This window comes from Cibotium barometz, chromosome 59 (assembly GCF_041138505.1).
Source record: "Cibotium barometz isolate CiBa-2024 chromosome 59, ASM4113850v1, whole genome shotgun sequence".
NCBI lineage: Eukaryota > Viridiplantae > Streptophyta > Polypodiopsida > Cyatheales > Cibotiaceae > Cibotium > Cibotium barometz.
The window spans coordinates 5,951,461-6,023,549 of NC_141104.1; the positions used below are offsets into that span (position 1 = coordinate 5,951,461).

Below are 72,089 nucleotides of genomic sequence, written 5' to 3' on the forward strand. Positions count from 1 at the left end.
TTGCAGATTACATACAAAAATTGTCTATTTGTAGATTTTTGGATATTACAAGCAAAGATGTCTAACAACATCAACCAAATTCTCAGTAAGAAGCTTGATAAGAACAGCTTCCATGTGTGGAAGTTCAAAATAACCAATTTCCTGATGAGAAAAGGATTTTTGGACTATGTTGAAGGAGACAATCCCATGTCTCCGGATTGCCTGAAGAGAACGTTACTCCAGCAAAGATAAATGCATTCAAAGACTGGAACCAGGGTGCAAGGGACGTCAGTGTGACAGTAGACACTATGATAGGGCATATACAAGATGCCAACACTATGATAGGGCATATACAAGATCCCAACACTTGAGTAGTTACATGACAAAACCTGGTGAAGATGTTCTAGACAAACACAAAGGCAAGGAAGTTATAACTAAAATAGTAGCTACATATAGTGTAGAAAAAGAACATGTCCATCAAGGAGTATGCATTGATCAAGAGTATTGTTGAATCCCTTGGATCTATTAATGTCTCAGTGGAAGACAATGACTTAGTGAGCATATGTTTGAATGGGCTTGGCAAGGAATACAAGCCAATTTAGACAATGACTTAGTGAGCATATGTTTGAATGGGCTTGTTTAAGAATACAAGCCAATTTAGATCTCTATTGTTACTGTAAGAGAGAATGCTCCTAGCTTTCTGGATTTAGTGTCTATGTTATTCATAGAAGAGAAGTCTTTAGGTGAAGACTCTTCCTCCCAAAGCAAAAACACTTTAGAATGGGCCTTCTACTCAAATTCAGGTAGAGGTAGAGGTTGTGGTCGAGGCCATTTTGGAAATTAGAATTATGGACAACACAACAAACACACACAGGTTGAAGAGGCGAATCTCAAGGGAGGGGGAGCCAGAGAGGTTGAGGCAATTTCTAAAGATAGCAATCGGGATCAGGTTAACATAATTTCTTTTACTGTGGCAAATCAGGTCACTTTGTAGTATCAGAATGTTACAAACAAGAAGTAGAGTGACATAAAAAGTAGCGGGTTCCAGCAAAACAATCATGCATCTTCAAGCAAGAAGGCTGAAGATAGATGTGAGCAATTGTTTGTTATGCAGCACATGTTGAATTTAGTGATTGTAGATGTACCCACAAACGATGATAATGTATGTGGATTCGAGAGCCTCTAACCACATGACCTGTCATGATGGTGAGTGGTTTAGAGATATAAAAAATATGAAAAAACTAGGTTATGTAGAGATGGGGGATGACATGGCTCATCCTATTACTCACATGGGGGATGACATGGCTCATCATATTACTCACATTGGGAATGTGGCATTGGCTATGTAGGATAGCAAGATGAGGTACTTGGCTGATGTGCTTCATGTGTCTAATATAACAAAGAATTTAGTTTCTATTGGGCAGATAGTTAAGCAGGGTTTGTAGGTACGCTTTAACCCTAAGGGCTGCTATGTTGAGGACTTCAATAGTAAATGTCGTTTTGTTGCAAAGGGAAAAAGAGTGGGTAGAATGTTTATTTTGGATGTAAGCATGCTTGAAGTGAAAGCTTCTATGTTTGCACAAGGTACAGATGTTGTAGCAGATATCGATATGGGCACAAACGTATTGGTCATGTGAATGAGTAGCGATTGAAATCTATGTAGAATTTAGAAATTGTTACAGGTTTGCCAAAGTTTAAGGTGGATGGAATACATAAAGCATGTGAAGCATGTCAGTTTGGAAAGAAAACAAAGAATGTATTTCCACATGGCAGGAATGTAAGTAAGAGAGCACTTAATGTGGTGTACTCAGATGTATGGGGACTGACAAAGATGACATCAATGGGGAGAATGTCATTACTATGTATCTTTCATTGATGGCCATATAAGGAATGTATGGGTCTATTTCATGAAAGAGAAAAGTGTATTCACTTTCAAAATTTTAGAATGTTGGCTAAAAAGCAAATAGGTTTGTAGGTTAAGTACTTCTCTAATGAGTTCAGTAAATACTTTGAGAAAGCATGTAATTCACATGTAGATATAATTTGCAATGGTGTTGCTAAGAGGAAGAATACGCACATTGTAGAAGTTGCTTGTGTATTGATACTTAAGAAGAGCATACCTCACCATTGCGAGACTGCACATTGCAAAAGTTGCTCGTGCATTGATACTTGAGAAGAGCATACCTCACCATCATTGGGTTAAAGCAATTGCGAGACTGCAGTTTACATTACGAACAGGACCCCCATAGTGGTGGTAGTGCATGGTGTGACTCCATGTTGAGAAACATGGATCAAGGCTAGCCTTAAGCTAAGGTGGATTAAAGCAAATGCTAAACATGATTAAAATAACATGAACAAAAGTAAGAATAACTAAAAAAGAGATGAACAAAATATGCAACCAAATGGACTTACTTGATATTGCTTGTTGAGATGAGTTGATTGTATTTACATTTCTTGAAGGTGCCCCTTTTATATGAGGTGGCACTAAGTTGCTTGAGAGATCATGTGGGATAAATTAGCTTTGATGATGTGGCAACTTTCTAGATGACCTTGTACCATACTCACTCCCAAACTCTTCCTTGTGCTCTTTAGCACCACATTTCTCAACACCCCCCCCCCTTGGTGCCAAATCTTTAGGCTACTCAAGGTGGTCGGATACGAGGTTTTACAACATATTTTCAACCCCCCCCCCCTTGATGGTGACTTGATCTATCTTTGAGGCCTAGAGGTCATCTCTAAGAGTGAGGTCCCCCCCTTGATAAAAAACTTGACCTATCTTTGAGTTCTAAAGGTCTCTTCTAAGAGTAGGGTTATAATCCCTCATCTCAAAGGTGTAGACCATGGAAGTGAGGGGTGCTCCCTCACCTCAAAAAGCTAATTCTGTCTACTAGGATCCCAAATGAAAATAAGGAACTCTAGGGGATCCCAACGGTGTATGTCATGATCCCATATGTACATGAGGCTAGAGCCGGTGCTCTAGCAAACACGAACAAAAGGTATGTCGATAGAGATGACGGTGGCGTCTATGAGGCCCATGGAAAGTTGATGTCGACTAATCTAGGATCTCACACAAAGTGGCTCATGGAAAGTTAATGTCGACTAATCTAGGATTTCACACAAAGTGGCTCGAGACGGGTGCCCAAGAAAAGGCCAATGATGATGAATAAAAACCATACAAAGTAGGGCCTAAGGAACAAGGTGTAGCTAAGACCTCCAAATGTGACACGGAGCTAAGACCTCTGAATGTGACTTGGAATGGAAGGGAGGAAGAGACTCCCTCTCAAAAAATGTAACAAGGATGGAGGTGGGGAACCTCCTCCTTGGTGAGGTAATAGTATCCACTCTTGAGGATACGGGATCCCAAATGTAAGAGCTAAGAGTGGGTGCTCTCACAAATGTAAGGGATGAGTGAGAACCATTTAACATAAGGGCGATGGATGAGTGGATGATGATAGAAGTGGTGCATACACCTCGATGGTCAAAGGTAATCACATGGGTGCAAGGGTGTCCCTAAAAAGGATGTATCCATTGTAGGGGAAAGATCCTCCTCAATAAGATAAAGAGGATACTCGGATACAATGGCCGATGGTGAGGATATCTGGGGATGGTCACTGAGCAAGCTTGGTGGAGGGAGCTTTTCTTGGTTGCCCTCTCTCTCTACTTGAACAATCTCTTTCTAACTATTGCCACCATCTCCGCCTACCACAGCCCAGCCCACAGCCCACACCACCCTCTCTCTCCTTCTCCCACCCTCTTCCCTCCCCCTCTCTCTCTTCCCTCCCTTTCCCTCTCTCACTCTCTCTAGGAGAGAGCGTGTGGTGTGGGCTATATCCATCTCTATATCCTCCTCTCTCCTTCTCCCACCCTCCATCTCTCTCCTCTCTCCCCCTCCCTTTCACTCTCCCACCCTCTCTCCCTCTCCTCTCCACCCTCTTTCCTCTCTGTCTCCCACCACCGCCCAATCCACACCACCCTTTGTTTCCTTCTCCCACCCTCTTCCCTCCCTCTCTCTCTCTTCCCTCCCTTTCCCTCTCTCACTCTCTCTATCCTTGTCTCTCTTTGCTAACACTCTCTCTCTTCTATTACCACCGTCCATTTCTCTCCCTCCCTTTCACTCTCCCACTCTCCCACCCTCCCCCTCTATCCTTCTCTTACCTCCTATCCTCCCTCCCTCTCTCGCTCTCTATATCCTCCTCTCTCTCTTTCTATCCTTCTCTTACCTCTGATGCCCCTTCCCTCTCTCGCTCTCTATATCCTCCTCTCTCTCTCTCTCTATCCTTCTCTTTTCTCACTCTCTCTATCCTTCCCTTTACTCTTTCTCTCTCTAACCTTCTCTTGGCTCTCGCTCTCGCTCTCGCTCTCTCCCTCCCGTACGTGTGTGTGTGTAATACAATAGGACCCTTGCACTACCTTTCTGCCACCCACAAGTGGGGCAGATTGGCTAATGCAAGGGCCCTTAAAAAGGCCATGATCCACCCGAGTTCAAGTCCAACCGCCGTTGGTCGTATATGCCCTCATGTTACATTCTATCGACGTTAATACCTCTCTCTCTCTCTCTCTCTCTCTCTCTCTCTTTATCCTTCTCTTTGCTAACTCTCTCTATTCTTCTCTCTTTTGTATCTCCTTCTCTCTCTCTCTCTCTCTCTCTCTCTCTCTCTCTCTCTCTCTCTCCTTCTCTTGGCTCTCTTTCTCTCTCTCTCTCTCTCTCTCTCTCTCTCTCTCTCTCTCTCTCTCTCTCTCTACTAACTCTTCAGTCCTTCTCTTTGCTCACTCTCGCCTCCCTCTCTCTCTCTCTCTCTCTCTCTCTCTCTCTCTCTCTCTCTCTCTACCCTTCTCTTTGCTCTCTCTCTACCCTTCTCTCTCTCTCTCTCTCTCTCTCTCTCTCTCTCTCTCTCTCTCAGTCCTTTTTTTTGCTCACTCTCTCTATTTCCTCTCTACCCTTCTCTCTCACTCTTTCAATCCCTTTCTTTGCTCACACTCTTTATCCTCCCTCTCTCTCTTCCCTTCTCTTTTCTCTCGCTCCCTTTTTCTCTTTCTCTCTCACTCACTCTTTCTATCCTTCTCTTTGCTCACTCTCTCTATATTTCTTTCTCATTTCTCAATAAAGCTTACCTAACTCATGTTTTGCCTACAGATCCTCGAGCCTACAAACGCTTCACTATCTTATTCATCCGCTCAGGTAGCAGCAACGAGGGTATGTATCTGCACAAGAGTATAAGATGATTTTTTGTAGTAAAAAGTCATGCGAAATGGCAACCTCTATGGTTAGTGTTGCTTACCTCTTGTCCAAAGGCCCTTCCAACCTACGTTGTATATCGCACATTCACCAAGGTGTCCAAGGAGAAGCCAAAATGCTCGGCATGAGCTATAATGGTTGCCACTTGATACACATTACCAACAATGACAATAATAGAGCCATTGTCGTCTAAGATGGTCTCACAAATATGAAGCAATACATGCTCCTCTCCATCTATGTGGCATTAATTAGATCTTAATGAAGGGAAAATAATCTCATCACTCACATGTGCAGAGTCCATGGTGGGACAATATCATCGGGGTAACCATAAACAGAACCTCCTGTGGGTAACCTCACTACAATATAATCACACGCTATGTTTGTATTAACACCTTTAACAGTAAAGGTCCTATCTCCCATGTTGGTCTTCAACAACATTTCTAGCTCCGATGGACACTGTTGGTTCAGAAGTGCACGGCCTATCTTCAACGGATCCCCAACACATGCCATCATCTTTGTAGAATGATGTCCTACCACACCATGGTGAGTAGAGTTATACATCAATTATTATTACAGGATATAAAAGACACACCTTTACAGTCATTTCACATGTGGTCCACAATTGATTATTACACTTGTTAACATCGAGGCTTCTATAACAATAGAGGAACTAGCACTTTGATGTTCGCTGCTGGGAGCACCAAGGACTACTGTCGTGGTATGACGAGACACTCCTACAAAGCGTACATTTTGTAAGTGCATGCACAACACAAATACTTTACATTATCATTACCAATGAGTAAAATCATACCTAGCAAATTTATTTGGATTGGAGTTAGGTCACCCAGGCTAGGTGGATTAATTGGTCGCAATGGTGCATTTGGTGTTGCACCTCTTGCCAAGCTTATCTGAATCCATAACTTAATCTATGTTAGTATGCAAACAATGTAACAAATAATACCAATGAACCATAAGTAAAATAGTGCCCTGTTTGTGTTGCTACATGACCAACTTCTTCAAATTTTAGGGTTGCCCCGATCTTGCGAGTACTATCATCCAGGATTGCTTTCATCATATTCTGATGGAGAGGTATCACAACCGTCCTCTTCATATAGTGACTTTCCTTTTCCATTTCCCTTCGTTGCATCCTTTTTTGGCACTTTTGCCTCTTCATCATCATCATCCTCTTCATCTTTATCATCCCCTTCATCTTTCATAAGACCTTTACCGTTGCCTTGAACATGTGATTTGTCACGTAGACTTCTAGGCTTCACAATAGAATTCACCATTCGAAAAGATATAAGAAACAATATTTCAATTAAAGTAAAACACCTAATTGTATAGTTCATACCATGGTTGATTGCTTTGCTTTACAAGCCCGAGTATATATCTCCTTCTCGCTCTTAGGAAATTTGCCACTTAGAAAGTCAAGAAATAATGGGCATCTCTTGTATATCTATGCATTCCAAAGGTCTCGAACTTGTTGCTGTGTATACATAGTGCTTTCATGTTTTGGATTGTGCCATTCTTTTAAGATTACAGGCACATCTGCAATAGATCTCTTCGCATGGCACTTATAAATCTATCTACAATCCGTTCAGTTTACAAATATAAGAGTACAACCAAGTAGTAAGTACACTTTGTAGAATGTTACGCACTTGAACATAGCACACTTGGGAGCCTTGATGACGACAGGAGGGTTCAAAGCTACCACACCTTGTTTCTTTAGAGATCCCACCATTCTCTTAAGATTGGCAAGGTCATCCAGGAATGTATCTAGAAAATTTACCTTGTACTTTTTTTATATTCTACAAGGATAGCTACACCCTATGCTCCAATCTCATGCCATATAACTTCTCTTCGAAGCCAATCCCTGAATAAACTTGCATTTGCTACATTGTCATTAAAATTGTTATTCAAACAAAATAGAGTAATTTGTAAATATCAAGAAGATAAGAAAAGTAATTATTACATATTTTTAGGGATTTGTGAATCCTTCAACCTCTACAAATTGTCATCAATCAAAATATCCAAAATCTGTGCTTTGTGGTCATTTGGCGCAACGAGCTAGCTGCCAAGCTGCATAACCTATCCTCTGTCAAACAATCTGGTTTCTCGTCCCAATTAACTTGCACTAGTCGTCTACAACACAACACCATAATTAAACCACAACATTAAAACCATAAAATGCTCTTGCCTACGAAATAGATAGAGGAAATAGTGTAGGATTTCTTACTCAAAGAAATCTTCCCCTTGTGCAGGGTTTGCAATTACCGCTAGCCACCTTATAGCATCTCTCCACTTTCTTTCATCTTTATAAAATGTCGTTGTCCATTTCTCTTCAAACTCGTGTGTGTAGGCAAACTATCTACTAGGGGGTCAATATCTTAAGTGGTTGCGAGGTACTCATCCTATTATTCATAAATTACAACATTAGTGGATGATATACAAATGTTTATCATATATTGCAAGTGTCTAAAGATTGAAGGTTTACCTAGAATACTATTTGGGAAAGTTATGAAAGTTCGCAGTTATACCAGGATGGGCGGTCCTTTTTTTCTGTGTCAAGGCATGCTTCTCCATCCATGCCTTGTTGATCTCTCTAGTGTGCTTCATAATTGTTTCTTTGTGTGCTAGCCCAAGCACCCTAATGAGGCACACTTTTTCCACAAGGGAAGAAGAAACATAGCCCCCTTCATTCATCCTATGGCAATAAAATTTAAGATTATGATGAAAGATTGAAACATAAGACATCAAATATTCATAATTAAAAGAGTATTCAAACATATATTCTCTTACCTATTTAAGCAAGCAATCACTATGAGAACCTCCCCCTCACTATCCTCATTGAATTCAATAAGGATAGCATCAACACAAGGGTGTCTTGATTCGACATTCTTGAATGCTACAGTTAGATAGTGCAAATCTAATTAGTCCCAAAACGTTTTTATAAAGCAAAAGATTACATTCAAAAAAGAAGGCAATTTAAGTAGACTCATATTTATTAATCCCCTCCATCCATGCCACAACTCCATGATTGCCGTCTTACACATACAATATCTTGTTGCTCATGAATTCCCACTCTGTGCCTTTGATCATATTCTTAAACTCCTCATTTTTCAATCGCCAAATGTTATCCCATGTAATAACATTATCTTGAGTCACTTCTCTAATAGGATTATAGGATGAGGAGATGGAGCAAATGAACCTACATCTATCGGTAACATAGCCATTCGTATAAAATTCCCTTGCCAGCTTCTTATACCTAAACTGCACTCTTCGTATAGAGGGGTTAGGCACAAGTCTACACAAGGGAATAGGTAGCAAAGGAGTGGATTTCACCACCTCTGTAATGTACACACATACGTTATGCTTGGTAATCCAAAAGATACCTTATGTAAGATTTGATAAAAAGTGGTTAACAATTACCTTCACTCTATATTAAGACTATCTTGTAGGAGTTCTAATTGCAAGCGAGTTGTAGGAGTCACCATGAAACCCTCTTCATTCTCGCCTTCTTTTTCAATTCCCTCATCCACCTCTCCTACTTTCTTAGTTTCTTTAATGGTTTTTAAAGAAGCACCTTTCTTCGCAAACTTAGTAACTCGACTTAGATTTCTTCGAGGAGGACTCCAATCATCATCTTCCTCTTGCACTTTCTTCCTCTTCTTGGTACTTGTCACTTCTTGGCTTTGCTTGCTTGCCTGCTGGTGGCAGGTGTTCTCTTTACACGTGTTGCACGTTTTGGTTGTGAGATTTTCTTTGATGTGTTTATAACAATCTAAACACATCTACAAGATAGACTACTCTTTTAAAAATCACTAAAAAAAAGCATAATTGGAAAGATAGAAAGAGATAAAATAAGACTTACACAATCTCTGGTTGGCCACATAATGATGTATCCTTTGGTTTAATTTAACTTGTTAATATCACCATCTTCAAGGGGAAAAGGAAGAGAAATTTCTCCCACCTCAACATCTTTTATCGACATGCCAACATGACCAAGCGGCAAAGCAATTCCATGGGCAGTATCCATGGTGGGGTCTACATGCAAGACATTCCTAGTACCTTCCTTGGTATCACTGGATACTTGGAGAGGGTGTTTTGCTTTAAGGGGGGAAGACGAGAGAGGGGACTGTCGCATTGCTTTAGGGGAGGCGAGGGAGGGCTGCCACGTTGCAAGGGGGGGCGTATTGTTTAGGGGGGAAGAGGGGGCTGCCGCGTTGCTTTAGGGGGGGAGGGTTGCCGCGTTGCAGAGGGGAGGCATTTTGTTTAGGGGGGGAGAGGGGACTACCATGTTGCTTTAGGGGGGGAGGGCTGTCGCGTTGCTTTGGGAGGGGGGGAGGCGTTTTGTTTAGGAGAGGGGGAGACGCTTCAAGCATTTAATGGAGGGGGAGGCACGTGCGGCCCCCACTTAGTCACCCCCATCGCCCTATCGTTGCCCTTAGTGGGGGCTAACACCCCCTCACTAAGGGCCACAGTTGCCCTTAGTAGGGGGTGGGGGTCGCCCCCCCACTAAGGGCGACCATCTCCCTTAGTGAGCGGTGGCGACCCTTGCACTTTTAGCGGGGGGGTGGGGGTCACCAACTAGGGGCAACCCACCCACTTAAGGGCGATGGTCGCCCTTACGTGGGGGGAGGGGGGTCACCCTTAGTCCACCCCCCACTAAGGGCAACCATCGCCCTTAGTGGGAGGTGGGGGTAGCCAGCTAGGGACAACCCACCCACTTAGAGTCTTTTACGCTTTTATAATCCTTACATCAAGATTTTTTAACTAATAAAATGAAAAGAGCATGTTTTAACCAAGAAAATATTTTTTCTTTTTTTGTTAATATTCTAATTCTCAATTTTCAAACATGTGCATGAGCTGCTAACGAATGTTTTACCTTTTATTGAGCAAAAAAGACATAAAAACAAAAAATATATCCATACTTCTAAGTTATGGTATTTTGAAAATGCTTAATGTTTTTCATACTTACACAAACATGCTAAGCATGACATGTATAGTTGCAATTATGCATGTGGACGTGTGTTACATTGCTCCACATTGGGGTGATGCTACATTGTGTTAACACACTTGAGGACCTTTAAAGAATGAAGGAGTATGAAGGGATCGGCAAGCTTCTTTATCTCTCTATATCAAAAATAAGTGAAGACCTTATAAGTTTGTACGGTGTAAGCATAAGAACGTTTGGAAGGCTACTAACCTTCCCAACCTACATGAAAACTGTGGTAAAACCTAAAGGAGAGACCCTTATTATGATGATGATGACAATAACCATGATGATGAGAGACCCTTATTATGATGATGATGACAATAACCATGATGATGAGACATGCCCAGATGTTGCATTTTAAATATTTTCAAATTCTCCCATGCATTATTGGGAAATACAAGGATGTACTCTTTATTTGAAATCAAAATGGATGGAATCATAAAAAGAGATGACAAAAAGGTTATAGCTTAAATTGGGATCAAAGCAGAGATATAAAGGTTATGCAATCATTATATGAGAGTTAGTTATGCAATAATCATTATATAGGAGTTAGTTATGGAATCACAAGTGCTTTTTTGGGAGAGATGATTAACAATGTTGTGGTCCAAAAAGGCTTCTCCAAGCCATATTTTTTTGGCTTCATAGCTAATGAGGCTAGAGCCAACTAGAGGACAGTTAGGACAATCTATAATAATGGACCAAAGAATATATTGGAAGATCGTGAGTGTTCATGTCTTTTTCACTAGGAATAAAGCTTGAATATCCATATAGTACAATATGTAGTTAGGAATTTTCAAGAAAAGCACAAGCGACTATGTTGTCATGGTGTTGTGCATTGAGTGAGGAAGAGGTACTTTTAAAATACAGACACATTAGATCGTGGTGGATGAACGGTAAAGTTACTGATGCAAACTTACCAACCATGCATTATTGGCTTAATTGGTGGCATACTAGATATCTCCATTGGAGGAAACATCTTGTAGAGGTAAGTATTGTTTTCTTGGTTCCTCGAAAAGAATAACGTATATTTTGAATCTAAATCGTCAACTTAACTATCTGGTTATAGAATGTGGTTAGAGCTTGCAATTAACTTAATTTCTTGTTGTAGGATGTCGACGATGCTTGTGTGCCACACGTGCCGACCACCATTCTAGCAGAAACGAAACATGCAAGTTGGTTAGCAGGAGAGGGTTTTAGGGGAACCATCTCTTTATATGATGTAGCTATTTTAGACCTCACTAATGCCCTCTTGCAATCCACAAAGAAACATGCATTCATGTAAGGTAAATATCATGGAGCAGGCACTACAATAACAAAGCTGATCGAGAAGGCCAAAACATCAAAAGCTCCAAGTATGTCAAGCACTAGTAGCAGATTGGTGGGGGGAAGCATTGAGTGGCACACCAATACGTGTGCAACCAAACGTTTTTGGTGATAACATTACTGTTAGCTAGCATTAAAAATCCACAATTATAAATCTTGAGGAAGATAACTCATCACATCGTCACAGAAAACCAACCATGCAAGAAACAAGGTAGGAGATTAAGCTTTCCACCCACTATTCCTTTAACTCTATAGGTGGTCAAGACAATGCAGAGGGAGAGACAACTCAAGTAGAGGTGTAGAAAATTGTGCAAAGTGACATACACGATTCAATGTGGGCTATACGTCGAACATCTTTACATAGCAAGGTATGCCAAGGATGGTTAGGTGGCCAAGATGGCAACTGCAAAAAGAGCATCAAGAACTACGGGCAAGGTGTTCCAACTCCTTCTTTATATGGTATAAGAGAATGGTATGGGGGTATGGGGGTATGGGGGGTAAAGGCGTCATTTCATGTGGTTTTGTAACAATAGCGTAGATCATACTTAGATAGTATGTAACACCATCTGTCAATCACCTGCTAGACCCTCGGTTGTTTGGCTAGTGGGACAAGATACAAACCTGACTGTGGATGAGATCTGAGAATTGGAGGTTGGTGGGTTTGTGTTGCAAAAGGGACAATGTCAGGAAGCAAATAATGTAGGCCAACGGTCAACAAGGTACAGAAGTGGCATATCAGATATGGTAGCCAAGAGAATAGATTCTACAATTTCAAGTACAGCTACGGTCTTTGAGCATTTGGTCATTAAGGTTGGGTAGATGGAAGTGTTTGTAATTGCGATTGAGGAATTACTAGTACACGATGAAAAATACCGTGTAACTATGGAAAAGAATCCATCATGCACATATCCCGATTTTCAAATCAGGGTAGGTGGTGTTGGACGACCATATTGTGCATGCAAGCATCTTTACTTTATATATTTGGGTTAGATGTGAACATGCACCAAACAGGAGATGGGGATTTGAAGAAGGACGACCATATTGTGCATGCAAGCATCTTTACTTTTTATATTTGGGTTAGATGTGAACATGCACCAAACAGGAGATGGGGATTTGAGGAAGGCTTGGGTTTGTTTTGATCACATCAGGCGTGTGCAAGGATGGACAACAATGGCTGCACATGTATATGATCCAAGGTAGAGTTTGGTCTTGTAAAGTTCTTGAAAAAATTTGATCTTGTTTTTAGTACTTTTCTAATTATCATGTGATGGCATGCAGCCTACAAGAGCTCATGACAATTGCAACTTGTGAAATGAAAGAGGAGGACACAGTGGCACAAACATGCTAAGCATGACATGTATAGTTGCAATTATGCATGTGGACGTGTGTTACATTGCTCCACATTGGGGTGATGCTACATTGTGTTAACACACTTGAGGACCTTCGAAGAATGAAGGAGTATGATGGGATCGGCAAGCTTCTTTATCTCTCTATATCAAAAATAAGTGAAGACCTTATAAGTTTGTACGTTGTAAGCATAAGAACGTTTGGAAGGCTACTAACCTTCCCAACCTACATGAAAACTGTGGTAAAACCTAAAGGAGAGACCCTTATTATGATGATGATGACAATAACCATGATGATGAGAGACCCTTATTATGATGATGATGACAATAACCATGATGATGAGACATGCCCAGATGTTGCATTTTAAATATTTTCAAATTCTCCCATGCATTATTGGGAAATACAAGGATGTACTCTTTATTTGAAATCAAAATGGATGGAATCATAAAAAGAGATGACAAAAAGGTTATAGCTTAAATTGGGATCAAAGCAGAGATATAAAGGTTATGCAATCATTATATGAGAGTTAGTTATGCAATAATCATTATATAGGAGTTAGTTATGGAATCACAAGTGCTTTTTTGGGAGAGATGATTAACAATGTTGTGGTCCAAAAAGGCTTCTCCAAGCCATATTTTTTTGGCTTCATAGCTAATGAGGCTAGAGCCAACTAGAGGACAGTTAGGACAATCTATAATAATGGACCAAAGAATATATTGGAAGATCGTGAGTGTTCATGTCTTTTTCACTAGGAATAAAGCTGGAATATCCATACAGTACAATATGTAGTTAGGAATTTTCAAGAAAAGCACAAGCGACTATGTTGTCATGGTGTTGTGCATTGAGTGAGGAAGAGGTACTTTTAAAATACAGACACATTAGATCGTGGTGGATGAACGGTAAAGTTACTGATGCAAACTTACCAACCATGCATTATTGGCTTAATTGGTGGCATACTAGATATCTCCATTGGAGGAAACATCTTGTAGAGGTAAGTATTGTTTTCTTGGTTCCTCGAAAAGAATAACGTATATTTTGAATCTAAATCGTCAACTTAACTATCTGGTTATAGAATGTGGTTAGAGCTTGCAATTAACTTAATTTCTTGTTGTAGGATGTCGACGATGCTTGTGTGCCACACATGGCGACCACCAATCTAGCAGAAACGAAACATGCAAGTTGGTTAGCGCAGGAGAGGGTTTTAGGGGCACCATCTCTTTATACGATGTAGCTATTTTAGACCTCACTAATGGCCTCTTGCAATCCACAAAGAAACATGCATTCATGTAAGGTAAATATCATGGAGCAGGCCTTACAATAACAAAGCTGATCGAGAAGGCCAAAACATCAAAATCTCCAAGTATGTCAAGCACTAGTAGCAGATTGGTGGGGGGAAGCATTGAGTGGCACACCAATACATGTGCAACCAAACTTTTTTGGTGATAACATTACTGTTAGCTAGCGTTGAAAACCCACAATTATAAATCTTGAGGAAGATAACTCATCACATCGTCCAGAGTATGTCACAAAAAACCAACCATGCAAGAAACAAGGTAGGAGATTAAGCTTTCCACCCACTATTCCTTTAACTCTATAGGTGGTCAAGACAATGCAGAACTCAAGTAGAGGTGTAGAAAATTGTGCAAAGTGACATACACGATTCAATGTGGGCTATACATCGAACATCTCTACATAGCAAGGTAACTTGCCAAGGATGGTTAGGTGGCCAAGATGGCAAGTGCAAAAAGAGCATCAAGAACTACAGGCAAGGTGTTCCAACTCCTTCTTTATATGGTATAAGAGAATGGTATGGGGGGCAAAGGCATCATTTCATGTGGTTTTGTAACAACAGCGTAGATCATACCCTGAGAGTATGTAACACCATCTGTCAATCACATGGACCCTCGGTTGTTTGGCTAGTGGGACGAGATACAAACCTGACTGTGGATGAGATCTGAGAATTGGAGGTTGGTGGGTTTGTGTTGCAAAAGGGACAATGTCAGGAAGCAAATAATGTAGGCCAACGGTCAACAAGGTACAGAAGTGGCATATCAGATATGGCAGCCAAGAGAATAGATTCTATAATTTCAAGTACAGTTATGGTCTTTGAGCATTTGGTCATTAAGGTTGGGTAGATGGAAGTGTTTGTAATTGAGACTAAGGAATTACTAATACACGATGAAAAATACCGTGTGACTATGGAAAAGAATCCATCATGCACATATCCCGATTTTTAAATCAGGGTAGGTGGTGTTGGACGACCATATTGTGCATGCAAGCATCTTTACTTTATATATTTGGGTTAGATGTGAACCATAATATGTTTATACATCAACCCACTCTAAAAAAGGAAGACATAATAAGAATGTTCAACAACAGGAGAACAATGTGAAAAAGACCTAGTACTGTTGATGACATTGTATTATTGTAGTTTTGAAAAGATCCTTCATGTTGCAATAATAAAATGTTCGATGTCTCAATTCTCTAACAAGGACTATTTACTTTTCGTTTTTTTTAATGTTTTAGCAGGATAATTAATATTGTTATATGTCAATGGCTTGAATATGTTCATTCCATTAATTTACTTTTTTAAATAAAGTGAATATGTTCATTTCATTCATTAACTTTTTTAAATAAAGTGGATAGATATGCATCTACTTTTCTAAATTTAGGAAAAAACCATGCATGTACTTTTCTAAATTTAGGAAAAAGCCACGCATCTACTTTTTCAAATTTAGTGGATAACCATGCAAAGTAGCTTTTTGCTTTTTGCTTTGTGTATCTATAAATGTAACCCTTCCTCTTACTCTAATCCTCACTTCCAAATCTTGTTGCCTCCCTCTCCCTCTCATTGTATTTCTTTCCCTCACTATCATTCTCTTCCTTACAATCCTCACGACCATCAACTACCTTTGTTCATCTCTAATGGCTTCTTTTAATGGCCCTAGCTATACTATGAAGGAAACCCTAGAAAGGGTTTGCCAAGATTTATGTAACAAGACGGGTGGAAATACAACAAAACATTCAGAATCACGGTAGAGGCCCGCAATCTTTGGACAAAGATGTTAGTGGATGAGCCTATTGATTCTGGAGATTTGTTCGTGGGAAACATGAAGATTGGAAGCGCCATTGGCACTTGGTGAAGTTTCGGATATATTGCTGAAGAGATAGAGAAGCCCCTACGGGAGGAGTTAAAGAATAGAGTAGCCCAAAAAAGTGTATAGGTGTAGGATCCGTAGGTAGTTATAGTATGTTTTCAATTTTTAAACAATGTTAGATTGCAGTAGCCCATGTGATAACCTTTTTTTAAGAAAAAAGTGGACTCATCTATAGATCGCCTCGTCTTTTGTATTAATTGCCTTAGCAAATTTTGGGTTTGTTGTTGTTTTGATTAATTATGTCAAATTCTCGGTTTATTATATGTTTTGAATAGCAGCGTCATGTTTTTATCTCTCTATCTCTCTCTCTCACTCCCTCTTCCTCTCAAATAATTAGGCCATGATCTCAATCATAATTGAAAAATTATTGACCTTAATAAATTTACATTCTTCATTGCTTCTTACGTAAGGCATAGTAGATATCTTGTATGTATAAATCTTAAAATTATTCACCTTGTTAATTGTACTCACATGCAATGATATGCCGTCACATGCAAAGGCTTCAAATGAAATGAAATCATGTGCAAAGGGTATGAAGAACCACACAATGACATGAACATATAATAACATCCAGATGCAATAACATCCACATGTAATAACATCTGGATGAAGAGATTATGTATGGGGAGGGTAGGACAAGGAGAGAGAGAGAGAGAGAGAGAGAGAGAGAGAGAGGGAGGGAGGGAGGGTGGGAGAGCAAAAGGGAGGGAGAGAGAGGAGAGAGAGGGAGGGTGGGAGAAGGAGAGAGAGAAAGGGTGGGAGAGTGAAAGGGAGGGAGGGAGAGGAGAGAGAGGGAGGGAGGGAGGGTGAGAGAAGTAGAAAGAGGGAGGGAGGGAGAGGAGAGAGTGAAAGGGAGGGAGGATGAGAGAAGTAGAAAGAGGGAGGGTGGGAGTGTGAAAGGGAGGGAAGAGGCGTAGTTAATGAGGATGTAAGGGTGATGGGGAGGTGGTTAATGAGTTTCTTGCTACCCTAACTCCTTTCCGTAAGCTTTTTGTGGGTTCTTTGTCTGTAAGCCCCAAGAGAGCCCCCTTTGAAATTTTGTTAACAACATGTGGGAAGTTTGATGAACTAGCCGACCAACAAGAGTGGCTCTCTGCCTTCAACAAAGACTCCTCTTACTCGAGCGATGGAAAACTTGCATTGCTTTTGAGCTCGGGGAGTCTACGCAGGCCTGGAGGGGGCGAAAATAGCAGAGCCCAAGACAAGGTTTAGAGCCCCAACCTAGTCTTACACAGTAAGCTCGCTGCTACTATGCATTCTTGTAGATGTCCTTAGGGATTCTTAATGGTGGCTACAAGGGTGTAGTCGGCCCGGCGGTTCTCTACGGGCACTCACACAAGTCACGTAGGCTTCTTCGCTTATGGCTAGTGTGTGCTTGCTAATGTGTGGTGGTCAGAGCTCTTGTGAGCTCTCGACGTTCTTTCTTTTCATGGCTTGGCCAAGGTGTTCAAAAACCATCTTTCTGCTTGTGGTTAGAGCTCTTGTGTGCTTGCTAATTTTTGGTGGTTAGAGCTCTTGTGAGCTGTCCATGGTCTTTCTTTTCATGGCCATAGTGCCTTGGCCAAGGTGTTCAAAAACCATCTTTCTTCTTGCTTCCTTGCACCCCTTCAAAAGATTTTCGCATATCATAATAAAATGCAATGAAACACCACTTAACACAAAAATCTTGGCCACAAATTACCTTTCCAAATGTCAGTGTACCCAAGGCACTTGTTGAAGATAATTCCATCTTTGATGAAGACGCTTCCTTACAAACATGTCTTGGCAATGGAACCTTTGTTAAGCCACCAACAAGGTGCTCTCTAATGTGGGCATTTGCGGGTCAATGGAATACCCATAAAAGGCTCTCAAGAGCACCCAAGCCCTCAAGGAAGGAATGACGAATGAAAGCATGTGGTAATCTATGTGAAAAGATAATAAATAAAGCTAATTTAAGGAAATGAGACAGGAGGAAGAGGATAACAAGTGGGAATGAACCTAATATAAGAAAAATGAAAGCAACTCAACACATCACTCACATTACACTCACTCCAAACTCACCTCTCACTCACAAGCCTAAGATCAAGTAAATGACAAGCACATGGTAGATGACAAACCCACACACAAGCCTTTCACACATAGGGAGTGCTTAAGAGTGAGCAAGCCATGCCCAAGCACACCACATCCTAAGCTCAACTACTAAAAGAGAACAAGGAGGAGATAAACTCACCTCTCACTCACAAGCCTAAGATCAAGTAAATGACAAGCACATGGTAGATGACAAACCCACACACAAGCCTTTCACACATAGGGAGTGCTTAAGAGTGAGCAAGCCATGCCCAAGCACACCACATCCTAAGCTCAACTACTAAAAGAGAACAAGGAGGACTCATTAATCTAAGAAGGAACACAAGGATGTAATCAACAACGTGGGCTAGAGGGGAATTAGATCTCCCACACCCATGCTCTCTATAGATAGAAAAATGTAGGGTCATCCCATATGCACAAGTGCTACATAGCAAGCATAGGTGAGTCCACAAAAAGATATAATTGAGTTTTTGCAATGGATGAGTGGCTCAACACATAGCTCCATCCGTAGCCGATTCCCTTTTGGAAACTCTCAGTCTTCAAAGAGCAATGCGCACAATTGGACGGCTTATCGCCTCCTCGTAATAATGCATGTCTCACACGTTGTTGCCTCCTCGCCTTCCCCACTATTATGTGATGAGGTTGATGAAGTGAAACGATGGAGAATTCTCGCATAGTTTGAAGCGATGGTATAGCCTATTAACAGGCTTGAGGACAAAGATACATAGAGATAGTTGAGACTTGCAGAGTAAGGCCAGATTGGATAATAACTAATTAACGTTGCTACGAGATGTCAGCCTTGGTAGGGCAGCAGTTGCCACATATTAGTGTACTCAACCACTCTAATATGTACACAATACTATATTTTAAAAATGTTATTAAACTAGAAATAGAAGGGCAATTTTTACACTCAGTCCTCCTATTGAAATTTTGAAAATAGCTCATTTGTGATGGTTTGAGGAAAAGCTTCATATTTGAGGATTGTACAACAGGGTTTTGGAAAAAAGGGGTTCACTTTATCTTAGAACCTGCTCGATTTTTGAAAAATGCGTTTTTAAGGAAAAATGCCTCTCAAGTAGTAGTAATTTTAAATTGAATGAAGAAAATGCCTCTCTCGAGTAGCAGTAATTTCAAATTGAATGAAATTATGAAGAAACTGCTTATTCAAAATTAACTTTTCCTCTTAAACGAAAAACGTTTTCTGATCACTGCTGTACAGTAACAATTCCCTGTGTGGTTGAATAGCTTGGACCTGCTCGGTAATCTCTACCGAGGATGATAGCGAGACCAGCGATCTCGATTTTCGACTCCCATTGCCATCTGCAGGATCCTCGCATCGCGAACGCCCTGCCACACCTCCTCGACTCCGCTTCGCGAGCAGGTGTCAAGTGGTTCGCTGTTAATGGCACCAGCGAGGTATCAAAGCATTGTTCTTGTAAGAGTTGAATCTGACTGCATCAATGCTTGTTTATGACTGCTTTGTTCTTGTAAGAGTTGAATATGACTGCATCAATGCTTGTTTATGACAGTTCTCGTCTATGGAAATGTACATTTGAGAAGGTTGAAAACCATAGTTTAATATATAGCACATGTACATGTTCATTTGAGAAGGTTGAGAACCATAGTTTAGTATATAGCACATGTACATGTTCTTGTCATTTGAGAAGGGTGAAGACCTGTGTTAGCATACAGCACATGCACATGTTTTTGGTCCTTCCGGGACCTAGGGTTACCCCCTCATTTTGAGAGGTTAACTATGATGTTTTTTGATTCATCCTCATGGCTTTGAAATGTTTAGTTCCTAATGAAAGTACATGGCCTCCATGTGTGAGCAAAGTGTGTGGTGTATTGATGTCTAAGGTTCATTCTATATGATGTCGCATGTATCACATTAAGATTTGATTGTTATTAAGTACATTTTGTTGCATCATATATGATTATCATAAATTAAGATGCATTTGTCTAATTTATCAAATTCTAAACAGGGCTACAACCCAATAGATTTGGTCCTAGAATATTATATCATGATAAATCATTTTTGAAGTCCTATGGTTATTCTGACTAAAAAACACAATGCAGGCCTATTGCCATCTATGACATGTTATGGAAGTGTGTTGTCTTGTCTAATGTGGTGTATGCATGGCAAATATCTTTGTGACATGTAAGCTGGTCCTGATTTTGCTATTATATGGAGAAAGAGAGTGAAGGATGAATCTCCCTCTTGCATGTCCAATCCATGCACTTGTCTTCTTGAAAAATCTTGATTGCAACACTCTATTAGTGTTGCCACAAAATCATATGTGCATTATGTGATATAACGTAGGCATTATGTGCATTGAATTCATTGCATAATTGTCCTTTGTTTTTGTTTTGCAACTACAACAAAAGTGTATGTGAGGTTGGCCTCTCACACATCTACAATGTACCACAACTTTTTTCCTTTGAGCACCATTTGCATACAAAACTTCCACAAGTGAAGTTTGTGCCATCAACGTTCTCATCTGCCACATACATTAGCCCTCAGATGTATGTGCCATTGTATAGGGTAGTCTAGGAGATGTATAAACCATTATGTGTAGAGGAACAAATGTGGATTGGAGTAGTGCACTGTTGGCTGGAAACAAGTCAACTTAATTGGTTTCCTCAACTTGTCTTGATTTATGTACTACTAGACCCACAAACCAATTCAACAAACATGGTCATTCACATGGCCCTACGAGAGGTAGCTCTAGGCATCCTTGACCCGGCTAGACTAACACACACAGATTAAGCATGCACATGAAAATGTTGCATTCAAAAAGCCATGGTTCACACAAACATGTATGCAATGGAAGACTCATGCTACGTTGGAGTTTGGACAATCTCCCATTCTCAAGAACTCAAATCTTCATTACCTCTGGATCTAGGTATTGACATAGGGGTCCCTAGACCAAGCAAATGGGGCTAGAAATGAAGGAATGTCAGCAGTTAGTTCCCTCCCCATGTGGACCCTTCTAGTTGTCCAGGATATCATGAATCCTTGGTATGAGGAACCGATTCTTGATGGTGATCTTATTGAGCACCTTGTAGTCCACACACCATTTGAGAGATCCATTGTTCATCTACACTAGAAGAACAAGTGAGCAATATGGTGAAGAGCTTGGATGTATGAGTCCCTTTTCCAGGAACTGATTGACTTGCATCATTATTTCTTCTTCGCAAAGACCTTGAAAAATTAAAGATTATTAATTAGGGTACAAAAAAGTACTTGAAAATTAGCTTCACAACTTAGCGTTAGTGAAGTCAAGACTATCGAGCCATTCTTGGACCCACCAATATGTATGCGGAATTCAAACTGGGATCCCAATCAGCAAAAGCCTCCTGACACCACTTGATAATCCCACGGTCATCGATTGGCGAAGGCATGGAGCACCCATCAACCTTGTGCCAGACACTATCATCCCTCTAGGGATCCTAGATAATGCGCTCTTGTTTATCTTCTAGCCTTACTGTTGATGGCAGGTAAAATCCTAGCCATCTCGGTGGCTTCACTTGCACAAAGTCATCATCCCCGACTGACTCCACGTCGTTACTACTAAACGACTTCACGGAATTATTGCCCACTGACTCTATATATCTTTGATGCACGCTAAATGTGCATGTGAACTTGGAGAAAAGCAGTGACAAAAAGGAGATGGATATGGGCTAGAAAGAAGCAAAAGGTTAAAGAAAGGATTTTAGTGTGGATGAGAACGGTGCGACAAGAAAAAAGTTATCGTGAAGGAGAGGGTACAAATCCGCCTCCTATGTGAGAGAGAAGCACCTGTTTGCCCCCATAAATATGAGGCCAAGATGCTTTATAAGAGAACTAGGGGAACAAAAGTAGGGAAAAAGCTGTCCCTCTTTTAGTGTTAGCAAAAAAGCAAAGCTTTTATCATAAAACTCTCAAAGTAGTTGTCTCTTTAAAAAAAAAGCAAACTTGTCCCACTTCATCTAAAAAAAGCTTGCTTGCTCTTTTCTTAGCCATGCATTTGCTTCTCTATAGCACGCGAGAGCTGCCTGTTGGACATGTCATCTCCAGCCCATTTTACTCCATTTTATGCCACTTTTTATCCAAATATTTATTTGATGTAATTAGGGATTTTTCTCATATTTTGCAGCTATTTTATAGCTTAGTTTTTAGGCATTTTATCATTTGTCCAAACTAGTGGCTTTTTACTATAGCCGACTGGCTCTACAGATATGTATATGAGCATGGACATTGTTCATTCATAATTCAATTAATACATTTTAGATCTTCTCTGTCTACTTTCTCTTGTTTGATCCCTACTTGCTTCCGCTTCATATTCACATATTCTCACATGGTATTAGACATCTTGTGCTTCCACAGATCAGCAAGAAGAGTTTTCAGCTTGTGTTTTTTTTTCTCTTCTGCACCCTTGGTGGCTGCGTTTTGAAGATCTACTTCATGCACGAATCAGCGTTTTTTTGGCACTGATTTGGGGCTGTTTTTTGCCTCCAAGGATAGCACTTCTTTGCTGCTTTTTTTCTCCTTCAACAATACCTTGCTGAGTTATCCTCTATATTAGCCCTTTTTTTGCGTTTTTTTTTTCCAGCCCTCTCTCCTTGCAGCTTAGTATTTTGTCCCTAGCCCGGACTAGTGGTAGCACTGTGCACTTGCTCCATTAGCCTCTCCCTCCCTTACTTCATCGCGCATCGGGTCGGCTTCCGTCTTCACCCGTTGTGACATGCGAGGGATTGATCGTAGTAAAATAACCTTAGGCTTAACTAAACTGCACTTAATAACACTTAAGAGATAGACAATGGTGTCAATGCAATGCAATGCAGCTATATTAATGAAATGTTTACAAATGAGATGTACTAGAGATCTATGATAAACAAATGATGACTTTTACTGTTGCCTGAATGATGATGATGATATGTTGAATGCTTTGTGGATGAAGAACTGCCCTTGTCACGTGCATCCTGCACTTGGATGCCACGTGGACATATTTGAATAAGAAGGTGTAGGAGCTGGAGTGGAAAACTGGTCCCATGTGAGCCCAGTCCGGGACGAGTCAGCTAGGTTCTACTCCATGCGCCCGAGGTCAGGTGTGCATTGTCTTGCACATGCGTTCGAGGTCAGGTGTGCATTGTCTTGCACATGCGTTCGAGGTCAGGTGTTGTCATGTGCACGCGAGGGGCAGGCAGATTGGCGAGCTAGGTGTTGTGGGTGTGATATGTTGTGGGCGGACATCTGCTTTTTGGTCCGCTATTGATAGCGTGTGCTTTTTGGGCGTTCCTTCCCTATTTATTGGGGGGAGCGGTACCAGTTGGGCACACACCGATGGATGGAGCACAGGAGTGCAGAGCGCGTCGAGGAGCACCATTGCGCAAGAGGCCGTTGTCCTCGGGGGACAACCACGGGTGGTAGAGGACACCGGATGAGGACGATGGCAGGGCACTCAAGAGAGCATGACGCTCTAGCTCGTGGCTCGGTGGGGACAGCCAAGATTGTGAGCCTCGCTCACGGCTGTCATGGTTGGGTGGCGAGTATGCCTACACCCCCTTCATGGTTTATGGTTTGTTTTTGTAGGTTTGCCTTACGGGGAGATCTTGGAGGCTTGACATTGGTATCACAGCCAACCCTAACGCAAGAAGCTGAAAGGTATGCGTGGGTATGCATCACATCTGACAAGAGACCCAGGTATGCTTCTCATCATTCTCTTCCTATGAATTGTTGCTTTTGCTATATTAAGTTGTTGCTCTATGTTGCATGAGATTGTGGTTGGCGTAGGGAAAAAGCATGTCTAGTTGTGTGAGAGAGGGGAGAAGAGATCGCAGTGGTTTATGTGTGGAGTGAGCCCTCTTTTGAAGAGTCTCATGCTTGACCATGCTGGCTATCCTAAGGGGTAAGTGGCTGTACAGAGGTCGCACCAGGTACAACAGCCGTACAAGGTTCCTTTCATGTCCAAGGTACTCATAAGACTTTCGGAGGTCTGTTTGGGAAGTTAGACTTCCGAGGTGACAAAGTACAGATTGATGATCTTTTCTAGAAGATCGGTTCTTCTCTTGTTCGAGAAGAGACTACTGTTGTGTTCCACTTGGTTCAGGCTTTAGTAGTAGGTTCTGGGTTTTCCCAGTTTTGTGGTTTTTTCCACACCAGATTTATTGAGGACATCAAGATGAAAGCATGGTAGTCAAATGGAAGATACTTTTGGTTTTGGGATAACTCTTTAGGACAGTGGTTGCTTACCTCTGGTACTGGTAGCATTGTCAGCTTCGAGTTGCCCAAATGATCCATTTGCTCCGGATTAGGCTTTTGTGACTAGGAATTGACGCTCTTGTCATCTTACTTGAGCAGGTCGATCTCTTAGTCGGATTGTCCTTGAGACTATTGGTTTTGACCAATAGAGGGTGTTTCTCTAGTATTGCGAGTGTGACAACTTCTCCTTGATTTCTTTTTCTTGAGCTCAAGAGTGAGCTCTTTTGAGGAAGGGGAGTATGTCATGTGCACGCTAGGGACAGGCAAATTGGTGAGCTATAGTGTGATATGTTGTCCCATGTCACTCTATAGTCACAGGGAACGGCCATTCTCAATCTTTTCCATCCATGTTCCCCGTTCCCATTTCGCGTCCCATGTGACTATGCCTGATGTGCCTTCGAGTAGAAGATGATGTCCTTGTCTCTGAAGCTGTCCTCAAAGGCCCCCACATCCAGTCTCAATGCTCCGCTGCAGTTCCATACTGTAAGTCTCAGATTGGTCCCATAGGTCTCGCATCGTCAAGTGGTGCGTCTCTCTAGTATCACCACTCTATCTCCTCTGTAAAATGCTAGCTTCCCTTTTTCTCTGGCTGCCCTAATCTCCGGCATGCACTCCCTCATATGTGCTAGCTGTGCTAAGGTGAGGTCATCTCCTAAAAAGATGCCCGTTTTCTTAAGGGCGGAGCGCTTGGCCAAGAAATCCTTCTTGCCCTCCAAGGTGGGAAAGCGTAAAATGAGAGCTCTCTCCTTCGAGCTCTCCTCCATTCTTGTCTTTCTTGCCCACTCTCCAAGCCCCCGTGTGTGTAGGCCTCGAAATGCCCATGTGTGTGTATAAATCTTTGGCTTCCTCCTCTACATTGTCACCGTCCTTAAGACCCGTGATCCGCACATGAAGTTCCCTTGTCTTTCTTCTTTGTTCCTCCTCAATGATTAGGCTGATAATCTTCGAGGTGGATGTGCTTTCGGCCTCCTTGTTCTTACCTCTCTTGACCACTTCTATCCATTTCTCCGCTTCATCTACTTGCTTTTGCGTCTTCGTGAGCACCTCCACCCACGAGGAGGTTTCCTGGGCCTTCTTTTCTTCTCCCTCTTGAAGTGTTCTCACTTGGGCCTTGATGGTGTTTAGCTCCTCCATCATGACGGGCTGAATTTCACCTTCCTCGAGCTTATGTTGAGCGTGTGCTTCTTCTATCTCCTTTTTGAGATTTGCGATCTCTGCATCTTGGGCTGCTATCCGCGCTTCAAGCTTCTTGACTTTTGTCAAGAAGGCTCCGGCTGACCATATTAATTGCATTGTCTGTCTCTTTCTTGTGTTGTTGAATGTCTACCTTGATTAGGTCTTCAATGTCGATCCTCTCCATCTTGTCTTGGGCTGAAAAAGGCTGGTTTCGGGTTAAAAATTAAAAATTAAAAATAGGAAGAGCTCCGTGTGTGTTTGCAGCGCTTCCCACAGAGAGAGTCCAGAGGGGGCTGTCGCGAAGAGAGAGAAAGATAGGCAGCAGGCGGGAGAGGGAAGCGCAGCAGGCAGGCGGGAGAGGGAAGCGCAGGGAGGTGGGAGAGGGGCAGTAGGCAGGAGAGGGAAGCAGGCGGGAGCGGGAGCGGGGGCAGGGGCAGGGGCAGGAGCAGGGGCAGGAGCAGGAGCAGGCGGGAGAGGGAGGCGACACAGGTTCGAAGAGAGAGGGCAGCAGGCGGGAGAGGGAGGCGACACAGGTTTGAAGAGAGAGAGGGCACCAAGCGGGAGAGGGAGGCAACAAAGGTTCGAAGAGAGAGACGGCAGCAGGCGAGAGAGGGGGCAGCAGTAGGCGGGGCAGCAGGTGGGAGAGGCGACACAGGTTCGAAGAGAGAGAGAAAGAAAGAAAGAAAGAAAGATATATTAACGTCTACGAGAGGCCAAAGTCGGTCTATGAGACGAAAAATAATACAACTGTGTTCTTCCGGTCATCGGAAGAAAAGAAACAAAAGAAAAAGTGTGCATGTGTCTGGATACATCTGTGAATCATCATGGATCGGTGGAGCCCATATACAAACAATATAAGGGGGGTGGGGATGTGGATGGAGTGCTAAGGCAAGATGCATCTCTATATGCTGAAGGGGTAGTACAAGCATGCTATGCAGATCTATGTCTAACTCCATCCAGTGCCATAAGAGGGATATAAGATATCATACATCGCTGATGCTGAGGCTGTGGATGGCATGAACATGTACCTTGAGTCTGAATGAAAGCGAGCTAGCCTCTCCTGTGTCTCCGTCTGGTGTCTCATTCGGATAGCTGCTATCTCTCGGTGACGGAGTCGGGGTGCTCTATGTCCAGTCTGTCTAGGTCTCCTCCTGGCTCTCAATTCCTCTGCTCTCTGTGCGGTCACCCCACGTGGTACATCAGCTAGCACTGGCATAGCTCTCTGGAAGAAATCTGTGAGCTGGGACTGTCTCCCACCCCTAGTGGGAGCGGGTGTCTGGAGGAGTCTCTCTCGAGAACTATGAAGCTCTAGTAGTAGTCTGCCAAGCTGTCGCTGGTCCGAGGCCTCCATCAACTGATGTAGTGAAGAGTGCTCCTCAAACAATCCTGCATATCTATCTCTGACCCCTTGGTGGGCTCTACATCTACATACAAAGTGATCCTCAGTCTCCACCTCCTCGCGGCACAATCTGCATATCCGCTCAGCTCTAGGAACCCGTGCCGCTCTCCCAGCCTCTATCTCTAGCTGATGTGATGAGACTCGTAGCTGTCCAATAGCAACGCGAGAGCTGTGTGGCATGTATACATCCATGTACCGCGGTCGATGTATAAACCCATCCTCTGAGATGCTCATAAAGTGGTCTCTGTAGTACAGCATCTTCGGTGGTAGTGGGCTCTCTGGTGCTGTCCATGTCTCCTGTATGTAGTGCTGCCATATGTCCTGTCTCATCACTCTGTTCCTCTCATTGAGAGAGAGGTAACCCCGTGGAGCAGACTGATCATACTGAAAAGGTGGCAACCGCTCAAATTGTCTATACCATGATGTGAGAACCACTGTAGCATCTGTGCATACCAAGATCCAGTGTGTCCAGCCTCGGCCAGCTGTCTGGATGCCTCAGGCGGGATAATCTCTCCATGGGCATCTCCCTCATCCTGTTTATAAAGGAGATCGTCTGGAACAATGCCTCCACTGCCATAGGTGGTGCAGCAAACTCAGCTCGAACAATGTCGTGCGGGACGGATGGTTTGCTGCGTATCATCCTCGAGAGCATCAAGATCTGTGGTCTCTCCAGCCGTACCCATGTGGAGGCTGCAAGCCCTGGTGCCCAAACCGCTACTGCATACATCAAGGCTGGTGTCACTAATGTATCAAAGAGCCACCCCTTCGTGCGGGGTTCCTGAAAATGTGCCTGATAACACTGACGCTCAAGGCCAGCAAGAGCTGCATACCCCCGGGTCACTCTGTCTCGGACTGCCTGAGCCATGGAGAAGCGTCCAGCTGAGCTAGTAAATGTGATGCCAAGGTAAACATAAGAGCTCACCACCTCGACTTGCCCTCCTGCTAATGTGAGAGTAGTGTGGCTCCTGACTGCGGGTGAAGTGTGGAAGATCATAACCTTGGTTTTCCCAAGGTTCACTGTGAGCCCCTGCTGTGCGCAGAAGTCATCAAGAGCCACAAGGTGTCTTTGAAGCCCAACCTGCGTGTCGGATACCAAGATGATGTCATCAGCATAAAGCATAACATGGACAGTAATACCTGATAGCTCAACCCCAGAGCCTCCTCCCTGTGTGATGTAGTCGACCCTCATCAATATAGAGCCCAAAGAGCGTGAGGGAGAGCGGGCACCCCTGTGCTTCACACCAATGGTGCTAGCAACTGTGTCGGACAAGCCTCCTGGGCATCGGACTCTCCCAAAGACCTGCTCATATAGCCTGTATATGCCCCACATCATGTCTGAAGGTATGCCTAGTGTCTGTAGTCGCTGAAAGAGGCGCTTTTGGGCACAGTATCAAATGCCTTGCGGAAATCCACAAAGCAACAATAGAGCCGTTGCCTCCGTGCCTTGGCCTGATCAATCAGGCACCTCAATGTAAAAATGTGGTCGATGGTCGAGAAGGCTCGACGGAAGCCTGCCTGGCCTGCTGCTCTCAATCCCCCAACCTTTGCATGAGTGCTCAGCTCTGCCTCCAAAACTGCCCCGTAAAGTTTGGCCAATATATGGCCAATCATGATGGTCCTGTAGTTCCCGGGGTCTAGTACATCTCCCGCTTTATGGATCGGCACAATAGTGTGCATCGTCCACTCAGCCGGAAACCCCTCTGACAGAGCTCTGTTGAAGAGATGAGCAAGAAATGGTGCCAATGTATCAATAGCATAGATGAGATGCTCTCCCTGTAATCCTATATGATCTGTCGCCCGTCCATGTTGGAGTCGGCATATGGCCCTCCTAACCATAGGTGGGGTGAAGAAGGTGGAGACTGTGGGGCATGGCTCTGTGGGCTGTGGTATAGGGGGCTGTGTAGGCACATCATAAAGTCTCTCTGCATATGTCTGCCAGGTCTGAGGATCGGCAATAGGTGTGGGAGGACGGGGCTCTCTGAGTCTCCTCCAAGCAGCAGCAGCATCTCTGCTCATGAGCATGTGATATGTGTCCCAGTACTGAGCCTCCTCATAAGCTCGCCGCTTATGGCGGGTGAGAGTATGCATCCTCCTGCCTGCTTGCCTTTGGGTGATCTCCTCGCGAGCCCTCTGCACTCGGAGACTGCGGTAAAGGTTTCTGCACTCATCATCATACCATCGGTTTTGGGGCATGCTCCCAAATGTAGGTGGCCGTCCTGTCTGTATGTGGTATGGGAAACTCCTCGCGGCTGCGGAGTGAAGTACATGTGAGAGCTGGGAGGTGAGCATGGCCATGGGTGCCGATGGATCTAAGGCAAATAGCTGATCATGAACATGATAGTCGTACACCTCGGCTAGGTCCTGAGTGAAGTGAAAAATAGTGCGTGGTGGCTGTATGATGGGTGGGTGGGTCTCCAATAAGCTCCTGAAAGTGAGGGATAGGTATGTATGATCCGCCCCAATGGGGCATGGTGGTATGGTGAAGTGAGACACCATATCTACTGCCTCCCGGGATCCCATCACATAATCCACTGTACTACTGCCGCCTCCCACTGGAAAGCAAGTCAACCCACCTGAATTTGGCCATTGAGTCATCCCATTATAAATAACGAGATGGTGTCGGGCCCCAAGCTCCAGCAGATGTTGCCCATATCTAGTGCTGTCAGCTCCTCCATCAGCGGAGATCCGAGTGGTCCCTGTATCCTCTGTAGCTAGCCTGCATACTCACAGGTGTGTCACATTCTCCCCTACTTGCATCGCACTTGTCCTGAGTTGCATGGCCTCTTGATAAGCTCTTGACAACGGGCAAGGCTCATCCGTGAACTAATCCTCATCAAACTAGACTGCAAGCATGAAGCAATCCACTTTTATCTTATACACATGAGGTAGAGTTGAAGAGAGAGAGAGCAATGATGACTTCAAGGCCCCCTTACGCAAGTAGGAGTATTTTCTTTTATTACTTTGGAGAACTTCTGTTACAACGCAGAGAACTTACTGAGTATGACTGAAGGAGACTGCCAAATGCAAGGACGTTGTAAGTGTCAACTCGTATTGAGCTTGACATCTCAACACCATTGGGTCAATTCTAAAGCTCATTGTGCATAGAAGAATGACTAACCTACATAGCTCGTACCTGACGACATGTCCCAAAGTGGGGCTCACAATAGGGTCACGGCGTACGAAAAATGTTCCTAAAAGGTACTATTTTTTGAATACCACTGATGATGAGCCAGTGTGTCACACTGCACCTCAATGCATGAGTGCATGTGACATTCCCTCCTCCTTAGCTTGGCGGTCGTTGCATGGCCGCCAAGTAATCCGCCAATAACTGGGGTGCTCCTGAAAGAAATCCTGGTCAAGCCAAAAGGCTTCGTGAGTGTCTCGCTCTCTGAACTTTGTGTAGAACTGTTTGATTCTTCAAAAAGAACCATGTTTCCGCTTATGGAGGAAAATCTACTCAAGCTCGATGATTTCTGATTCGTCAACCACTTCAGCCGGTTGCTCATTCGGAACCTCTTGTAAGGATGGTCCTATCAGAATGCACAGTGGAAATGAAGACAACTGCTGTAGAGAGAAAAACGCAGATGAGAGAGAGAGAGAGAGAGAGAGAGAGAGAGAGAGAGAGAGAGAGAGAGAGAGAGAGAGAAGCTGTGTAAGAGGCAAGGAAATATTATGGGTCAAACATGGATAGCTTGGAATCACATTACGACGCCCAAAAGAATGGGTGGGGCTGCTTTACTGGATGTCCGCTTGCATATGGTGGCGAGTAGGTGGGCGCTTTTTCAGGATATGTGTTTGTAGGAGCAGCCTTGGGTATTCATGGCTCGTGACTTGATTGAGTTGGAGGGATTGTCACATGGACGGACACGTGTGCAGGCTTCATGGTGGGACATTGTGAATGCGGCTCATCCTGTCCGTATTCGCTCATCTCACATTTTATCGCATATTCTCCTTTCTTGGCATGAAGTTCTACTATTGGCTCGGTGGGTTCACCTGGGGAGCTCGGTGTTTCAAGGCCTTTGAGGGGAGACTGGAGCCACCAGCAGAGACTGTCCGGGGGATTTGGCAGGAGTTGATCCACACCCTGCGAGGATAGTATGACCGCATCCGGATGAGGCGATCTTGTGGCGCTAGGCCTTTCACACCACTTGGCGCAGCGGCCCCTTCTATACCCTACACGCGGGTTCCCCCCGCTGGCACTACAGGCCACCTGTTTGGCTTTTCCCCCCTCCTATTGTATGATATAGCCCCTCAGTTCTTTGTACTGATATTTGTACTTTTCTGCACCTAGGGAGAGTCTCCCTAGCTGCCTTGCTTGGATCTCTGCTCTGTTTTCTTATGAACAGGAGAGGGTCTTTTGTAGCCCTACGGGCGTTTAACTAATTAAAGGATCTTTTCTCGGAAAAAAAAAAGAGAGCGGCACCCATCAAAGCTGTATGCACCAAATGGAGCTGAAAAATATCTTGAACCATCTGATGCTACCAATGTGGCAGCCATCTCGCGGTCCAATTGGTGATGATTTCTTTGTCCATCTTCTTGTTGAACTCAGGAGGCTTCAAGAGCTTCAATAATTGAGATCGCTTCTCAGGAAGCATGGAGGAAGAACTTGGCAAACCGGTAGTCCCTCGACTCGAGCCGGTGAAGGCGAGTGGGAACTTCCCAAAGAATCCGGTGGAGGGGGACTCCGTGATGGAGACCGTCGATGGCGTGAACAATGTCTCTCCTGCTGACTATACGAAGGTGTAGAATGATAAGTGCTGGACTAGGAGTGAAGCACATCCAATACATCCTTGCCTGCATCCAAAGGAGTGAAAAATCCTCCTCCAGAAAGTTTTGCCAGTTCGTCCTCAGAATCATCCAACACTTGATTCGAAGCACACGCCCTTTTAGATTCCAGATTTGGAATACTAGGGGCTTGAGTTGCAAACTCCATCCTGACGAGATGGGCAGATATAGCCTCCATTTTAGCCACTAGTGTGTCTGTGGATGCCTTCATGCTGAGAAGCAAATCAGTGAGTTGTGAATCCATGACAAGTGATCAAGGACTGGGTGAGGGATTTCAGCCCTACACAGGTCTCAATGAAGAAGGATTGGGATGTGGTGCAAGACGGTGGTGCCCATGGAGCTGCCGTTGTCCCACGCCTAGTCGTTGAGATAGAACTGATCTAGTTTGGCCAGTTTTTGCGATCGCTCCTGGATGAAAGGAAAAGGTCTTCTAGATCTCTTCAATGCTTTGACAGATTTCTTGTAACATGCAACAGAAGTATTCGTAAATAAGGATCCTGTCACACAAGTCTCACACCGCCTTTTGTATCCTGAGTTTCGCGAGTTTAGCAATCCACTTTTATGACTTCAAAGTTTAAGAGATTGAGAGAGAGAAAGAAAGAAAGAAAGAAAGAAAGAAAGAAAGATATATTAACGTCTACGAGAGGCCAAAGTCAGCCTATGAGACAAAAAAATAATACAACTGTGTTCTTCCGGTCATCGGAAGAAAAGAAAAAGAAAGCAAAGGAAAAGAAAAGTGTGCATGTGTTTGGATACAACTGTGAATCATCATGGATCGGTGGAGCCCATATACAAACAATATAAAGGGGGGTGGGGATGTGGATGGAGTGCTAAGGCAAGATGCATCTCTATATGCTGAAGGGGTAGTACAAGCATGCTATGCAGATCTATGTCTAACTCCATCCAGTACCATAAGAGGGATATAAGATATCATACATCGCCGATGCTGAGGCTGTGAGTGGCGTGAACATGTACCTTGAGTCTGAATGAAAGCGAGCTAGCCTCTCCTGTGTCTCCATCTGGTGTCCCGAATTACCCACTGAAGGGTCCCCTATCCCGTTACCAGAATAGTATTTGCTTTATTATTTTGAAGAGAAATGACTTGGGACTGACGATAAGCCAAACGCAAGATCTCGGAGGACCAAGAGTTGGGTTGAACTGTACATGGCTATAGAAGCACCAATGATGACCAATCTCGAGCCTATGCACTCTTCCCAATGGAATGAGGGAAGGCTGCAAGTCTGAGGCTGAGGTGTGGACTGTTTGGGACTGTTCTAGGCTATGTATGAATGCTGAAAATGAATGTATGCATATGTGTTACCTTCACCAAAGGGACTGTAGCAAAGGCGGATGCTATGCAAATCTGAAAACTGCTTCAGGGCTGAAAATGCAAGGCTGAGAGTGCTCTGATGCTGGCTGGCTGTTGAATGGGCTGAAAACGCAAGTTTGAAGATGACTTGATGCTGGCCGGGCGTTTTGCTATTGGGTGGCTGATGATGCAATCGATGATGCTCTAGAGGCTAAGGACTGTAACGCTTGGCTGAAGTATGATATGATTGAATGAATGATGCCAAAGCAAGCCTATTTATATGAGTGCTAAGGGCTGGTCGGTTGTAGGTAGTTTGCTACACGACTTGTCCATGATAATAAATGGTATTTAATGCTGAAAATTATGGAAAAAATGCTAGGTAAATGCTAATAAATATCCTAAAAATACTAGATGCTATTTCAAGGCTTATGCAATGGTCTACCCTAAGGTTTCTACTGACTCTACATACATGAATGAATCTCTCCAAGTGGGTTAAGAGACTTGACTGACAGACTAACACACTATGGCTGAGGAATGACCTACGTAGCTCGTGCCTGACATATCGTGGACTGAGAATTACAATGGGGTCACGACATACGACAAATATCATCCTAAAGGGTAATAATATTGTACAATGTTGCACTGATGATGATGAGCCATCTTGTCACCATGCACTACAGTGCAAAGTGCATGTGACATTCCCTCTTGCTTAGCTTGGTGGCAGGTTATGGCAGGTTCATGGCTTCTAAGTAGTCCGCTAACAACTGGGGGTACTCTTGAAAGAACTCCTTGTCTAGCCAAACGGCTTCATGGGTATCTCGATCTCGGAACTTAGTGTAGAGCTGACGAATTCTTTGACCGGAACCATGCTTCCAACGATGAAGAAGGATCTGCTCAGGCTCAATGACTTCTGCTTCGTCTACCACGACTGGTTGCTGTTCATCTGAAACATCAAATACTTCTGGTCCAATATATGGTTTTAGCCAAGAAACATGGAAAACATCATGCATTGTCCAACTATTAGGCAACTTCAACTTCATGGAGACATCACTTATCTTTTTAACTATTAGAAAAGGTCTAAAACGTTTGTCCACTTGTTTCAATCTCTGTTTCATGATGTGCAGATAGACCCAATCCCCTTTCTTGAAGTGGACATCTCTTCTAGACTTATTTGCCTGTTTGCAATAAGCTTCCTGTGCTTTGGTCAAGCGGTCTTTAACTGACTCAATGATTTCGGAAAATGCTTTTGTCGTTTTATTAGCCTCAAGAGATGGAGACAGCAGTGCCTTTCATGAACATGCTTAGATGCTGGATCATGGATTTCTGAGTGAAATCCTCATCATTGAAAGCAATATCAAACCGGGCAATAAAAGCAAGTGCCTTTGATGCATCATATTCCCCATGATATGCGTCAAACTTCACAGATTTGTCTCCAGCTTTGAAGTCACGAGACTTTGATGCATATGCCTGCAACTCAACGTGTTTTCCCCCATGTTTGTCCTTTGGGACAGCCCCTGTGACTGGCATCATTTTAGGACCAAAAGGTGATGCATAAGGCATAGATACATGTGCCCTGTAAGCATGAGGCATGGCTGGCCCCTCAACATGCATTGATACATTTTCTGCCATAGCTTCTCCCTCACGAGCACACTTGAAGGCATGAGTGGCATGAGAGATACGCGGAATACCTGCACCAACAGAAAATTGCAGCCCATGTTGCATGTGTTGTGCATGCACATTTTCAGCCGGCAATGGCATTTGACATACATTTTGACCACTACCATAAACATTGTATCCTTCACGGGCTACATAAGGTATTCCTGCATGGCGTGAAGTCACTAATTGTTCCTCTCCCATAGCATGGAGATTCATCCTCTTAGACATAAGTTCTTGTTCGGGCACCTGTAGGGATTCCAAGACATGTGGGATGGTTGTCTTTTCTACATAGGCATCCTCGGTACGAGCCAAGTATGCACGTGTTGCATCCCTCGGTTGCATGTGCAACTCTTGAGCAATCATTGCCATTGCATGATCCATATAAGATTCAGCTTTCTTGGCCTTACAAACGGTCATGTACCAATGGATCCTTGCGGCGGTAAAGATTCAATTCTTCTTGTTGTGCATGGAGAAGAGCTTGCATACGAGTAAGTTCAGTCCTCAAGACTATAGACTCTTCTTCCTGCAACTTCTCTTTGCTGCGGGATGGTTGTCCCACATATTCATGTTCCATTTTGTGCACCACATGAGTTTGCTCATCCTGTAAAGCATTGGAGGTATGCATTTCATTGTCCTTGCCTTTGTGTTAGCTTCTCCAACATTCATTGTATGGTTGTCCATAATGTTCGAAGTCTAGAGATAGCTATGTTCACGGTGATCGTCTCTCACGATAGAAGTGAAAGAGAACCGTATGCTTTGATACCAATGTAACTTGGTTGAACACAATGCTAAATAATACACTTAAATTCACTAAGATTTGATGGACACATGCTCAATACAAGAAATAATTTGCTGAATTGACAAGAGACACACAATGAGCCGGAACGGCCAACCCCTCCCTCAAATAAAGTTTATTGATCCTGGGAGAATCAAGTACATAGTGTCATGGGCATTTCTGACCAGATTTCCATACCAATGCATATGAATACAGTATTGCAAACAAGTGGTTTGTCGATGTAAACTTGCAACCCACACTACCCTCTCAAGTGCCCATGTTCGCTACCATCTGCTCTATATTGTTCCACCAACACATAGTAGCAACAATCTACAAGAGAGCACGTAGGACAAGAGAACAGTACATAGGGTATGTGATCCTGTAATCCGGTTCCTCCCTTCTACTACTTGCTTCCATATTTAAGCATAAAAGCTTACCAATTGCAAGTAGAGTCGATGACAGCGGAAGTCTTCGCGATGGAAGTCCTTGGCGTGATGAGATCTTCGATTTGTCTCATTTCTTCACGACAAAAGTCTTCAAGAGGGTGAAGGGAACCTTGGGAAAGCTTCCCCTATGGTTCAACTTGAGCAAGGAGGGCTGAAATTAGGGTTTTCAGCAAAAAGACCAGAAATTACTCCAATAAAGAGAGTTGTTTTGCTGAATTTCAGTCATTGGGAGTATGTAGGAGCGTGATTAGCATCAGGAAACACTCTTGGAAGCTTATGAAACACCTTAGCAAGCTTGGAAATGGAGTTGGGAAGGAGAAAGTGCAAAAAATGCAGCCCAACAGCCCTCATGAAGGAGGCGCCAATCTCTAGAGAGAGGAGGAGTGAGGTGGTGAGTTGTCCAGTGTAGGTGCTTTGTGGAGCAAGCTAGAGTGGACACATGGCTAGTTACTCCCTTTGTACAAACGTGATAAGGTCTGGGCGGTGGACATTGGGTTTTGTCGCTACCGATGAGGTAGAGGCTGTCTGAGCACGAACATGAAGTAGTGCCCTTTTCGCTCCCTTGCGGATAGCTCATCGGGCCTAGAGGTGCGAAATCAATGGGATGCCAAGAATGCTTCTATCCCCACGAACCTAAGATCATGTCACACCCCAGAATAGGCGAGACAATGAAATCTCGTTGAAATGAGGCCTTTTGAAATTCAAAGGCAAACTGCTGTGTCTTCTGAGATATGTGGGTGTGGAGAGCAGGTGTGAACCCGTCCACATCCAAATGATATGGCACTAACATGTAGCTCATTTTGTTAGCCAACTGGGGAGAGATGGCGTCCTCAGAACTGTCCATGTCGAATAGGACTACAAACTGTCGGCGCTTGGTAGAGCTATAAGCTTGGATGAGGCTTTTTTGTGCAGCATCGCTCTCACCCTCCTGCTTAGCATAAAATACTAGGGATGGCATAGGATTCATAGAAGGTGAAAGCTGAATTGCATTTGTGGTAGTAGTAGGTGGCGTTGGAGGAGCCGGAGATGCTGTGGCAATTGTGGCAGAAGGAGCTTTGGAGGCTTGCTCCGCTTGCCATTTGTGGCAATCCTTCTTACCATGCCCGATGGTATGACAGAAAAAACATTTGTTTTTTGACTGGTATTTCCTTTGCTTCTCTGGAGGAAGATAACCTCTAGTGATGCCTGCTTTAGCCTTTTTCTCGAGGGTTTTTTTAGGCTTGGATTCCTTATCCTTCTTACCCCTTGAACTAGAGCTATTACTGCCGTCCTTCTTAGCATCTTTAGAAGATGCATTACCTTTCCCTGGCTGCGCAACAGATTATTGCTGCCGGGGTTTAGTAGTGGACTGTGACAACTGCTTGGGCTTGCCTTTGTTCATCTTCATTTCTTCATTTTGAGCTAGAGTCAAAGCCCGGTCATAGGTATTGTGTTCAAAGTTACGAACTGTGAACCGGATATTAGGATCTAATCCACGAATGAATTGATCCATCTTGGCCTGCTCAGATAACCCTAATTGTTGTGCTGAAGTTATAACCTTGCCGGAAAACTGAAGCACGGGTGACCTTTGTGTCTGAGTCCATAGAACTCCTCTGCCTGGCTGGTCATATACTGGGGAGGGCGAAATCTGGTCTTTAGGTCATGGACAAATGTATCCCAGCTAAAAGCTGTGACACGTGTGGTCTGGTCTTTATGAAGACTAGACCAATGCTGCCACCAAGTGACCGTCTCACCCGTAAATTGGGAAGCCGCTATGTGGACTCTATCTTGAGAATCTGTAATCCTAGCTAAAGGAAAATGAGTAGTAAATTGATGAATGAATTGATTAACTGCTAAATGATTACACTTACAATCATACTTACTAAAATTTGGTTGAGTTCAAATGACGGTAGTCGATGTCGTGGGCTGGTGGCGAGTGGCACCTACGGCTGGGGAAATTGAAGAGAGGTGCTGATATCTCACATGCATGGCCTCCTTTTCCCTTTGGTGCTCGAGTAACATATGTTCTCGATCGAGCTCTCGTTGGTGCTCCCGAGTGGCGAGTTCAGCTTGATGCCGGTCTTCTTCGATCGTGCGTTGGGCTTCCTCATAGTCCCGTCTATCTGCTTTTTCTTGTTGCTTTCTTGCTTCAGCTTCAGCTTTTTCTTCTCTCCGTTGAACCTCGTCTTCTCTTCTTTGTTGTTCCATCTAAAAGAAGAGGGAGGTGTAGTCGGGGGTTGCTGGAGGTGGAGGTTGTGTTGCTATTGCTTCCAAAAGTTGGAGACGCTCCATAAGAAGCTGGTTCTGAGCTCTGAGTAGAGCTATGGTATCTGCGGTAGGCGGAAGAGCAAGGTCTCCCTCAGGGGAGACGTCTTTCAGCTAATGTGTACTCTCCTCTATAGACATGATGTTGAAGTCTATGGTCGTGCCGGAACGCAATCTGACCGTCCAAGGATGCCCTCACGCTAGGATGCGGTGTGTGTGGACAAGCTGAATCTGATACCAATGTAACATGCAGCGGAAGTGTTCGTACACGAGTCTCACACTGCCTTCTGTATCCTGAGTTTCACGAGTTTAGCAATCCACTTTTATGACTTCAAACTTTAAGAGATTTAGAGAGAAATGAAATGAAATGTTATATTAACATCTTCAAAAGGCCAAAGTGACCTATGAGACCAAAGTTACAACCATGTGACATCTGATACACTGTCTGGAAAAGAAAAGAAAGAACTGAAGGTAAGTATCTAGCCCTACAATACATCAGTAGGGAGCATCTGGAAGTAGCAACTAGGGAGAGTGAGAAGCTAATGCTACTAGTCAAAATGGGGTACATGAGTACATGGGGTCCCGAATTACCCACTGAAGGGCAGAGAGAGATAGAAAGTGTACACCGTATGGGGTCCCGAATTACCCACTGAAGGGCCCCCTATCCCGTTACCGGAATAGTTTTTGCTTTAGTACTTTGAAGAGAAATGACTTGGGACTGACGATAAGCCAAACGCAAGATCTCGGAGGACCAAGAGTCGGGTTGAACTGTACACGGCTGTAGAAGCACCAATGATGACCAATCTCGAGCCTATGCACTCTTCCCAACAGAATGAGGGAAGGATGCAAATCTGAGGCTGAGGTGTGGACTGTTTGGGACTATTCTAGGCTATGTATGAATGCTGAAAATGAATGTATGCATATGTGTTACCTTCACCAAAGGGGTTGTAGCAAAGGCGGATGCTATGCAATGCTGAAAACTGCTTTAGGGCTGAAAACGCAAGGCTGAGAGTGCTCTGATGCTGGCCGGCTGTTGAATGGGCTGAAAATGCAAGTATGAAGATGACCTAATGCTCGTCGGCTGCTGAATATACTGCGTTTTGTTGTTGGGTGGTTGATGATGCAAGCGATGGTGCTCCAGAGGTTGAGGACTGCAACGCTTGGCTGAAGTATGATATGATTTGAATGAATGATGCAAAGCAAGCCTATTTATACGAGTGCTAAGGGCTGGTCGGTTGTAGCTAGTTTGCTACACGACTTGTCCATGATAATAAATGGTATTTAATGCTGGAAATTATGGAAAAAGTGCTAGATAAATGCTAATAAATATCCTAAAAATACTAGATGCTATTTCAAGGCTTCTGCAATGGTCTATATGCAATGGATGAATGATATGCAATATGCAGAGTGCTTCCTAATGCAAACCCTAAGGTTTCTACTGACTCTACATGCATGAATGAATCTCTCCAAGGGGGTTAAGGAACTTGACTGATTGACTGGCACACTATGGCTGAGGAATGACCTACGTAGCTCCTGCCTGACATATTCTGGACTGAGGATTACAATGGGGTCACGATGTACGACAAATATCATCCTAAAGGGTACTAATACTGTACAATGTTGCATTGATGATGATGAGCATCTTGTCACCATGCACTACAGTGCAGAGTGCATTTGACATTTCTGGGTCTTGGACCAAGGAGTTGGGGATCGTTGCTGATTGCTGTGGGTCTAAATGCAGCGAGGATGCCCATGGAGGCCCCCATCCTAGCCCCACTTGTTAAGATAGAAGTGATCTAGTTGGGCCAAGTTTGAATCTTGGTCCTATATATCTGACCAGGAGAACTGTAAGCTATGTGGCATACGGCTGTATTCGGGTAAGTTCAAAGCATCCTGGCCCCCAATGTGGAAGAGGAGCTCCTCCCAAATAGCGCGTTTTTTGCCTGCAACTAAGGTGTCGAAGTTGCCCTCGCTACGATCCTTCGGGTAAAGGGGAGTGCTAGCACCCATGGGGCTCTCCAGCTTGCATTAAAAAAAGCCTTATTAACTCTTTTACTTAAATCAGGTCTTAAAGTTTCAGTGATCCAAACAATCTATTTAGTTGCTAACTTAAACTTGTTTAACTGATGTGCATGACAATTAAGTAGACTCTTTTGCCTTTTTAATGGGAAGGCATCTTGACTCTTATTGGTTGTTTGATTTACATGATTTAGGATGATTGGGATCTAGTGAAGAAGATGGGAGAAGAACATCACGGAATCATCCCTTGCTTTGGGCTCCATCCGTGGTAAGTTTCTTCTTTTGTGTGTCAATTCAATTTTGACCGCTAATAAATGTATTGCTATAACCGTGTGAAGGAGCCCTCCAGAGATCTCACATAATTATTGCCTTGCTGCTTTGTATGGGGTGTGGTGCTGTGATAACTCACCTCCCCCTTCATACCTTTTTTTGTGAGTTCAATGAAAGACGTCATTAGTTTCCTCGTGTCTTTCTAGTGTTGCTTCTTTAGTAGGAAGAGGCCTAGATATTTTTCATACATTTTTTGGTATGGACCACAAAACAATGGCCTCAATCTTCTCTGGATCCATCACGATTCCATCCTCGGAGATGACATGTCCCAAAAAAGAAATTTTGATCATAAACACTGTCTTTTGAGGGTGAAGCCGCAAATTATGGGCATCAATCAACCCCAAGGCCGCCTCCACATGCTTCCCATGCTCATCTTTAGTCTTGCTAAAGACCAAGTGCATCCATGGATGCCTTCATGCTGAGAAGAAAATTAGTGGTTTGTCAATCCATGACAAATATCTAGTGATCAAGAAGGTGGTGAGGGATTTCAGCCTTGTGCGATGAGGTAAGGGTTTGGTGGGGCACAATATACCACAAATAATCAAGAGAACCCAAATATTATACCCCAAATAACCCAGGTGCAATGAAGAGAACCCAAATACTCACTATTCCCAACCCGGAATGCACATGGGTTCTAGAAAAGAAAAGAAATTAGTAGGCTTAGAGGCCCTAAGATTTGATACCAACCATAGAACACTTCAGGGTTTTCCAAAGATAAAAAGAAGAGTGTGGCGGAATCACACATACAACACACACAAGAGTCCGAAACTATTGCTTTGTATTATGTACTAGAAAGAATTAATACAACTGAATTTCAAGTACAAGATCTGGCTGAGAATGAAGACGTCAAATCATAGGCCTGTGACATATTGTTCACTCTTGGCTAGCACTTCGCCTACTTAGAAACGCTCTGTGAAGTACAATGCTAAGGAAGGAAAGCAAACGAATATGACAATTTGGCTGCCTACGTATATATATGCACCAATGCTCCCATTTGGCCAATAGTAGTGCTGTCGGCCACCTGCACCCGATTGCCACATCATCAAAGCCACATCATCATTGCCTTGTGGTAGTGCCATGTGTCATCTGCATTGTTCGACTCTGCTTGCCGGCTACTATTTAATGTCCGGTTGTGTCCTACATACTCGTAGGTGTGTCACATGCAACAGCTTGAAGGCAAAGGTGGAGCAAGAATGGCTAGCTCTAGGAATGACCCGCTTTGATACCAATTAATGGAAACTATGGAGGCTTTAAGGCAAACATGGCTATGGCATTTGATTAATATGGCAACACCTTGGTAACTGTAGGGTTTTGGGAGCTCTTCCCACCTTGCGGCATAGTAGATGACTTTTGTGTGTGAGAGAGAGAGAGAGTTAGAGAGAGAAAGACAATGCTTCAAAAAGAGAGAAATTGCACGACTCATTGATGCGACTTGTATTACTTCAATCAAGTACAATGCTTTTATAGGCTTAGAGCCTATATTATATGACATCATTGTTTAGGTCATAAGAGGTTTAATCATAGTTGTTTCCGTACGGCATACGGCGTCATATCATACGGAATACTTTGCTTGTCTATGGCTGTTTGAGCTTCCTTTGTACTATGATGCTTCTCTCCTTTTTAAAATACTCCATATCTCAAAATTAGAAATACCTAAGTTCATAAGTATTTTTTTTAAACACCGTATTTTATCGTACGACAAGAAATTTTTTTTATATCATCTTGTATTTTCCTGTATCGTATCGTATCGGACGAATCGTATCTGACAACTATGATCTAGATATTTTAGTGAACCACTCTAAGAGTGGGTTCACACACACACACACACACACAAACATGTAGCCCTTTTAGAGGATGTTCACACACCTTTATCCTTTTGTAGTTGGATAAGGCTTGTTCTCCAACATAATCTAGGGGCTCTACCCTATCCAAGCAGTCAATGCACACGGGTGCTAGAAAAGAAAGGTTTGCAAGTTTTCTAGGCTAACCCTAAGTTTTTAAGCTAAACTTGTAGTGGTGCCGAACTGTATAGTGTCCATGTATACCGCCGGTTGAGCTCGAGCCTCGCGGTCTATGTTATACCTTGTTTACACTACGGAAACACGTGTATGCAAATATAGCTAAAGCAAGGTTAGGCTTTGATACCAACTGTAGAGCTCTTGTGCCTATGTGCTAGGGTTTTTAGAGATAGAAAGAAAGCAGTGCAACATAACACACATCACACACATTGGCCCTAAACTAATGTATTATATTATGTACAAGAAATTGTGTTGCAACTAGAATTTCAAGTACAAGCCGTGGTTGAAAATGATGATTCCAAATCTTGGCCCAACATATTGATGTAGATCTCTCTTTACTAGTCCTCAGTCTAGAGAATGGCTCTGCAGAAGACTAGGTTGCTTGTAGGAAAAGAGTGGCAATGATGAATATATGCCCATCCTTATATATAGGTCGCTATGTCGGCAAGCATTGATGCTGTTGGCGTACTATGGACCGTGCCGACAATTGATAATAGTTGGCCAACTTGCACTTTTGCAGATTGATTGTCACATGGCACATGAGCTGAAAAATCTGTTGCTGCCGATTGTGCCTGTTGCTCAACATGCACAATTCTATTGCAGTCCGATTGCCATAGGCCAGCCACATGTGTCCTAAGGTGAGGTGCGTGATGCAGGACAATGGGCGAAAACCTTTCTTGAAGTCACAATGGAACCTCTCATATCTCACAGTACACTCAGCATTTGAGAGAAAGAAAGAAAGAAAGTTATATTAAGGTCTTCAAAAGACCCAAAGGGTCTATGAGACCAAAATGATGTGTACATAGTGTGCATGAAATCTCGTCGTGGATGAAATAAGAAAAAGCAATAGTAAACTAAAATTGAAAACTGAAAGCTAAGATCTCAGACTCTGAGGTTATAGAGGATGAAAAATCTAGATTCTACTATATTAGGTATGGTGTACATCAGGCAAAAACAGTCAATCAACCCTGTATGTCAGGCAAGGGCCCATCCAAGATGTCCATCATGGGTGATACAAGAAGGCTAGAGATGTTGATAGTCTGTTGTGGGGCTGATGAGCTGGGGGTGTTGGGGATCCGACGGGGCGAGGGCATCTAGCTCTCTGGAGTGTGCGTGCCCGATTTGATCCGAGAGAGTGGGTTTTTTATGTTTTCTATAAAGAGTCTAGGATTGCATAGGAGATAAGGGTTTGGGTTATAGGTTGGAAGAAATAAGGGCTAGGGTTTTGGGCTTTAGGACTAGGGTTAGGGTCACAAGCGTAGTTGCAATCATACTTATCATACTTGAAACGTTTGGAAATACGATAAGCATGAAAACATATGATATCCCCTAGCTTGACAATTATACTTGGGTTATCATACGTCGTGCATCATGGTGTCGGTAGACTACCTTTTTCCATACTTTTTCATAAATGCCATTCATAAACAAAAGAAAAGAAGCTTTTAGAGGCTGAAATCTAGAAAAGACTTCACAATTTTAGAGTTTGGAAAGTATTTCGAACTTCAAACTTCAAAGTTTACAATGGGATGGGATTCAGAAAAAAATCATCACCAACGGAGCACATAACTTATGATACGTGTGTATTTCAAATGTTTGGAAACGCTTGCTTGAGCAATCAAATGTGTATGTTTGCAACATTGGTTATAAGTTATAGAGTTAAGGGCTGCAAGATCAACGAGTAGGATTAGAATTCGGGTTAGGTTTTGTCAGCATGATTAGAGTTAGGGTTAAAGCCTGCTGGATTATCATAAGAGATTAGGATTAGGGTTATGGGCCATATGATTAGAGAACGAAAGAAAGAACAAAAAGTTTATTGACGTCTTCAGGGGCCATAATGGCCTATGAAACCAATGATGATGCAATATGTGCATGTAATGTGAAAGTTGCATAGTGCATCCCCCATAACTTAAACTAAACGTGATGAAAATGAAAAATAGATGGAAATTGTGAGATATGCCAAGAAGATACCAATGAACAATGAAGGCATGATATACCAAAGCCTGATAGTGTTGCAGAGTGGTCTCAAGACCTTGTCCGGTAATAGAAATGAGGGAGATTCAAACTCATGGATTGCCATAAGGTCGAAAATAGCACTCTGTCCCTGATGAGGAGGGTTGTGTGTGCCGGGTGTGCCATTGTATGGACTAAACATGCACAAAGGGTAGAGCAAGATGCACTAGCCTGTAAGAATTTTCCAGATGATCACTTACACTTACCACCTTTATGCTTTGGATAGAGACAGGCTCCCAAGATTGGCAGTAGAGCCCTCCATGCAGTTGTTGGAACTTGGCACAGGTGGGACAGAGTAAGTCATGCTATTCACAGGTATTTAGATGGTTTGAGCCTCACGGCCTACAGATGGATTGCTTGACACCCTTTAAGTACTCCCTTGACACATCTTTCTAGGATCTCTCGAGAGATAGGAGATCAACAGCATTATCCGCCTAGACCCTACATAGCCAGACATGGCTGACACCCACTAAGCTTCCTATGAAGCTGGCCTTCTACAGAGAGCACTTCTTGTGGGTCACAACAGATGGCTTTATTGAGAAGCATGGGTACCTTCACAGACACATGTTCACATGCTACGAGGATTGCTATTGGCCAGATGAGAGTATCTTCTCACTGAATAAGGATAGAGAGTGGGCAGGCTGAGGGAATCCCATGGGAGGCTAGAATATGGAAGCTATCGTTGACTGGAGAGATAAGAGTTAGAGAAGCATTTTTTTAAATTTGAAGGGGGAGGTTTCATTTCCTTATCAGAGATGGATTTGGCCCTCTTGCTCGGGTGATGCACTATAGTGATCAGAGATGCGTGGGGATATACTTACTGGAGATGTGTAGACATTAAGAGACAATGATGCGACCATACACATAGAGGAGAGGACAGCAGGAGTATACCCAGGCCTCTATCACAGATTTCTTCAGCCCCCAGCAGCAGCAGATAGAGCCGCCAGTACCTACCCAGGCACTGACTAGCCACATGGAGCATATGGGACACACTTGGCAGACCAGTCCGTCATTGATCCTAGGAGGTCTTGGCTACTCAGCACCTGCAGATTCATCAGAGATCGGGCAGCTAGACGCTGTCAGCCCAGAGATTAAGACCTTCCACCCATCAGCTCCAGATTTGAGATATCCTCCGAGGCCATAGGAAGGCACTGCCCCGGGAGCTGGAAATCTAGGTGCTCTGCTCTGCCATGGACATTGGAGCTCTCCATGTCTATTCTTACATTGTACACACAGGGACCTACATAGTACGTAAGCCCCGTCTTTTTCTTTTGTGTTCTGACATTCACTGTACACATGGATTATATGTAACATAATTTTGGTCTTATAGACCCTTTGGGTCCTTAGTAGACGTTAATAAAATCTTTCTTTCTCATTTATCTTTGACATGAATTGATTTTTGTAGGTATGTGGAAGCTCGTTCAGACAATTGGCTTGGAAGATTGCGATCGATGCTTGATGCGGTGCCTGCTGCTGCTGTGGGAGAGGTGCACATACATTTGTGTTCTCTTCACCATGTTAAATATTTGAGTTTTTGATATTTTTTGCATATGAAACAGAGTTCCATTTTTAAGTCACTTTTTGAATGAGAGGTATCCACACTAATAGAGGCAGTGGTGCCCATACTTCTTTACAAAGTTGATGTTGTACACGGTACACCTATCATATCCAACATAGGGATTGCAAGAACTCCTCAATGCGCTATATGTCTCTTGAAAAAGAAAACCTTGAAAAAACCAAGACCATGATATTTGATGTGAGCTATGGGGGCTGCAAGATGGTACCTTATCTTTTGAGGAGGGAAGGCTTACATTTACTTGGCAGTGGTTTTTCCAAGTTAAGTGTAAAAAATAATGGCAAGAGTGCATGAGACTCCCTTTATTTGACTTGTCAGCGGTTTGCTCCCCCCATATCATCGATTTGGAGGAAATATGTGATAAGGCTGTGTATATCAAGATCTTGGTTTATAGCTCTAGAACGCAAGTGAGCCTCCCTTGTTACTGGTTCACTCATCTATCTAGAACTGGTCTAATCTGGTGAGGTTAGGACAAGGGTCATGCTTTTTATCTCACCCTTTAGGTTCATGGCAATGTGCATGTTAGGTACCCCTTTTTTGATGTACTACTTTTGATAAATAGAGAGGTAAGATACACTGCAAGTCTACTTCAATCTGGCTTAACCTTTAAAGTAAATGTTTTCGTCGGTTTGTTTTCCCTTCAGGCTGGATTGGACAAGGGTTCACGTGGAAGGCAAATCGATCTCGCGGTTCAGGTGCACAGTCTGGGAGAGCTTATCATGCAGAATTCCTATAGTGGCTTGTTGGCTTTCATGGCCCTGTCTGTTTGTTATATCAATTTGTCAGGACGATATTTCTGAAATTTTGATCTAGGTGGATGTCTTAAGGCAGCAATTATCGCTTGCAAAAGAGCTCCAACGGCCCGTATCAATTCATTGTGTTCGGGCTTTTGGGGAGCTTCACGAGACTCTCAAGTAAGAAGCTTCCATCCTGATATGCCAAAGGGTTGTTTTAGGCATGATAAGTCAAGACTTGGAATTCGGTGCTGCCATTTGGCCTGTTGTGAATACGTAAGTGCACACCTTAACAATCAACATCTTGGAACCAATAGGGACATGGGGCCATTTCCAGCAGGTGTAATATTGCACTCTTATCTAGGCTCGGCTGAGATGGTACAACCGCTGGCAAAATATGGAGCCTTCTTTTCGTTTTCAGGTTTTCTTACCTCCTTGAGTAAGAAGAAGGCCGAGAAGATGTTACGAGAGGTGGTTATGTGCATCAAAAACCCTTTTCTCCAGTATTTTGGAAACAAAGCTTAAAGTGGCTTTTCTAAGCTGCTGATGTTTTCAAACCAGGTTCCCTTGGACAGGATTTTACTTGAGACAGATGCTCCTGATGCACTTCCTAAAGTGGACCCTTCTTCTTTGATGTGGGTTCCGGGGGATATCGAAGCACTGGCTGAAGTTAGTGATGCTTGTGGGAACCAACATGATGCTATCAAGTATAAAACCTTGGCCTCTCAAGCCTTGAATCATCCAGCAAATATTAAGTCTGTGAGTTTCTACCAAACTCTGAGCTTTTGTTGCAAGATGAGAAAAGCATTGGTGTCATGCACCCACAGGCACAAGGCACACACATGCATGCAAGATGGTGCATGCATGTACATGCACAAACATATTCATGTAAAGGTAGCACCTCAAGATGTAACTAGTTTTCTTCAAGCGAAGCAAATCAAAATAGCTCACAATTTAACACATGCAATCATGAAGTTGGAATGCATGCAGTTCACAACACTAGGGAACAGGTTTGGGCTCGTCCCCCTTAGGATTATTTTTATTACTTTGCAAAAACCGTTCTAGGGGTGCTGCCCCTAGTTTTGCAGGTGTATTTTACTCACCGTGCTCTTTTCAGACCCTTACTAGACACATACAAAGCTGACATTTATTCAAAAGGTGCTTACCTTGATCATTTAAATTGTTCTGTTTCATAGAGCTATAGAGAGCTCAGCTCTAACACATCCACACTTAATTATCTATCTGTAGCTTCCTTCTAGCATACAGCCTCCATGTCAGCGGTTCTAGTCTACCCATCAATGCTCCCTTCACAAGAGCACAAGGGTGTGGAGCTTACAGCCATTTGTTGCCTCAAAAACATCAATAATCAACTAGTTTTCTCTGACTCCCTATCGTGCAATTTGAGTTTTAAGTGTTGTGCAGTGAAACGTCCTGTGTGCTACAAGTCTTGCCCTGCATACTGTGCAAGTTTTATGACATTTGTGTTAAAATGTATTCCTGAAATAAAGTATAAAGCAATCTCTTAGAGCTTAGTGGTCAAAGTGAGTGCATTAGACAAGTAAGACGAGGAATGAGACTGTGCATGTGAAGGTACGGTAAATTAGTCGCTAGATATCTAGTAAGTTAAAGTACATTACTGTCTTTCTGAAAGCCCCATCCTACATTTTATGCTCATTGTTCGTTTCTTCATTAGTTGGTTAAAGAAATAATACCGTGGTTAGCAAATCTGTTCTTCCATGAAGGGGAGCAGAGATTACCCTTTTTGGATCCGGAGGGAAACTTCAATCCTGTATCTTGGGACGAATTGACAGATGGGCCCCTCTCTTGTGAGCATTCACAAGGAAGCTTATGTGTTGAAACTTGGCGTATTGCACTTATTTCCTAGGCTAGCCATGCGGTTGTGGTTAAGTTTTTCTTGCCATGATGTGGTACATCACCTCTTGTTTGGTTTCATGCTCTTCCCTGGATCAGATCAAGAATCACTTTTTGTAATGTCACTTGCAACATATCCTTGCTATGCTTTGATACCAATGTCACATGGAGAAGCCTTGTTGGATATTTTCACAGTCCAGTAGTGTGTCCATTGGTGTGGACACCCCCTTAAGGTGTGAACAGCCCTTATTAAGGTCTAGATCAAAAGATGAGGCTTGATGCCTATAAAAGCATGTACTTGATTTGTCTAATCACAAGAGGATCATTTGAGTCGTGCAACATATTTCTCTTGTGCTTGCTATCACACATCTCTCTCTCTCTCTCTCTTCACCATGGTCATGGATTGAACTTCATCACCCTCCTTGAACCCTCATCTCTCTCCTACACTTCTATCATGGAAATATTCCACCCTCCATAGCTTGAGCTCCAGATCGTGTGGATACCAACATGGTATCAGAGTACGGGGTTTGTTGCTGATCAACCATCTTCTACCCATCTGTGTGCCCATGTGTGTGCTAATTGACCACCTTCTACCTGCGTTTTCTGAACTGAATTATCATAACCATGGCTGCGTTTTCGATGCTGCTGTGGCCATCATCACTAAGATCATGGCTATGCTTTGATGCTGCTGCCACCATCATCACCAACATCATGGCTGTGTTTTGATGCTGCTGCCGCCTGCTCTGCTGTGACCCAGATCTGTCCGCCACAACCTCTCTGTCCATCTACTCTCAGCATGTAGCTGCCATATACAGTTGCTGCCGCCAGCAGTTCACCTCAACCAACCGCCATCATCACCAACATGATGGATGCATTTTGATGCTGCTGCCACCTGCTCTGCTGCGACCCAGATCTGTCTGCCACAACCTCTCCGGCTGTCTACTCTCAGTGTGTAGCCGCCATATACAGTTGCTGCCGTCAACAGTTCACCTCAACCAACGTCGACTATCACCTGCAGCTTGCTATGTCAGCAATCAAAATTGGGGCCTTTCACACATGAGGTGGAAATTAATAAGTCGCTTGTGAGAATCTTGTTCAAACCTCCTGGATTCGACCAGAGGGACCAGGGTGCCATTGCAGTTTCATACTACCAAACTCAGGTGTTTGGTCTAATAGACCCCGCGTCCCTATTTGGGACGGTGCTCAGTGATAATGACCTTGCCATCTCTGTAGATAGCCCACTTGCCTGCTCTACAGGCCTCATGAAGAGAGCAGGCCTCATGAACTGTCACCATCGCCTCACGCCGGTGTGTCACCTGTTCTAGGGTGAGATCATCCCCCATGTAGACGTGTGTGCCCTTGAAGGCAGCCCGTCTGTCTAAGAAGGCCTGTCTGTTGGTGGCGTCAAGGAATCTGATGATGGGAGGCCACTCTCGCATCGTATCCTTCCCTGCCCTCCATGTAGTCGCAAAAGGGGGGGGGGGGAGAGGGGGTCCGGCCACTCCTATCATCTGGCAAAGTGTCATGGCATGTGCCTTGGGGGAAGCCCCCGCATGCGCACATGGAGAGCCCTATCCTTCCTGTGTTTCTCCTCCTTGAGAGTCTCATGTATGATGCTCTGTGGGGGTTTGTGCTTCTTCACCACCTCCACCCAATGGGTCTGCACTTCTTCCCGCAACTTATCACTTGCAGCCTTCAGCTGCTTCAGGTCCGTCCTTAGACCCTCCTGTATATTCATTTCCCGTTCCTCCACTGTATGATCCTTGGTAGTAGCCTTGAGGGCTTCCATTTCTGCCCGGAGTTGCCCTACCATTGGGGCAGCCTCTAGCATTGCCTGTTGTTGCATTTGGGTCTCTTTTAGTGTCTGAATTTCCTCCTCCGGGTGGTTCACCTTTGCCTCCAGTTCTTCAACCTTTTTATTCTTGCCTTGTAACTCCTTTGCGGAGGCCTTCCAACTGTTTTTCATGTTGGTTCAGGACCCTATCTAGCACCTTCTTGTGCCCGCCCAACGCCTTCTTGGTATTGTCCTCCACAATCTTGATGTATGCCTCCAGCTCTACAATGTGTCCATGGAATCTCATCATGGAAAAAGAAGACAACATAACAAAAGAACTAACACTAGGTAAATGTCGATTTGTATGGATCATCATCGTCATCCTCATCATGGAGGATCACCATTCTCATCATCGTGGACACAGTAAGTAAGAGGATACAGGGGGGGTGTGAGTGTGGAGAGGGAGCTATCCATCATGTGTGGTAGGGGTCCATAAAGGATGTCCAACATCGGGGAGGGGGTGATGAGGGCCTCTAGATCTGCAAGGCTGACAAGAATCTGGGACGAGGTGGCAGGCTAGGATCTCATCAATCTGGGGATGGTGAGCTTGGGGTGCTCAAGGTCCAGGAGGGTGAGGCTGTCTGGCTGTCCAAGTTATACTAACGTCTAAAGAATACCCCGAGGGTCTATGAGACCATAAGTAATACAATGGTCCCATGGATATATTAAGCCATGGAAGAACTGATATGACGTGCATAAGCCAATGAGGTGATGGATCAAGTGGTGAAGGTGCTTGTCTAGGACCAGGAGTCCTAGGTTCAAAACCACATAAGGCGCTTCTCAGTGGCATTGCCTAGGCGGATAAAAAAGCGCCTACGGGCGGGGAAAAACAATAACTACAGGAGGATCTTGGGCCTAAGGCCCTAAGGCCAGTTTTCAAAAAGAAAAATGACGTGCAGAATGCAGATGTCTTGGGCTGAATGCTGGCCCTTGAATTCTCCTTCTGTTGGAGAGCAGAAATGTGCTGTGTTAATGCTTCTAAAGGCTGATTTGCGTGTGCTAATACTTCACACAGATCTATCACTGTTCTGGACCTCCTATGCCTTGGCGTTTATGGTCGAGGGCTGCCTTCTAGCAGTGGTATCCACCATACCTGTGCAAGAGATGATGAGCAAGGGGCTGGGAGCACCCTTGTGTAGTGCGCAAGGGCTGGCCAACTGCATGATAACAGTTATGCCTGTAGGGCTGAGAAAATCCTCCTTTTGCCATTTCCCATGTGTGCCTACACACTGGGCCATGTGCCCATGGCTCTGGGCACTCAATGCACCCATGGCCCCCAAAATAGGTGGCCAGTGGGCTCTCCTAAGGCCATAAACATGGCTTTATCCGTCCCTCAAATGGTTGGTGTTGCTAGTACCTATTGCATGGGTTTGCACACACCAGACCACACATTTGACTCTTGTCATGACTATAGGTGCTCGTCCAATGGCCTACTAAGTGCCCGGGAGGACATGCTGCATTAAATCATACAAGAGGGTTAAAATAGTGTGCAAGACAGGCATGACAGGTGGGACGTGCATGACTCTGACTACCCCTGGGCAGTACACTGGTGACTCGTCCCTGGACAAGGTCGCACAACACGCCCGGTATCTGGACTTTAAGGCCTTGCACTTCAGTTGGGGTAGTTATGTCCATGGCATCCAAGTGTTTGATGCACGTGACAAAAATTCAGCATCACAAAGCAAAAAGGAACTGCATTTTGGCACTGGCAATTTCCAGGCACGTACAAATTTTTCTTTAAAGTTACCACCATCAACAGGAGAGGTGGTCCAATCAGCACACAATCAAGTGCACAGATTCTACTGGCGGTCTGTAGCCCTACGTCAACATCTGCAATGCTTCTAGCAGCACCAAATTACAGTTCATACCAGCAACTGGTTTCACCTTAAGTTTGAAATTCAAGTTTTGTTGTAAAGCCTCATCAGCTCCCTGTGTAAAGCTCTTGAGGTGGGCTTCTGAAATGGGCCACAACTTCAGGTTTCTTTATCTGATATTAACAGGAAAGAATGTGGCAGAGCTATGATCCGCCTAGAATTTTTGTGATATTTCCATAATAGTCTTGCTGAGCTTCAAACCCGCATCTTTTGCAACTTCCATGAAATTTCTCTGTAACAGTGCTTCCTCAGGCAACGGATGTGTTCTTCCTAGCATAGGCTTTTTCTCAGGACAAGAAAACCTTGAACATAGTAACTAGTTTATCCTTAATTACTCCCAATCAATCAGTGGGAAATCAGTGCCAGTAAATAAACTCGGCAAATTGTGGGAGTTATTTTTAAAATCCTTCACCAGAACTCAGGTTAATCAAGAGAAAGATCTTCTGTTTTATCTCCACAATTGAATGCAATTGATCTGTACCATAGGTTTGGTACCCCATTCCCCCCCCCTCCCCCCCGGCGGCCTGCACACACACGTCATGTGTCACCATCTTCTTCCACCAATTATGCCTGTCCTTTTGCGCGTTTCACCATTTACTTTGGTTATGTGGCACCCTTACGTGTGGATACCTTGGCACTTACTTAGGTTGCATAAATAAGAAGCCCCCGAGAGAGAGCATTGCTCTATCTGGACTACCTGTGGTGGGACCTACACTTAAGGAATATGAGAGGGTTCTGTAAATTAATGTTCATAAAAAGGCTGTTGGGATAAACACGAATTGAGAGTAGTTTTGACCTTATTCAACTTCATGTGGTGTGATGTGAGATAGGTTAGGGCTGAGGGACCTAATTAGTGATGCCATATGAAGTATTCTTGGTATACATAGGTTAGGGCTGTGGGACCTAAGCAGCAATGCCATATACATATTGATTTTCTTGCTAAAAAAGCACGATAACAGGTAGCTGAATTAGCGTCAGTACATGGTTGTGAAGGGTGGTTATGACACCCTTTATAGTGTGTACATTTCTCCACTTCCTGGCCTTTTGAGACACCAAAGCTCGTAATCTACTCTGTCAAAGTACTTCTGTTGTGCTAGGATAAGCCTGCACGGAAGGATTGGGCTGATATGGAGCTTCTCAAATGTTGAGTTCTGTCAAGGATTTGCCAGGCAGGCTGGCATTAGATTACATCTTGATCTTGATTCTCGTCTCTTTGTTAACTAGCCATGACATCTTTGTTTTGACAGGTGTTGACTTACGTCTCATCAATGTTAGGCATGGCAGAGGAGGATGTGGCTTCAGCTGCCTACAGAAATGCCATGCATCTTTTTTCTTACTCAGGCTCAAAGGTCGTGGGTTGATTTTGTGGCAAGTGATTGAATCAATGCAATGGTGTTGCGAACTTGGATTAGGGCGAAAATGGTGGTATTTTGCCATGGATCACAAGACAATAATCTCCTCCCCCCGACCACCCCCCCCCCCCCCCCCCCCCCCCCTCCCCTCTTCCTTTTTGTCCTCTTCGCCCCGTCCCTGGTGGGTTGTGGGGCAGTTTGTAAATACAAACTGTAAGAGAATGTTGGATTGGCAGTTGCATACAAGGTTAGATTTATGTACGGAGCTACACCAATATACTGTGGAGTGAAAGTAACCTGCTAGAACTGTAATTTTCAACTCACACCACTTTGTATCAGGGACTTCATGTCACCACTACAATAAAAAAGCTCAGTTTATTGTTAACATATGCGGAACCTAAATATATTATCTCTTACCAGTAAAACTTCTCTCTCCTAGTCTCCACCCTTGGCTCTAGAACCTTGAACTCCGAATGCTGCTGCCTCCTTACTGAGGCGGCCACATGAGTTACTGAATAAAGATTCCCAAATCCTGGGCCCAAAAATCAAATTGATGCCTTATGTTTGTCATAAGACATAATACATGATCTTATGTTTTTTTTTCCTTACACACCCCGGGCCCACTCAAGTGGGTGGAGCCGATTTATTATTCCTTATGTTTGTCATAAGACATAATACATGATCTTATGTTAAGCACAACAAGTGCCACATTGTATATAATAAATTTACATGTGACGACATAATTAACGTCGTTATGGTACATGACACCATAATAATAGCATCTAAATGTTTGAATAAGATTAATGAAACAAGTTATGAAATGTTGTCCCAAATTAACACCTATCACATATGTGGACAACAATAAAGAAGACACATCCCACATTAACAAAGCAACTACAGTTGAGAAATATCTCAAAGGTACATAACAAATGACACGTGCACAACAAAAAGTCATACAATGACAAACAACTCATCAAATTACACTACATATCTCTATGTAATGATTACTCGCACTCGATTTTCCTCGAGCATAGTATGATGATCAATTTTCAATAATGATGTGGACAACTATATGCCTAATGTGTCCAAAGGTCTCCTTTCATAGGCATGGCTTAAAAAAAAAACTAAACAAAAATAGGCATGCCTATTTTTTTTCTTAGGCATGGCTATGTTTTTTTTAACGTAAAAAACACGTAAGTCGTAACAAGATGCCAGTAAATGTACCTTATGGACCATACTAGAAACATACCTTGCCACTAAATATATATTGTTGAATATGTAAAAGCTTAGAACACTAAAGAAGAGTATACACAAAGTCCTAAAATCTATGAACTGGGCCTTCCTTGCCCTCCTAAAAAAATTTTGTCCACTCACGTGAGGCTTGCTTTGTAAAGAAGTGAGTGATCTTGTCTTCATTGTTGTCAAGTTTTGGTGACTCAAATTATCTTCCTCATTACATGGCACATTGGGATTGGTAGTGTATGGGCAATACTTCTTTTACACAAAGATGGACAACAGTGGTGCAATTACTTTTATGTAGATGTCAACGCAAGTTGCAAATGATAACCCTCATAAATGAGGCATAATAACATTAATTGCTCCACTACAGAGTAGGCAATAGGCAAAGCGAAACATGCCAACTAAAGGTTAGGGACAATAACTTGGGCTTCAATTAAGATGATTATGTCATATGATATTATTAATATTTGGTTTCTCTTTTCCTTTAATGGAAACATTGTTTTTGCTCATCACTTTAAAGATGAAGATGAGATTGATGATGGGTCGGTACAATTGGGGCCATGGTGGGGGGATACAAGATGACCTATCCACTCAACCTCCTTGCTATGCATGAAATATCTTATCCAAAACCCTTTGCTATCAACATAATAATGTTTCTTCACTGTAGCTTCAAATTATTATGCTATCATTTCTACCACATCCTTGTGCCTTTTGAAGCTAGGATTAGCAGTGGAATAGGATTAGCAGTGGAATTTGACTTAAGTCTCTCACTTGCATTGCACTCCCATCTATGTTTTTGACCAGCCTTAGCACCTCAATTTGAGATCTAGAAGGCATGTTCATGCCACTAAAGAAATACCTTGGTATGCTAACTTGGATGCCAAGTGCCCATTCCTCTCTTCCATAAGCAATGCACCCCTTCTTGCATGAAGATCTATCAAAAGCTCCTATAGTGGAGCACCATGAGACTTTCATTCACAAGTAGGGTAGTGGTGGCTAAGTAGATCCTTCTAGTCACCTTGTGGTAATACCTTGTGCTAACCTTCTTTAGAGCACCATTCAATCCTTGTGCAAACCCCCTTCCTAGATTATTTAGTATGGCTAAATTTTGGGCATCTAGCGGTCGCAAGGCTTGTTAAGTGTTAAGTCCAGGCATCTACAAGAGATTGGGACTCGTTTGTGGCTGGTAGAAGATGAGTCACTCGAGGAATAGGAGTCCCCAAGCGTAAGATTTCTAGTGGCACAGTTGTATCGCCAAAGAAACCACTAACCCTTCTTGACGCATCAAATGTGCCTCAATTGGCACATAACCCAATGCATCAAAACTATTTACTGAGAGGTATGTATAGAGGTCGCCAATCAATGCCATGCCCAACTCCAGTATTATGTTCCTCTTGGAATTGCACCAGTACAATATACTTTGTGCATTTACCCATAGACTTCAAGAGTTTGGAACAGCAGAAGAGCTGCTTCTACGAGTTCGAAACACAAGAGCCTTTATGAGTCATAGTTCATATGGATATCCCAAGAAGTCCCCATCCATTGAGACCATGCTTTCTTGATCGAAGCCATGATGTGTCAAAGAGCAAGAGACTTCAATAACATGTCATACAAGCCACCTCTTAAATATTTCCTTTGCAAGGGCCCACACTGTGTTGTTGAGTGTCCATGGAGGCACTTGTACACCAACTCCATCCTCAAGTAGAGTGCCAAACCCCAATGCCATTCCTTATGGAGACACATGTTACAAGTGTGGATTCGAACATGCTTTCAAGGATTGTCCTAACAAAGTGATAATCACCCTAGTGGTGAGATCATCCGCTACACTTTGATGAGCCTTAACTTGTTGAGTATACATGGAGGACTTATTCATACAGCCCCCTCTCAATACCATCACAAGGATCCAAACCAAGATGAGGGATATAGCCAAGGAAATGACCAAGGAAGCAAACAAATAGAAAGCTTAAGCTTCAACTTTGAAGCCAACATCCAAAGAATTGATGAAAGCCCTAACGGTCAGTTTACTCAGAGTGGAATGTTTTCCACTTTGATCTTTCTTTAGCCTCATCGCAGTTGGCAGGGACCTTCCTTGCAGACGAGGGATCGTACATTACCCTCAGTCTTGGTAGACAGTAGCCTCTGTGAAAAGTCTAAAGGATCAGAACCAGAGGTCCAAAAGAAGAAACATGGAAGAGCATGTGGAAACGTAACATATGATTAGTTATCAAGGACAACAACATCGTGACCATTGAAAAAGGTTCAAACGAGAGCTCCAAAGTTACCTCCATTTATGAAAACACGGAGTAGTCTCTCTCTCAAACCAGCTCTTCCCAAAGAGAATAATCCCATCGACTACACAAACCTTCCAAAGAAACTTAAAGAGTACCCCAACGCCATGTTGGAGAAGGAACAAATGAAACAAGACCAAGAGGAAGGTGCATTCTGAACTAGAGCTCGGTGGGGTTGAGTATGAACCACTAAGTGTATCCATGAACCTACCCCAAAGCCAATCCTAGAAGCAGTGATAGGGAAGCCTTAGAGAGTGCCAAAGGCATTAACTGAACCCATAACCATTCTTAAAAGGCCGGAGACAGAGCTAGTTTTAGAGCCTCTACGTTTGGAACCGATTCCCCCAAACCCCACGATGCAACGAAGGAGTACTCAGTGGCCTAGGTGGCAAAATTGGCCTTTCATGGGTCATCATAGTCACCACAACATTTTCTCTGAGGTGATTCGCATGACTTCATTTCGACCCTAACAAAAGCACCACCTCTTAGGGAAGATTCAGTGTGCATCCCTTATTTGTTGGGAGGTCTAAGCCCTTCTCCGAGTGAGTACAAACCAACTGAGTGCAAATATTGCCTTCTCTGCAAGACATAGTAGGCCTCATAGCCTTCTTTCATAAGTTTGAGTCTCGATAAGTTCTCCATATATAAAGAGCCAAGAATTTCCTTTCACAAGAAAATTCTTAGCTTTTGAGAGGCTTATCTAACTTGATGACTGGGAAGAACCTAAGAACCCACACACTTGAACTTGAAGACAAGAAGGATGAGTCGTGCCACATTGAGCATTCTCCATCCATACCCAAGACCAAGGGACAATTGAATGGGCCCATACACAAGCTAGGACACTATTTTAAAAGTGATGAAATTATTATCGTATTACCTATGGTTCATAAAGAAAGGAGGTTGTGTGCAATCTTGGATGATGATGCTAGTAACAGCATAATCACCAAGGATTATTGGAGACTACCACTCATAGGCACAAGCCTCCTGGTCAAGCTTGCCGATGGGAACACAGTTAAACCATTTAGCATCCTCCAAGAAGATGCAAAGATTAAGACCTTCGAGCTAAGCTTCCACCACACATTCGTGGTGGTGATGGATTTTTAGAGAAAAGGGTCATACACCATGAATTTTTGAAAGGCCTTACATATGAGATGCAAGGCTGGTTCACGATCGGGAGACTAATCACATGTACATATGCAAAGGCAACTTGTTCTTGAAAATTTATTTGAAGGCATGGAAGACTCATCTATATGTGACAAGAATATGATGTGTCATCATAGCATGATGTCGATGAAGAAGGATCTAGAGGTCAAAGCTGCGATGTGCCAAATGTATGTATGAACTCGGCAAATGATATGTAACTCCTCACCTGAAATGGCAAATCAAGATAACGGCCATGAAGCCAGACTGATAGGATACAAGCAGATATCGCACGATTAGTGTCTGGGATGGAGACATAGTGATGTCGAGACGACAAAGTGGTGGGTAGCACCACGATCGTAGGCATGGTAGAAGTAGTAATGGGAACTCATATTGTCCCGCCCAAGCTCGAAAGTGTGGAAACACCACTAAATGTGCTCAAGAATCCCACATGATGTAAAGTTTTGTACCAATCTTGCTTAAAACACTTAAGTTCTTTACTCTGCACTGTTTTCTTGATAATTTTTATGGATTTTCTTCATAATCTTTGCACTGACTGTCACTGTTTTTTCAAGGCACTCTGCACAGTTACATATAACTTTGCACAAACTTCAAGAAACTGCACAAACTTCAATGAACTGGAGTAATCTTCAATTTTCTGCATAAAATTTGCCTGTTATAATAATCTGCACACGAGAACTCTGTTCTGCACAGCAATCTATACTCTGCACAGTAATCTTCAAGAAATTAAAGAATCAAACAGTAAATTGGATTAGGATTCTGAAAATAGTGTTTCATGCAAGTTCAAAAATGATTAACATAAATCTCTTTGCTAATCATGTCAAACAAGAAATTAGCAAATCTGAAAACTGTGTGAAAATCAATTCAAAAATTATTAGCACTAATCACTCCCTAAGCAAGGACCTAAGCCAAGGGCTTTGATACCATTGCAAGAGACTAGGGTTGGCCACTCAAAGCATGGAGTGACAACAAAGGTGTGGGTCACCATCCTAGGGCAATAGCCAAGAAGGCCATGGAAGCTTGGGCATGAGCACCAAGAAGACATGAATTTCTATAGAGTGAATATGATTAAAAAAAAGGGTACAATGTCCATGAGCCCTATGCCTCATATAGGATCCCCTAAAAGTATGTATGTACATTTCCCTAAGCCGAAGGGCCTAGGCCGCATTCTCCATGTGCATGTGCACCCAAACCTACTTCATTACTTACCATCCCCTCCTACAATGATTTTGTCCTCGAAATCGAAGGGTGGTCGTGTGCCCAAAGAAAAGACATATACAAGTGGCTAGGTACAAAAGCCAAAAAAAATCACATCCATTGACTGAATGTAGTGGAAGACTTGTGCATGAATCTTATGACCCCCTGGGTCAAATGTAAAGGATAGAGGACTCCCGTCGAATGATGAGGGTATATCTGCAACCTCGTGGATCAAAAGGAAATCCGAGGCATGAAAAATCCAAGGCAATGGCTCCATGATAATCTGGTGCAAGTGGAGTAGATAAGAAACCACTGTCAATGAAGAATCTAGTCGAGTATTCTCCAGGATCAAAGGGATATGTATGGTATACACCCCAAACTATCGAAGCTGGAATGGTAGTATCTTCTGGATCAAAGGGAAAGCTCGACTCCAAAGAGATAGTAGTCCCAGGGTCAAAAGGAAAACTCATAAGCCCGTCCTCATGACCACATTGTGAATCTGGCATGAAAGGTATCCGCCGAAAAAGCTCGAAACTCCTGGCAAGAATGTCAAGTGGTCCTGGTAGCACAAAAGAATCATCGTGTATGCCAAGATTGGAATACGTCATAGATACATCTGAATGTCGATCCATATGTCCACAAACTATGCTCCTCAAAATGGCAAATAATGCATCCAAAGAAAAATGTCCTGACTCCAAAGAACACAAGATCGTGCCAACATCCGAAGGAGCCAAATGAACATGACTCAGGGTCTCGGCCTCATGTAGAGTCAAATGTGAACTCATGCCTCCATCATATGTAGCACCACTCAAGAAATCAAAAGCATGATTCACCATATCTATGTATGTATGAGTATGATCCGACCCATGCGCAATATCTCCATGTGTATGACACTCTATATGTATGTGACCCTCTAAAATAGAAGCTGGATCATTTAAAAGATTATCATCACTAAGCACTGACCAAGTGTCTACACAAGAGGTATAAGTGGTATCAATTAAGTCACTATCAATGGAATCTCCAAGGTCACTAAGGTAATCCCCAAAGGTATAGACCAACTCCTTCACTGGTGTCCCTATATGACCTAAATCCCATGATAGATCAATCTCCAATAGTTCTGGGTCTAAGGAAATACCTAGATCAACTGTAAAACTCTCAAAGTCAATGTCATAGGATATGCTAGAAATATGATCAATATGCATACTCCTACGATGTCTCACCTCTATGAACTCATCACACTACTCTCATGCACTATCCCTGACTGCTCAATCACAACAACTCGATCCACTTGAATGAAACCAGGAATGCTATATGAAAACTAGGAGTAGTGGTCACCTCTATGAACTCATCACACTACTCTCATGCACTATCCCTGACTGCTCAATCACAACAACTCGATCCACTTGAATGAAACCAGGAATGCTATATGAAAACTAGGAGTAGTGGTCGTATCCAAATTCTCTCCACATGTATCAAATCTAGAGAAGTAGCCCATTACATCTAATAGTAGAACCTCGGGTCTATGCTCCTCATGGTCTATGATGTGATCAACGACATGTGAAGTTTTAATCCCATTTGTGACCAAAGATATATGACTAGCTGAATGGTCATGACTAGTCAAATACCCATCAAGATCATGGAATGCATCACTATGGCCAACTAATGTATCCCAATGATCACTAGGAATAGAGATAGGTAGCTCTATGATGCTCGTAATGCTCGATGTGCTCGCTACCATCCCTCCCATCAAGATCATGCCCACATGATCTGACTCACACACATCACTCTCACTATCACCATCACATACATCATCATCGTGTACATATGTGTCAGTGGCATCATGTGCACGTGTATCACTATCATCATGTGTGTGTCTCTGTGTGTGTGTGTGTGATACATCAATATCATCATGTGTGTGATACATCAATATCATCATATGTGTGTGTGCACGATACATCATCATAGGTATGTGGGTGTGATACATCAATGTCATCACATGTATGTGTATGACCATGACCATGACCATGTATGTTTATGACCATGACCATGACCATGACCATGTGTACAAGTATCAACATCAATATCATCATCAACATGATGATTACATCACCATCCACTAATGCATGTCATAATGATACCCATTCTCAGGTATATAGTCATCTCTGCTCACAAATGTAGGGCACCCAATCAAATGAAGAAGGATCTAGAGGTCAAAGCCATGATGTCCAAATGTATGTATGAACTCAGCAAATGATATGTAACTCCTCACCTGAAATGGTGAATCAAGATAACGGCCATGAAGCCAGAGTGATAGGATACGAGCAGATATCGCACGATCAGCATTTGGGATGGAGACATAGTGATGTCGACGACGACGAAGTGGTGGGTAGCACGGCGATCGTAGGCGGGGTAGAAGTAGTAATGGGAACTCATGTCTTCCCACCCAAGCCCGAAAGTGTGGAAACACCACTAAATGTGCTCAAGAATCCCATATGATGTAAAGTTTTGTACCAATCTTGCTTAAAACACTTAAGTTCTTCACTTTGAACTGTTTTCTTGATAAATTTTATGGATTTTCTTGTTATAATAATCTGCATAGCAATTTGTACTCTGCACAATAATCTGCACAGAAATTTAAAAATTGCATAGCAATCTTGATGTCTACACAGCAAACTGTACTCTGCATAAACTTTGTAATGTGAATATTCTGCACAGTTTGCACCAATCTCTGAAACTGTAATGAAATTTTCTACAAAATTGCTTAAGAAACCAAGCTTCTTGTAAATCTGCTCCAAGAACTCCAAGATTTTGGAAAATAAGACAGAAATAGAGGCTTAATGGATTAATAATTGGAACTATAAGCTCTCTAAGCAAGATAATGCAAGAAAATCTCTCAATTTTGGTTGTGAAAATCTCTGTAAACCCTAATTCAAAAATCAAGATCAAGAAGATCAAGAAATTCAAGAATCAAATAGTAAATTGGATTAGGGTTCTGAAAATAGTGTTTAATGCAAATTCAAAAATGATTAACATAAATCTCTTCGCTAATCATGTCAAACAAGAAATTAGCAAATCTAAAAACTGTGTGAAATTTAATTTCAAAAATTATTAACACTAATCACTCCCTAAGCAAGGACCTAAGCCAAGGGCTTTGATACCATTGCAAGAGACTAGGGTTGGCCACTCAAAGCATGGAGTGACAACATGGGTGTGGGTCACCATCCTAGGGCAATAGCCAGGAAGGCCATGGAAGCTTGGGCATGAGCACCAAGAAGACATGAATGTCTATAGAGTGAATATGATCAAAAAAAGGGTACAATGTCCATGAGCCCTATGTCTCATATAGGATCCCCTAAAAGTACACATGTACATTTCCCTAAGGCCAAGTGCTCAGGCCCCATTCCCCATGTGCATGTGCACCCAAACCTACTTCATTACTTCCCATTCCCTCCTATAATGATTTGGTCCTCGAAATCAAAGGGTGGTTGTGCCCAAAGAAAAGACATATACAAGTGGCTAGGTACAAAAGCAAAAAAAAATCACATCCATGACTGAATGTAGCGGAAGACCGGTGCATGAATCATATGACCCCCTGGGTCAAATGGAAAGGATAGAGGACTCCCGTGTGATGAGGGTATATCTGCAACCTCGTGGATCAAAAGGAAATCCGAGGCATGAAAAATCCAAGGCAATGGCTCCATGATAATCTGGTGCAAGTAGAGTAGATAAGAAACCACTGTCAATGACGAATCTAGTCGAGTATCCTCCAAGATCAAAGGGATATGTATGGTATACACCCCAAACTATCGAAGCTGGAATGGTAGTATCGCCTGGATCAAAGGAAAAGCTCAACTCCAAAGAGATAGTAGTCCCAGGGTCAAAAGGAAAACTCATAAGCCCATCCTCATGACCATAGTGTAAATCTGGCATGAAAGGTATCCGCCGAAAGAGCTCGAAACTCCTGGCCAGAGTGTCAAGTGGTCCTGGCCCAAAAGAATCATCATGTATGAAAAGATTGGAATATGTCATAGATACATCTGAATGTCGATCCATATGTCTTCAAACTATGCTCCTCAAATGGCAAATAATGCATCCAAAGAAAAATGTCCTGACTCCAAAGAACACAGGATCAAGCCGACATCCGAAGGAGCCAAATGAATATGACTCAAGGTCGGCCTCATGTAGAGTCAAATGTGAACTCATGCCTCCATCATATGTAGCACCACTCAAGAAGTCAAAAGCATGATTCACCATATCTATGTATGTATGAGTATGATCCGACCCATGCACAATATCTCCATGTATATGACACTCTATATGTATGTGACCCTCTAAAATAGAAGCTGGATCATCATAAAGAATGTCATCACTAAGCACTGACAAGTGTCTACACAAGAGGTATAAGTGGTATCAATTCACTATCAATGGAATCTCCAAGGTCACTAAGTAGTACTGGATGATCTAAGGAAATACCTAGATCAACTGTAAAACTCTCAAGGCAATGTCATAGGATATGATAGAAATATGATCAATATGCATACTCCTATGATGTCTCACCTCTATGAACTCATCACTGCTCTCATGCACTATCCCTGACTGCTCAATCACAACAACTCGATCCACTCGAATGAAGCCAGGAATGCTATAAAACCTAGGACTAGGGGTCATATCTAAAATCTCTCCACATGTATCAAATCTAGAGGAATAGCCCAACACATCTAATACTAGAACCTCGGGTCTATGCTCCTCATGGTCTATGATGTGATCAACGACATGTGAAGTGTCAATCCCATGTGTGACTAAAGATATATGACTAGCCGAATGGTCATGACTACTCAAATACCCATCAAGATCATGGAATGCATCACTATGGCCAACTAATGTATCCCTATGATCACTGGGAATAGAGATAGGTAGCTCTATGATGCTCGTAATGCTCGATGTGCTCGCTGCCATCCCTCCTATCAAGATCATGCCCACATGATCTGACTCACTAGGAATAGAGATAGGTAGCTCTATGATGCTCGTAATGCTCGATGCCATCCCTCCCATCAAGATCATGCCCACATGATCTGACTCACACACATCACTCTCACTATCACCATCACATACATCATCATCATGTTTATATGTGTCAGTGGCATCATGTGCACATGTATCACTATCATCATATGTGTGTGTGTGTGTGATACATCAAAAACATCATGTGTGTGTGTGTACGATACATCATCATAGGTATGTGGGTGTGATACATCAATGTCATCACATGTATGTGTATGACCATGACCATGACCATGTGTACAAGTATCAACATCAATATCATCATCAACATGATGATCAACATCACCATCCACTAAATGCATGTCATAATGATGCCCATCCTCAGGTATATAGTCATCTCTTCTCACCAATGTAGGGCACTCAATCAAATGAAGAAGGATCTAGAGGTCAAAGCTGCGATGTGCCAAATGTATGTATGAACTCAGCAAATGATATGTAACTCCTCACCTGAAATGGCGAATCAAGATAACGCCCATGAAGCCAGAGTGATAGAATACAAGCAGATATCGCACGATCAGCGTCTGGGATGGAGACATAGTGATGTCGACGACGAAGTGGTGGGTAGCATGGCGATCGTAGGCGGGGTAGAAGTAGTAATGGGAACTCATGTCATCCCGCCCAAGCCTGAAAGTGTGGAAACACCACTAAATGCGCTCAAGAATCCCACATAATGTAAAATTTTGTACCAATCTTGATTAAAACACTTAAGTTCTTCACTTCGCACTGTTTTCTTGATAAAATTTATGGATTTTCTTGTTATAATAATCTGCACAGCAAATTGTACTCTGCACAATAATCTGCACAGAAATTTGAAATTTGCATAGCAATCTTGATGTCTACACAGCAAACTGTACTCTGCATAAACTTTGTTTTTGTGCACAATAATCTGCACAGAAATTTGAAAACTACATAACAATCTTGATGTCTACACAGCAAACTGTACTCTGCATAAACTTTGTAATCTGAATATTCTGCACAGTTTGCACCAATCTCTGAAACTGCAATGAAATTTTCTACAAAATTGGTTAAGAAACCAAGCTTCTTGTAAATCTGCTCCAAGAACTTTAAGATTTTGGAAAATAAGACAGAAACAGAGGCTTGATGGATTAATAATTGGAACTATAAGCTCTCTAAGCAAGATAATACAAGAAAATCTCTCAATTTTGGTTGTGAAAATCTCTGTAAACCCTAATTCAAAAATCAAGATCAAGAAGATCAAGAAATTCAAGAATCAAATAGTAAATTGGATCAGGGTTCTAAAAACAGTGTTTAATGTAAATTCGAAAATGATTAACATAAATCTCTTTACTAATCATGTCAAACAAGAAATTAACAAATCTAAAAACTGTGTGAAAATCAATTTCAAAAATTATTAACAATAATCACTCCCTAAGCAAGGACATAAGCCAAGGGCTTTGATACCATTGCAAGAGACTAGGGTTGGCCACTCAAAGCATGGAGTGACAACATGGGTGTGGGTCACCATCCTAGGGCAATAGCCAAGAAGGCCATGGAAGCTTGGGCATAAGCACCAAGAAGACATGAATTTCTATAGAGTGAATATAATTAAAAAAAAGGGTACAATGTCCATGAGCCCTATGTCTCATATAGGATCCCTTAAAAGTACACATGTAAATGTTCCTAAGCCCAAGTGCTTAGGCCCCGTTACCCATGTGCATGTGCACCCAAACCTACTTCATTACAAACCATGCCCTCCTACAATTATTTTGTCCTCGAAATTGAAGGGTGGTCGTGCCCAAATAAAAGACATATACAAGTGGCTATGTACAAAAGCCAAAAAAAAAAATCACATCCATGACTGAATGTAGCGGAAGACCTGTGCATGAATCATATGACCCCGTGGGTCAAATGGAAAGGATAGAGGACTCCTGCCGAATGATGAGGCTATATATGGAACTTCCTAGATCAAAAGGAAGTCTGGGCCATGAAAAATCCAAGGCATTGGCTCCATGATAATCTGGTGCAAGTGGAGTAGATAAGGAACCATCGTCAATGAGATGAATGTAGTCAAGTATCCTCCAAGATCAAAGGGATATGTATGGTATACACCCCAAACTATCGACGCTGGAATGGTAGTATCTCGAAACTGCTGGCCAAAATGTCAAGTGGTCCTGGCACAAAAGAATCATCGTGTATGCCAAGACTGGAAAATGTCATAGATACATCTGAATGTCGATCCATATGTCCACAAACTATGCTCCTCAAATGGCAAATAATGCATCCAAAGAAAAATGGCTTGACTCAAAAGAACACAAGATCGTGCCAACATCCGAAGGAGCCAAATGAACATGACTCAGGGTCTCGGCCTCATGTAGAGTCAAATGTGAACTCATGCCTCCATCATATGTAGCACCACTCAAGAAATCAAAAGCATGATTCACCATATCTATGTATGTATGAGTATGATCCGACCCATGCGCAATATCTCCATGTGTATGACACTCTATATGTATGTGACCCTCTAAAATAGAAGCTGGATCATTTAAAAGATTATCATCACTAAGCACTGACCAAGTGTCTACACAAGAGGTATAAGTGGTATCAATTAACTCACTATCAATGGAATCTCCAAGGTCACTAAGGTCATCCCCAAAGGTATAGACCAACTCCATCACTGGTGTCCCTATATGACCTAAATCCCATGATAGATCAATCTCCAATAGTACTGGATCTAAGGAAATACCTAGATCAATTGTAAAACTCTCAAAGTCAATGTCATAGGATATGCTAGAAATATGATCAATATGGATACTCCTACGATGTCTCACCTCTATGAACTCATCACTACTCACATGCACTATCCCTGACTGCTCAATCACAACTCGATCCACTGGAATGAAGCCAGGAATGCTATGAAAGCTAGGAGTAGTGGTCGTATCGAAAATCTCTCCACATGTAACAAATCTAGAGGAGTAGCCCAACACATCTAATACTAGAACCTCGGGTCTATGCTCCTCATGGTCTCTGATGTGATCAACGACATGTGAAGTGTCAATCCCATGTGTGACTAAAGATATATGACTAGCCGAATAGTCATGACTAGTCAAATACCCGTCAAGATCATGCAATGCATCACTATGGCCAACTAATGTATCCTTAATGATCACTAGGAATAGAGATAGGTAGCTCTATGATGCTCATAATGCTCGATGTGCTCGCTGCCATCCCTCCCATCAAGATCATGCCCACATGATTTGACTCACACACATCACTCTCACTATCACTATCACATATATCATCATGATGTACATTTGTGTCAGTGTGGCATCATGTGCATGTGTATCACTATCATCATGTGTGTGTGTGTGTGTGATACATCAATATCATCATGTGTGTGTGTGCACGATACATCATCATAGGTATGTGGGTGTGATACAGCAATGTCATCACAAGTATGTGTATGACCATGACCATGACCATGTGTACAAGTATCAACATCAATATCATCAACATGATGATCATCATCACCATCTACTGAATGCATGTCATAATGATGGCCATCCTCAGGTATATAGTCATCTCTGCTCACAAATGTAGGGCACTCAATCAAATCCCCACATATATCCTCCCATGCAATCAATGCCGAACCATCCATGTAAAGAGATCATCAACAAAATCACCATGTGTAGAACGTCTAGACCATCTAGCACAAACATCCTCCTCATCAAATAAATATCTACACTGGCTAGGTAGTAACATCTGAAGCTCAAACATCCATATATGACATGAATATGATGTGTCATCATTGTATGATGTCGCTGAAGAAGGATCTAGAGGTCGAAGCCACGATGTGCCGAATGTATATATGAACTCGACGAATGATATGCAACTCCTCCCTTGAAATGGCGAATCAAGATAACAGCCATGAAGCCAGAGTGATAGGATACAAGCGAGAGTGATAGGATACAAGCAAATATCGCAGGATCAACGTCTGGGATGGAGACATAGTGATGTCGTCGACAAAGTGATGGGTAGCACAGTGATTGTAGGCGGGATAGAAGTAGTAATGGGAACTCATGTCGTCCCGCCCAAGCCCGAAAGTGTGGAAACACCACTAAATGTGCTCAAGAATCCCACATGATGTAAAGTTTTGTACCAATCTTGCTTAAAACACTTAAGTTCTTCACTCTACACTGTTTTCTTGATAATTTTTATGGGTTTTCTTCATAATCTTTGCACTGACTGTCACTGTTTTTTCAAGGCACTTTGTACAGTTACATATAACTTTGCAGCACAAACTTTAAGAAACTGCACATTACCCATGTGCATGTGCACCCAAACCTACTTCATTACAAACGACATGTGAAGTGTCAATCCCATGTGTGACTAAAGATATATGACTAGCCGAATAGTCATGACTAGTCAAATACCCATCAAGATCACGGATTGCATCACTATGGCCAACTAATGTATCCCTAATGATCTTTAGGAATAGAGATAGGTAGCTCTATGATGCTCGTAATGCTCGATGTGCTCGCTGCCATCCCTCCCATCAAGATCATGCCCACATGATTTGACTCACACACATCACTCTCACTATCACTATCACATACATCATCATGATGTACATATGTGTCAGTGTGGCGTCATGTGCACGTGTATCACTATCATCATGTGTGTGTGTGTGATACATCAATATCATCATGTGTGTGTGTGTACACGATACATCATCATAGGTATGTGGGTGTGATACATCAATGTCATCACATGTATGTGTATGACCATGACCATGACCATGTGTACAAGTATCAACATCAATATCATCAACATTATGATCATGATCACCATCCACTGAATGCATGTCATAATGATGCCCATCCTCAAGTATATAGTCATCTCTGCTCACAAATGTAGGGCACTCAATCAAATCCCCACATACATCCTCCCATGCAATCAATGCCGAACCATCCATGTAAAGATATCCACATAGATCATCAACAAAATCACCATGTGTAGAACGTCTAGACCATCTAGCACAAACATCCTCCTCATCAAATAAATGACTACACTGGCTAGGTAGTAACATCTGAAGCTGAAATATCCATATATGACATGAATATGATGTGTCATCATTGTATGATGTCGGTGAAGAAGGATCTAGAGGTCGAAGCCACGATGTGCCAAATGTATGTATGAACTTGATGAATGATATGTAACTCCTCACCTGAAATGGCAAATCAAGATAACAGCCATGAAGCCAGAGTGATAGGATACAAGCAGATATTGCATGATCAACGTCTGGGATGGAGACATAGTGATGTCGTCGATAAAGTGATGGGTAGCACGGCGATTGTAGGTGGGATAGAAGTAGTAATGGGAAATCATGTCATCCCGCCCAAGCCCGAAAGTGTGGAAACACCACTAAATGTGCTCAAGAATCCCACATGATGTAAAGTTTTGTACCAATCTTGCTTAAAACACTTAAGTTCTTCACTCTACACTGTTTTCTTGATAATTTTTATGGGTTTTCTTCATAATCTTTGCACTGACTGCTGTCACTGTTTTTTCAAGGCACTCTGCACAGTTACATATAACTTTGCACAAACTTTAAGAAACTGCACAAACTTCAATGAACTGGAGTAATCTTCAATTTTTTGCATAGAATCTGCCTGTTATAATAATCTGCACACCAAAACTCTGTTCTGCACAGCAATCTATACTCTGCACAATAATCTACATAGAAATTTGAAAACTGCATAGCAAGATGTCTACACAACAAACTGTACTCTACATAAACTGTGTAATCTGAATATTCTACAGAGTTTGCACCAGTCTCTGAAACAGCAATGAAATTTTCTACAAAATTACTTAAGAAACCAAGCTTCTTGTAAATCTGCTCCAAGAACTCCAAGATTTTGGAAATTAGGACAAAAATAGAGGCTTAATGGATTAATAATTGGAAACTATAAGCTCTCTAAGCAAGAAAATCTCTCAATTTTGGTTGTAAAAATCTATGTAAACTCGAATTCGAAAATACGAATCAAGAAGATCAAGAAATTCAAGAATCAGGGTTTTGAAAACAGTGTTTAATGCAAATTCAAAAATGATTAACATAAATCTCTTTGCTAACAAATAAGAAATTGGCAAATCTGAAAACTGTGTAAAATCAATTTCAAAAATTATTAACAATAATCACTCCCTAAGCAGAGACCTAAGCCAAGGGCTTTGATACCATTGCAAGAGACTAGGGTTGGCCACTCAAAGTATGGAGTGACAACATGGGTGTGGATCTCTTGGGCATGAGCACCAAGAAGACATGAATGTCTATAGAGTGAATATGATCAAAAAAGGGTACAATGTCCATGAGCCCTATGTCTCATATAGGATCCCCTAAAAGTACACATGTAAATGTCCCTAAGTCCAAGTGCCTAGGCCCCATTACCCATGTGCATGTGCACCCAAACCTACTTCATTACAAACCATCCCCTCCTACAATGATTTTATCCTCGAAATCAAAGGGTGGTCATGCCCAAAGAAAAGACATATACAAGTGGCTATGTACAAAAGCCAAAAACAAATTCACATCCATGACTGAATGTAGCGGAAGACCTGTGCATGAATCATATGACCCCGTGGGTCAAATGGAAAGGATAGAGGACTCCCGTCAAATGATGAGGCTATATATGCAACCTCCTGGATCAACCGCGGCATGAAAAATCCAAGGTAAGGGCTCCATGATAATCTGGTGCAAGTGGAGTAGATAATGAACCACTGTCAATGAGACGAATCTAGTCGAGTATCCTCCAGGATCAAAGGGATATGTATGGTATACACCCCAAACCGTAGAAGCTGGAATGGTAGTATCTCTTGGATCAAACGGAAAGCTCGACTCCAAAGAGATAGTAGTCCCAGAGTCAAATGGAAAACTCATAAGCCCATCCTCATGACCACACTGTGAATCTCGCATGAAAGGTATCTGCCAAAAAAGCTCGAAACTCCTGGCCAAAATGTAAAGTGGTCTTGGCACAAAAGAATCATCGTGTATGCCAAGATTGGAATATGTCATAGATACATCTGAATGTCGATCCATATGTCCACAAACTATGCTCCTCAAATGCCAAATAATGCATCCAAAGAAAAATGTCCTGACTCCAAAGAACACAGGATCGTGCCGACATCCGAAGGAGCCAAATGAACATGACTCAAGGTCGGCCTCATGTAGAGTCAAATGTGAACTCATGCCTCCATCATATGTAGCACCACTCAAGACGTAAAAATCATGATTCACCATATCTATTTATGTATGAGTATGGTCCGACACCCATGCACAATATCTCAATGTGTATGACACTCTATATGTATGTGACCCTCTAAAATAGAAGCTGGATCATCATAAAGAATGTCATCACTACAAGTGTCTACA

The 72,089-nt window shown here is 42.8% G+C and overlaps 1 protein-coding gene and 1 pseudogene across 2 annotated transcripts; one reads left to right on the forward strand and one right to left on the reverse strand.

Annotated features, from left to right (window-relative positions):
• The first annotated feature begins 19,227 nt into the window (after positions 1–19,227).
• On the forward strand, positions 19,228–54,144 carry LOC147605417 (TatD related DNase). Of its 2 annotated transcripts, XM_086793331.1 has the most exons (8): positions 19,228–19,522; positions 40,354–40,427; positions 45,923–46,004; positions 46,738–46,788; positions 46,907–47,007; positions 47,145–47,298; positions 47,389–47,586; positions 53,655–54,144. In XM_086793331.1, the coding sequence occupies exons 1-8, from the start codon at positions 19,382–19,384 to the stop codon at positions 53,766–53,768; spliced, it is 915 nt and encodes a 304-aa protein (XP_086649457.1). In that variant the 5' UTR covers positions 19,228–19,381; the 3' UTR covers positions 53,769–54,144. The 2 variants fall into 2 exon arrangements, with proteins under 2 accessions (XP_086649457.1, XP_086649458.1); XM_086793332.1 differs by lacking the exon at positions 40,354–40,427 and having other exon boundaries at positions 19,333–19,522.
• LOC147605418 (uncharacterized) lies at positions 24,869–25,643 on the reverse strand (annotated as a pseudogene).
• Positions 54,145–72,089: the final 17,945 nt, after the last annotated feature.

Coding starts and splice junctions, on each gene's coding strand:
- LOC147605417 (XM_086793331.1), top strand. CDS start 19,382: ATGATAGCGAGACCAGCGATCTCGATTTTCGACTCCCATTGCCATCTG. Junction 46,005..46,737: donor CTGCTGCTGCTGTGGGAGAG/GTGCACATACAT, acceptor TTTTCCCTTCAG/GCTGGATTGGACAAGGGTTC. Junction 47,008..47,144: donor GAGCTTCACGAGACTCTCAA/GTAAGAAGCTTC, acceptor TGGAACCAATAG/GGACATGGGGCCATTTCCAG.